Source organism: Dreissena polymorpha, chromosome 1 (assembly GCF_020536995.1).
Source record: "Dreissena polymorpha isolate Duluth1 chromosome 1, UMN_Dpol_1.0, whole genome shotgun sequence".
Lineage (NCBI taxonomy): Eukaryota > Metazoa > Mollusca > Bivalvia > Myida > Dreissenidae > Dreissena > Dreissena polymorpha.
Window position 1 is genome coordinate 177,130,134 of NC_068355.1, and position 72,089 is coordinate 177,202,222.

Below are 72,089 nucleotides of genomic sequence, written 5' to 3' on the forward strand. Positions count from 1 at the left end.
TATGATATCATTTGACTTTGTACAGGTCGCTTACCAAGGCTTGTCACTTATCTGATATTGAGCTGAATTAATTCCCCATTTGAACTTTGAAAATTTAGGTCACCGTTTGTGTGCAACAAGTTAATAACTTGTATAATGCAGATTTTTTTTAAAATACAAGTGACCGGCTAGCTCAATTGATTGAGCCCTGGACTACAAATTTTAAGATCCCAGGTTTGATCCTTGGCAAGGTCACATTGTGTGGGATTGGTCCTGAAATCCTCTCTGCGGCCGCCATTCTCCTACCTCTGAATTAAGTACAGCAGTGGTCAGTTACTGGCATAAACCAGCCATCCAAGATAAATTTGAGTTGGTTAACTTACCGCCATGATATGACTGAAATACTGTTTAAAACTGCAAAAGATCAAAATACACATAACTAAATTTTACAGAAGTTTTCATGGTCCATATAACCAGTCACTATTACCAAAACCTTAACTTGTGACCAGCCTTTTTGAAGAATACTTCAATACTTAAAGTTTGCATGCAAAAAGTACCGGTACACAACTCTTACTATAAATATTAAATTAAACCAGGCGCGTGTTCAGGGCAATTGTGTGAGGCCACAAATACCTACTTCTTCCCCCCCCCCAAAGTGTTCTAATTATTTAAAATCTCTAATTGAAAAAAAAAAAATTACACATGTGTTTTCAAAACTTTTCATCAGAGAGAAATTTTATGCATGCTGGCAATACGAGCTGATTGTCAATAACTGATTTTTAGTTTTGTTGAATCAAGTCATTTATTTAAAGATTGGCAATGGTCTTTTGAAATGCTTATCGTTATGAGTTGTTTAGTAAAATTGATATTCGTTAGAATGAGTGTTTATTGAAATGGATTATCGCAAGCACGAGTGTTTATTGAAAGTGTATAATCGTAATAATGAGTGTCTCTTGACAATACTATCTGCTGTCCAAGTTATATTTGTTTCCAAATAAAACTAGAGCTTTGTCACGGACGTGACGTATACCCCCACATGCCGCATTTACACAGGCCATTTTGCACGCTGTCTTCACAAAACTAGAGAATCTAATTTATGGCGACTTTCAAGAATTATTTTGCCATTATCATTTATGGCCTTTGAACTCATAGTGTGACCATGAAGTTAGAGATATTGACATAATTCTTTTGAGCGACACACCATCCTATGATGGTTAACAAATGTGCCAAATGATTATAAAATCTCACAATAAACAACATAGTTATGGCCTGGACCTCATTTATGGCCATTTTTTTACCCTTGAACACAGTGTGACCTTGACCTTGGAGATATGATGCAATTCTTTCGCGTGACACACCGTCCTATGATGGTGAACAGATTTGCCTATGATTTTTAATTCTCACAATAAATGACAAGCATTTGACCTTTGAACTCCAAGCGTGAGCTTGACCTTAGAGATATAAATGTACTTTTTTCACACCCACACCATCCCATGATGGTGAACAAATGTACCAAGTAATTTTAAATTTTATGATTAATGACATAGTTATGTTCCGGACAATCTTTTGGTTGAAAACACACTTAGTGATCCCATGACCTAGTTTTTGACCCTGCATGGCCCATATTCAAACCTGACCTAAACATCATCTAGATACAACATTTGACCAAGTTTGGTGAAGATCGGATGAAATTTCGGGACAGACAGACAAAGTGACTCCTATGTAGCCCCCATTACCAATGGTAATGAGGGTATAAAAATGTTTTGCGTGTTATACTTAATGTAATAATTGTTGTTAGTAAAGTATAAAATATGTCAGCATAGAACTAAGTCATAGAAAAAATAAATTCAACGCAACACAGGCATCCTTAATTAAGAATTTATTAATGTAATTAATCTAGAGTACAAAATACAACAAGATTATGACCGTATATCAAATTACTTAGTATCTGACAACACATATTGACTTACGATGTATTGAGAACACAATATGAAGACAAAATCAACTTCAATAAATCTCATAGTCACATAGAATACAACCCCAAAAGCATGATATTACAGAACGTGCAAGATTAAAAAGGTGCATTCATTTTTATTAAACATGAATGTTATATCATAACAATGGCACATACAAAATTTCATATTATAATGATGAATGCCTGCAAATTTAAATGTTGTTCAATGAAAAGGTTAAGCGGATGACTTCTGATATTCATGATGTTATGAAATGTTTAAGTTGGAAAAGAATCACTATTGACGTCTCTCTGTCTATCTTTTCCATAATGATTTAAAGGAGGCATACCGGAATCACTATTGACGTCTCCTCCTTTACTTCATTATGGAGAGGTATGAAGACATGTTTACAAATGAAACATTTAAGAAATGTAAACCCATTAACAAAACAAGGGCTGTTTTAAAACATGCATGCCCCCCATATGGGCTGTCGTTGTAGTGGCAGCCATTGTGTAAATACGATTTTTGTCACTGTGACCTTGACCTTTGACCTAGTGACCTGAAAATCAATAGGGGTCATCTGCGAGTCACGATCAATGTACCTATGAAGTGTCATGATCCTAGGCAAAAGCGTTCTTGAGTTATCATCCGAAAATCATTTTACTATTTCGAGTCACCGTGACCTAGACCTTGTGACCTCAAAATCAATAGGGGTCATCTGCAAGTCATGATCAATCTACCAATGAAGTTTCATGATCCTAGGCGTATGCGTTCTCGAGTTATCATCCGAAAACCATTTTACTATTTCGGGTCACCGTGACCTTGACCTTTGACCTAGTGACCTCAAAATCAATAGGGGTCATCTGCAAGTCATGATCAATCTACCCATGAAGTTTCATGATCCTAGGCGTATGCGTTCTTGAGTTATCATTCAAAAACCATTTTACTATTTCGGGTCACCGTGACCTTGACCTTTGACCTAGTGACCTCAAAATCGAGTCATGATCAATGTACCTATGAAGTTTCATGATCCTAGGCCCAAGCGTTCTTGAGTTATCGTCTGACAACCACCTGGTGGACGGACAGACCGACAGACCGACCGACATGAGCAAAGCAATATACCCCCTCTTCTTCGAAGGGGGGCATAATAAACAAGAGATTTACCAAGACAACTCTGATACTAAAATTTACACTTTCTTCACATGATTAAATACAATTATTTTTAAAACATATTTAATTTAATAACCACAATTAACATTCCACAAAAATTTGGTAACAGTTGCATGCAGGAAAAGATATTTATACTCTCATCATATGGAAGACGTTGTGCTATATATATATCATGTATTTGGAAATGATAAGGGAGTGCCTATCAGTTGCAGTTTTGGTATTTCAATCAATAATGTTGAACTGACATAATATTTAATAATATAACAATACATAATTAATAATTACAACATAAAGTTTGATGTATGCAATAGTTCTATATATCAAGACTTGATTATGACAATCTATCTAAAAATCATAAAAGCTATGGATGTACATGGTATATCCACAAAATTTGTTCGAATTCTTAACTCCATATAATATTTATTCCTCACCAAAAAGTTTTAACTTACAAGCCTAAAGACTTCATTTTAACTATTTTTTATAATTATTCCTCTAAAAACTCCACATAATAATTAACATACAACACCCAAATAGATTGCTGTCACATGAACAAAGTGCAACGGTCACATGACAAAATATAACTATCCAATGACCAAAATATACAGGCATTTCACACTTGTCCACACAAGCTCTGAACCCACATGATCCAAACAATGTTATCATGTAAACACTACTATCAAAGCAAAGTCAGTCGACCAAATATCTTGCAAATTTACAGATTTATAACTTCAATCACAGCTAACATTCAATGTATTTGAACAAATTTAAACTTTAGATGAGCTATCAACTTTGAAATATCTCCTCTGGCTTCTCTGCTTCGTCAGCCAAAAAAGATTTGGTAAAAAAAAATTCAGAGAAAACTAAATCCATTCCGCTTAACCACACCCCAGGCCTACATTTAAACCCAAACACAACACAGCCAAACACTTGTATTTGTATGCCCATATAAACTAATCCTCTTTAAGACTTCAGGCAAGACAGCAAAACACAGAATATTGATATACAGTAAAATTCCTTCTTTGAGTGTTCAAGCTGATTTTTTTAATAGTTATTAATAAAATGCATTCAACCAACAAATGAGAACAATAATGTTTATATTAAGTCCAACAAGAAATGTGTTTGTCAGAAACACTATGTCCCCTTCTGCTCCGCTTTGAATTAGTTTTTTTACCTTTGACCTTGAAGGATGACCTTGACCTTTTACAACTCAAAATGTGCAGCTCCATGAGATACACATGCATGCCAAATATGAAGTTGCTATCTTCAATATAGCAATTATTGCAAAATGTTAAAGTTGGCACAAACCAACAGACCAACCAACCAACAGACAGGGCAAAAACAATATGTCCCCCACTATAGTGGGTGGGGACATAAAAATCCAGATGTATCTTGCATGAATATTTCTTGTGTACTTTTCATGTCAGTGAAGTATTTAGATTGTATGTTATTTTCAATAATTCAATTTACATTTCAGTGACAATAAAATGTCCTCACTATCTTAATACAAAGTTACAACATCATGCTTGACATATTATATTAAGTTATATCACTTTTTGTTGACAAATATTTAACTACATGTGTCACAGACACATGTTTGGTGGACACAAGAAACATAACATTGAAGGAAGTAAACATATATACTTTTCAATTTTCAATAAAGAAAATTAGAGGGGCACAGGATCAAAGGTGCTCACCTGAAACCCAAATTACTAAACTATTTTGATAAAGGACTGCAGAAAGATAAAAGTAGTATATGAAAGTTTTGAATTTGAAAATATTTCCAACACATAACGTTTATGTACATATTAAAACCTTAGATTAATGTATGGGAATAACTCAGTTAACCAGTAGCTGACTGAAAAAAGGCTGTCTGTACAAGTTTCAATAGGTCATATGTGAATTGTTTATTCATCAAATGGAGAGCTTCCAAGTACAGACACTGACATACCATGTCAATGGATGAAAGTTAAAATAAGACTCATAAACTATTCAAAATTAGCCAATATATCATAGGGACAAATCTTCTAACAAAGTTTCATGAAGATAGGAAAATAAATGTGGCCTCTAGATTGTAAACAAGATAGATGTTGAAGGACAAATGGTGATCACGTTGTAATCAGGTGAACTTAAAAGGTATACAACTCAATCCAACATAAAGTTCTAAAGAAGACCTCTTCAAAGTTCGTCAGAGTGTCGTTCAAATTATCCATTTTCTGAAAAAAAAATCAACATGAAACAGCATTAAAGTACACTACCATAATAAAGAGTTAAAACCCAACTTCAACATTAACACATGGATTTATTTATTTTTTATTTTGTGTTGCATCCATAGCAATATTGGATACTACGAATGTCCCAATAGATACACATTATAACAACACATTTAAATTGTTCACAAAGAGATTATCTAGAGCTATCATTTTTGATTGATATTCCAACAAATTGCTTTTACACAGACATACAGACTTGACATTCAATTAAGCATTTGTAATTTTGAAATATGTGTGACCTTCAAGATAGCAATTTGTGCTTGAGTTTCAGAACATATAGTCTGACGAACAAACAGACCCACCAAGTGCCCATCTTTCCCACTTTCCCAGGAGCTATTTTAACCAAACCAATTGAAGCATATTAAAGCATACTCAAAAACCGCTATAATTCACATATATATTTGACAGCTAATTAATCAAAGTTATTTTGGCTATGAAGTAAATGGTTGTATTTCTTATCCGTCAAAAATCATCAAGATGGTTTAGAGAACAACCAAACTTAAAGCAAATATGATATAATGTACCAGGGTTTGATGTTTATTTCACACTAGTTTAATCACTTTCTTTGTAGTTATATTGATTCTGACCTCATCCACCCAATACGAAATCACAAACTTTATGATTTATCAATGTCAATAGTAGCATTATAATCATTCATTTGGTTAAAAAATTCAAAACCATTTCATTTTTTAGTAATGGTAATATTGACCTTTACTTGACACACACTTTCCCATGTGGCTTGTGCATTACTTTACCAGCCTTGGATAGATGGTATCTACGTTTTTAGTTTCATGACATAAGCTGAACTGAATGTTAAGCATAAGCCATTTTTTTTAAAAAGCAGTTTGGGAGAATAAAGCTTTTAGAAAAACTGTAAAAAAGGCAAACAATGGGGACAAGCAGAAAATTTAAAAAATCAAACTAAATATTAAGAAAATAGTATTTAAATGTGAATGTTTTCAATACATCACCAAATTGAGACATAACCAAGGTAAAGGAGAAAACATTTATCTGTAGTTGTCTTTAACCCAAATGAAAATATATTTAAGCAGCATATCTTGACATATTGACCTTTTGGTTGTAATTTACCTTTAAGTAGCAAAATATAGTCAATTATATGCAACTTTTAAATAAGGAAATTGTGTTAAAATCCTTCAAGACATTACAGTAATATCTGACCTATAACCCAAGGACAAACATTATTATAGGTGATTATTCTTGGCCTAAAACTTAGCTAATTACAGACATTATTAACAACACAAAAAGCTTTGTGAAATACATATTCTTGAAATATTTTCTTGTCTTAAATTCTTATTGTAGACCCCATATTTTGTTGAGCATCTCTCAAGTCATTAGGAAATATATATGCTAACATACTTGTTCTTTCAGGAACAAAACTGGTGGAGTTTCTTCAATTACTTTTTCACTCATATATCATACTCTTCCCCTGCTCTGAGTGCAGTACAAATTTGGCAGGAAGGATTTCTGATGGAACCAGCTGGCAAACTCGATCATACACATCCTAGAACCAACAAAAACAAAGTACATCCCAATCAAAAAACAGCAATACAGCATTCTGTAAAGATGAATAAGCAATCAATGCATACTATCATCAATGCCATTTAATTAAAACAATGATCATACATTAAATATTAATAATAATATTACAGTTGAAACTATAAATGTGTGGAGACAGATGAAACCATTTTTGCAGATTTCTTCCTCTATGATCAGTTTAAGAGTTTGGTCATTTATCTATAAAAATGTGAGCAATTGACATTTAGCACTCGAAGACAAGTTCAATCAACAACAGTGTATGGGTGGACAGATGGACAATTCTTAATGCCTCCCAATTTGTGGAAGCATACAAATGTTCTTTTTCGGCAATGTGAGGTCCAAAAAATGTTATGATGTCGGAACAAACTGATGCAGATAAAATACTGACTATTATGTTTGTCAAGTTTATCTGTCTACCTGCAATAATTCTTGAGTAAAATGTAACGATTTCTTTACAACTCATTTTTTGATACAAGAGGGTTTTTACTTTGAAGACCTTCCAAACAAGAAATGTGTTTGTCAGAAACACTATGTCCCCTTCTGCGCCGCTTTGACTTTTTTTTTTGGACCTTTGACCTTGAAGAATGACCTTGACCTTCCACCACTCAAAATGTGCGCTCCTTGAGATTCACATGCATGCCAAATATGAAGTTGCTATCTTCAATATTGCAAAAGTTATGGCAAATGTGAAAGTTTGACCAAACAGACCAACAGACAGGGAAAAAACAATGTCCCCCACTATAAAGGTGGGGGACATAAAAATCATATGGGCAGACAGAAGGAAAACAGTCAACTGGCTGGAATATGCACCTAAATACTCGTGTGCACACGTTGACAAAATATTTTAAAATGCCAAGCTCTCAAAAGGCTGTTAATCAATGGAACAGAATTGAGATTTTGTTATATGCTTTGAGCAAGTTTCATCAATGTATTCCTTAATTGAACTTTAGTACAATCATCTACTAAGGAAGAATAGACATATATATTTTACAAATCTTGTGAAATGAAATCTATAACAAGAGTAATTTATTTAAAGACAGCATGGTAGATAGCTGTCGCTAATTTTTGATCATATAAAAATAATAATATATTTAATACAAGTAACAGTTTAATTTTGTGATAAAAAACTTTTAAGTTACTTTTATTGTAGAGTCCCTGTTGACCTTGAATGAGTATGAAATCCCTCCATGCTCTGTGTAGACCACAGTCTTTTGAACACTTTGAATACCTTTGGTCTCGTAGTTTGTTCAACATTCGATCTGAAGCCGCCTAGCAAAATATAAAAGTATAACTGACATGAATTGTTACTTCAATTGTTATTGCAGAAGTATTTTTGTGTTCTTTGAACTAGTCAGAAAATGAATTATTTATAAAAAATTGTTTGCTTAGACATGAAGTTTCTAACATCGATTCCCACTTACTACAAATGTAGATTAAATTTAGTCATCATTTGTTTCCTTATGTGTACATTCTTATCTTAGTTGATACTTATATTATTGTACAATTTATGTTTTGTTTACAATCAAAATTTAACAGAATAAAAAAATCTCATATTTTTGTATAAAAGCACACACTACCTTCTGTCTGCTGTGTTTACGCTCCATCATCTGAATCAACAAACACAATATTTTGGTCACTTGAACAAAAAGAAATCTTCATTTTTTATTATTTAATAAAATGACATTCCCTTACAAATTTAAGCTAGAAATTCTAAATGTAGACATGCATGTTTGCAAGTTCATATGCCACTTATAGTTTCTTCCTTCCTGCAGCAATACTCCTCGCATTACGCATTACATACATTTTCTATGTGAGTTATTTTTTTGCTGCAAGAGGACCATACCTCTGGTAATAAAAAAAAAGGAACAACTCTGAACAAAAGTATAGAGGTTCATAAGTTCAAACGCAGCTTTATATGTTTGTAAAATTTCAGCCTGCACATATAAAACCTTTTTGGTTACCGGCAACACACATGAAAAAAAATACTTTTTGGTTACCGGCAACACACATGAAAAAAACTCTATTTTATATACCAGCCATAACTATTGTTATGTCAAAATCATCCAAACCAAAATATAGAAATAAGCAAGTTCAAATAATGTTTTATATGTTATATGTTTATAAATATTTAAGCATCAATACCTTTTGAGTTTCATTTGAAAAAAGCATACCTATATACCAAAAGAAATAATTGAATAAGTATAATACATATTTTTAAATTTAAACAAGCAGCTGGAACAAATTGTACGGGTACATTAAGCTTTGCAGTTATCAATGCTTTATATCAAGAAAATGCATGCTGTTATTGTGTACATGCCTATTAATGTTATGAAGTTTGCAGATGATACACTACACAGATAATGATATATAGATATCAGAGAGAAATATTGGTCTTACAGCATAATAATCGGGCCATTTCTTTCACCGCTTGACTCCGGCTCACATCGTTGGATCTGCTAGGCTAAAATAATATTAAATAATCGCACATGTTAGATGTAGATTTAAAAAAAAAGAACAAAGCATTCTGTGATAAAACAGACATCTTGCACCACAGTGATAACAATTGAAATAGCTTCATGAATATAATTATGCATGTGGTTTTATGCAAGTGAATCACAATTTTTTTTTTGTTGCATTGTGTTATTAAATTCAACTTGTAACAAGTATATACTTTAACATTTTTAAAATGTAGTATATAGCTCCCAAAAATAAGCCTGGTAAAAAAATCATAGAATTACGTCCTTTCAATATAGTATGGCATTAATATTTTATGTTCATGATGTGCATGTTTTCTTAAAATTAACTAGTACTAGAACATGCAATGAGGGACAATTGGTGAAAAATAAAAAGACCTTTATAGCTCACCTGAGCACTAAGTGACCTTGTTATTGAACAAATGTGACACACATTTTAACTCTGCCTATATATTATGGTAAACATCCTAACCAAGTTTCATCATGATTGGATGACAAATGTGGCTTTTTGAGTAGTAAATGGATACAAGTTTACACCACACAACATATAACTGATGCTAGACAAGAACTGACAACAATTGTGTGTCATGATTACTTTGTTCTAAGGTGATCTATAAATTGGTGATAATCTTACGACAACTACTGAAATTGATGAGAGTAAAACTGTTAGTGGTTTATTCATTGCTGCAATTGATGGACTGATCAACACACCAACATAAGATATTTTCTCACCTGTAGCTCTCCATCCCACCAGTCACTGGGTTACTCCTTGCGAACCTGAATCAGCTGAGCAGGACTCTGTGACAGATGTTCCGGGCCAGTGCACTCAGCTATGCCAGTGGCAATCTCTGTATGCAACACACAATATAGAACACTTTAACATGACACCCGTTAGTGATATGCTAGACTCATCACTTCAGAAATTTTCAATTTCATACAATGACATTTTTATGAAGGGTTCATTACTGAAGTCATTCACAAGTCTGCTTTACCAGCTGTTTAATATACATGTACAAAGGGATTTCACACCGTGATATACTTAATTCAGATCTGGTGTACTTTATACCTAAATTAAAGACTGATAATATTAAGTTTGTAATAAAAGAATTTGTATAAGACCTGGAAGTAGAGAAAGTTATATTTTCATTCTTTTTGCGGAAACACATTGTCCATTTCAAGCTAAAATTAAATACATGTGTATGTGCGTATGTGCAAACAAGGCTGCCAGCAAAGTATCGATCTAAAGTGACAATATTTAATGCCATCCATTACAGGTAAGCTTGGTGTAGATTTGTTGTCCACATAATAACCAGGAAGTCCTAGGTTCGATCCCGTCTCTAAAAGCAATAATTAGATATTAAGAAACCATCTAATAGTTATACTCAGGAAACTGACTCAAGAGAGTCTCAATAAGCCTAGGGCATCAATGTTATCAAGCTAAAATAAACAGGTTAAAACGATTGCTACCCCCCCTGATCTACCTGGTTTCTTCAATGTTTCAATGCTAGGCCCACTGGTTTCCATGGTGTGGGAGCATGTTGCCCCAGGGGTTGCACTGTCAGGACGTGCAGTGGTAGCCATGGACACAGACTTCGAGAATACTGGCCAAGCACTGGCTGGTATTACCTGCAGTACAGTGTGGTAGTGGGTTACCTTAGGAAGAATTGTCAAAGGTTTCTGACTCGGGAGGTGGGTAAATCAACCTGCTTTTTTACCAAAAAGCAACAACGGGCTACTTTTGAAGCTCTAGTACAAATTAAATTAAATCAAACTTAAAATTCACAGTTACATTAACCTTTGAACTAGTGATCCCATTTTCAATAGGGGTCATTAGCTGTCAAGGCCAATGCACATGTGAAGTATCAAGCCAATTGGTGGATCAGTTGACGAGTTATTGATTGGAAATGATTTCCAACTAAGTGTGACAGTGACCTTTGACCTCCATCTCAAAAGGGCCATCTATTGTTCAAAACCAATGCACATGGGAAGTATCAAGCTAATCAGTCCCTCCGTCCACAAGTTATACTCAGAAACAATTTTCACTCTTAGTGTGACAGTGACCTTGAATAGGTGTCATTAAATGGCAAAGGCACATGGAAAGTATCAAAGAAATAGGTAAATCCGTTCAAAAGTTATTGATCAAAACAAACTGATCTACCGACAGACCAACATTCCAGCAAATTAATATATACCCAATCTTATTCTACGTGGGGCATAAAATGGCCTTAAAATTGTCAAGAGAAACATTTTGAATGTGTCTATCAATATTGAGACATATATGTAGCTTTCAAACATGTTATATGGTTATGTTTATATGGAAATATATTGGAAATAAGATTTGACCTGATGACCTAGATTTATGGATGCACATAATCCAGCCAAGTTTTTTTTTTCCTTCTTTGGCACCCGCCGAAAATCGGCCCTTTCCCCTTGAATTTTCATTTTCCCCCTCCAAAAAAAATTTTTTTTGTTGTTTTTTTGTTGTTTTTTTACGTTTTTATATATATATATATATATATATATATATATATATATATATATATATATATATATATATATATATATATATGTTAACCTGGTCCACTGTAGAAACTAGTAAAATATTGCTTTAGTAAATTATCTGTTGCCTTGTATTTGTTTTAAAAACAGTAAATATGCTAAATTGATTATTTTAGACTTCCCTTATTTTCCCCAAAATCCGGCTTTTCGCAGGATTTTCCCCCCAAAATTTAACGTTTCGCACGATTTTTCCCCCCTAAAAAAGGCCAGGCCCTTTTCCCAAAATCAGATCAAAGCCCCTGCAGCCTACAAAATGTCAATATGAAAATTCGGACAAGGTTTTATCAAGATAGAGTCATAAAGGCAGCCTCTACAGTGGTTACACAGATTTTTGAAAATGTGACCTGGTCACCTAGTTTTTGGACATACCTGACTGAAATTCCAGCACGGAATGAATCGAGTCAAGATACATGTAAACATTCTAACCAAAATCATTCATTAATAAGTCATAAATAAGGCCTCTAGACATTGTTAAATTAATCATTCTGACCAAGTTTCATCAAGATTGAGTCATAAATTGTGGCCTGTAGAGGGGTTACAAGCTTTTTCTAAGATTTGGCCTTGTGACCTAGTCTTTGGATGCAGATGGAAGATTTGAACTCAGCCTAGATTGTGTCCAGATAAACAATTTGACCAAGTTTCATCAAGTTTGGATGAAAAATGTAACCGCTATAGTGATAATGGTATAAAAGTTTACAACAAACACCGGACCTAGCAGGGCGCCGGCTGCCGAAATAGGATGATCACAGTAGCTCATTCATGCCAAGGTGAGCTTAAATAGAATCTTCAGTAAAAATTATTTTTTTTAGAGTTTACAGAATCCACATTATTGAACAAATTTTACTGACAAGAAAGACATGACACATGAGAGACATGGTTAACCTAAAGTCCCCTTTGATGGAACTGGTAAGGCACTAATAAGGTAATTTAATATTGCATACCTTCTGAGGGCTTGCTCTTGTTTCATCCTCCTCTTCATCCTCCTCTATATACACGCATGTTTCCGTCTATCAAATATATTATCCATATGATTAATATTGGACAAACTGTAAAAAATCCAAAAATCTGAGAACTAGTCCCTTTAAAGCTATACTTGAGCACTTTAAACACTCATTAAATGAATATTCTTATATTCTTCTCACAACATTTCTAGATCATCAGTCTCAATAATGCCTACAGAATTATAAATTTGGCTCAAATATTTTTTTTCATTATGTCAATGAGCTTATATGAGGGGTATCCCCTGCATATATCATACACAAGATCTTCCTAAAAAGTTTGGATTTAAGGGCAAGTTTTCAAAGTGTATGCAACATTTAGAGCTCATGATAAGAAATGAAGGGAAGCTAAAAAGCCTATAAAAAAACTTATTATATTAAAATATTAATGTAAAGGACATCACTCTTCTTTTTTTAATCATTTCTCAGTGGTCTTTTGCATTGTCAGTGCTTTTTTTCTTGATTTGGGGAAAGGGCCTGGTCCTCAATTTTGGGAAAAAATAATCTACCAAACAAAGAATATTTCAATATTTTTGACTTTGACATTTATGTTATTTTGATATGATTATCACTTTTTGTAAATTTGTTTCGACATCCCTTCATGAACAACACAGCTATGGACAGTACACCAAATTCAAATTTTATAATATGCTCACTATCCATTTGAGTCTAAGGCACAAACTTAAAGTGTAACCTGACCTTAACCAATCAGTAACACATTGTAATAAAAATATTACGTTTTGCCAATTAAATGCAAAATCTCATCATGCACGACCAAGATATGCACCAGATATTAAAATGCATCGCCGCCCAAAACACAAAAAAGGAAAACACCAGGTGTACAAAATCAAACTGCTATCTTTCTTAATTCTTATAAAAGTTTAACATCTCAACAATCTTCAAGATCTGCAAAAATATTAACTATTAAAATGAATACCTTAGACACAGTTTCACATTTTTGTTTCTTGCTTTCATGATCCACGTTGACCTGAAAATTACATTATTGTACAGTAAAATTTAATTCCCAAGCCCAAATCAGCAACAAAATTTTCCACTGGGTAATTTGGCTACATGTTATCAGCTGAGTTCAATTTCAGTTGCTGATTTTGAGTGTTAAGAAGAAAAGGATTTGAACAAACTTAGTAGAGAACCACAAAATGTGGTAACACATAAAATATTAAAGCCTAGATCCATGTGGTTACAGAGATGATTTTTAAGTTTTTTTTTAACCAACACATGCAGTTAAGAGGAACAATTTAAACAACTTTGAAAATGGGTCACCCAAGGATTATTCCTGTCAAGTTTCATTAAATTCTGTTCGAGGGGTTAATGAACAGAAGTCGTGAAATCCGTCAAGTCACTACTGAGAAACTAGCCAACTGAAAAAATTAAACCTAACTCTCGACTTCGAGGTCGGGGAAATAGAAGAGATTGAAATTTCTGTGATAAATCAAGCTCAATAATAGTGTTTTAGTTAGGTATTTTAATAATCACATTGATTCATTTATTTTCAAATTGCAACAAGTTAAATTAACTGTTTATATATATATATATATATATACAGTAAAACCTGTGGTAAGCAGCCAGTGAAGGAACATACCCAAACTGGCTGCATACGACAGGTTGGCTTCTTAGCACAGTTAAAGGAAGTTGAGGGTCAGCTGAGCAAAATTTAAAGGTATCCTTTCATGTTTTCTACTTTTAATTCCAATATATATAAGAACGTTTAATGTATCGCACATTTATGACAAATGTATAATTATACTGTACATAAAATTATGAACTTAAACAAAAAAGTTAGAAATATTTAGGGTAAAAAAAGGATAAATTGATATTTTAAAAAGTTTTATAAAATTACAAGCTTTTCTTCTCTTTCCAAGTTGCTAACATGTTTGTTTCAAATGTTAGGGAAATCAACTTGGATAAGAGAAATGCTCACACAAAGCAATCTCCCTTTCCCAAGTTGTTTTCTCATAAGGTCGTCTGAAAATTATTTTGAAAAGAAAGAGATTAAGCTTTAAGCAAGCATTTCTTATTTTGTCAGAACATTTTCTAAACAAGAGGGCCATAATGGCCCTGTATCGCTCCACTGTTTTTTATGCGAAAAAAACGTGCAATGCGCATGGGTTGAAATGTACTCAAGCATGTGACTTCTTCTTTCTATCCCTTGTCCAACTGGGCGCTTAAAAGTTGGATGGGTGAGCTTTTTTATATATGGAAAAAGTTACTACCGTGTTAACTAAACAGACTTAAAAGCCCGGGAATTGTTGCACAGGTTCTTTGCTTATAACGTAGGTACATTTATCTCGCCAAAAGATATTGTTGTTCTTTCTATATGTAAACTTGTGTGAACTTTAAAACAAGGCCTCAAGGCGATTCTTGATTTTTTATCGAGAGCATATGATTGGGTCAAGCGATCGTAATACACAGGTCAAATTTTGTTGTTTGGACAAGGAAGACTTGCTGCTGGCTGCATACGAGAGAATAGTGCTTAAAGAGCAGAAATGAGCGGCCTGACCTTAACTGGCCACATACGGCGCTCATGTGGCCACGCCCTCAGGTTTTACTTATAAAAGATTTTTTAAAAAAGATAATAAAGTCAACGACTGTAAATAATTTGGTAAAATGGGCTTATATGGAAAAAAAGTAAATATTTACCTTTGATACTGTGGCACATTTGAGTTTTGCTGTTCCCTTGTCAGAGTCAATCTTAAATAGTAAATCATTCTATGCATAATTAATCATAACTACACTGTAAGACAAGAGCTGTCATCTATGCTAAATAACCACTATATACCACGTTGACACAGAACTAGACTTGTTTTCCTTAAATCAGCAATATGGTTCTTGAGCATGAAACACCATCTTGTATACCTTAAGATGTGTGTGTTGAATGCAAAAATCTATGTTAAACAACAAGAGGGCAAAAATGCCCTAGATTGCTTAGATATATTATACAGCCTTCCCAGTTTCAAACCCATGGGCATGATTATAGAGCTCCAGATAAGGTTTTGTGAAATTCTTAAATTACTACCAGATTTTCAAAAAGAATTCTTAACTCTGAAATTTTATTCTTAACGTTACTACTAAGTTTTGGAAAATAATTCTTATTTTTTCTAAATGACCTAAAAATAAATAATAATGGTTATTTTCATGCAAAAAAAAAAATCAAAATAAACATACCAGCAACTTTATTTATACGCGTTCATCAGTGTCTTTTCAGTATTATACAATTTTATTTTTCAAATACCTTCATATGCCCAAACTGTGCTTAGATTGCATGCCTTAGATGAATTTTTACATATTTCACAATTAAAACGGGTCTCCCCTTCAATCTTTTCAAAGATTATCCACAGGACTTGTCCCTTCCACTTGTTCAATGTTTTTTTGTGTTTAAGTTTGGACCCGTCGTGTCGCGTTTTTGTTTAGCTTTTCCGACTGTGTCGGCAACTGTACATACAACATCATATAAGGTCTTTTCTATAATGTCTATCTAAACATTTAACTTCGGCTCACTTTGCGTACAATATGTTAAAAGCGTGTTTTTGGACGCTTTGCAGGTTTTTAGGACGCTCTTGGGCGCCGTCATTGTTTTTTGACAGATAGACTGTATACGCCGCTTTTATTGGAAAAAATGCGCTTTGTTAAACAAACCCGATAACCATTCTATATAAGCACCGCAAAGATCTTAAATATGCGAAAAGAACTCAATAAAAATCGATACGAACCGATGTAAACATAATATTCGTAACTTGATTTTGTAATTCTTAATGGAACGACAAAATTTTAAAATAAATATGTACACTGTAACTCCAATATAGTGCGGTCCGTTATAACGCTGTGTCCAATATAACGCGGGGGGTCCTTGGATCCCGTTTTTTCTCCAACCTTCCATACTGATTCAAATCCATGTTATGCAACTTCATGTATTTTCATAAATTCAAAAAAGCCGGCGATCATAGTTTGATTGCTTTATCCGTCCGTTTAACTGATTTTAATCGATTAGAGGTTAAACGACACTCGACAGCTAATTGGTGTAAATCTGTTGTGTAATGTCAATAAAGGTGTGAACACTCGTCTGTGTTTATTACATGTATTCCCTATTCGGTGCGCTAATTTCAATAAGGCAAGCGCAAGCAGAATAATTATCAAATTAAAGTTATTTACCTGTTTATGTTTTGTATTTATCTTGTATTGTATTTCATTGTATAAAGTATGGCTGTGTAAGTGTGTTATCGTTTATTATATGCTACACATGCTTGATAAATAAAAATGTTTTTGTGTGTGTTTAATGTTTCAGAACGTATACGAAAAATAAATTTAAAAATCCTGACGATTTATTTACATGCTAACGCAGTGTAATAGTTAACAGAGATGCACTTAAATTTATGCCCGTTATCAGAAAGTCCACGGAAAACACGTTTTTTTACATGCTGCGTATGACGCAATAAAACATTTCTTTGTACATGTATCGTATTGCATTCAATCTAAATTTAATTTCGATCGTCCAATGAAAGCTGTGTCCCATAATGCACTGTACTAATTTTTCTGAAAAACGGCGTAGGCATATGAATTTGTTTACGAAGTTCGTAAACATATTTCTTGTCATAAATGTTAAACATTATTTTTTCGTAAGTGATGTAATTATATTGGATTATCGGATAAATGTGCACATTAGAAAAGCGGTATGTATACTGTTATCGTTCGATTCGGTTTATATGCATGTATTTGCGGATGACAACACAGCATGAAAATACACAGGACCAATATTATAGGCTATACTTTACCTGTTTTTATAGCCCCTTAAATAAATAAGCTCAAAACTTATAACGCTGTCCGTTTATAACGCTGTTGCGTGGCTTGGACCCCGTCATCCGCGTTATATTGGAGTTACAGTGTAACAGACTTGAAAATAATTCGTAATTACGAAAATACGACCCTTATCTGGAGCTCTGGATTTGAACAATCTTTGTAAATGACCACAATCTGATGTAACATTTGAAATATCAAAGCTGTGTGCTTTGTGCATAGAATGTTATATAGAAAGTGATTATGATATATAAATCAAACAAGAGATGTGTTTGTCAGAAACACAATGCCCCCTATTGCGCCGCTTTGAAGCCATAAATTTGACCTTTGACCTTGAAGGATGACCTTGACCTTTCACCACTCAAAACATGCAGCTTCATGAGATACACATGCATGCCAAATATCAAGTTGCTATCTTCAATATTAAAAAAGTTATGACCAAACTTTTAAGGAAGGTTTAAGTTTTAGGAAAGAAAAATACAATGATATTTGACCTTTGACCTTGAAGGATTACCTTGACTTTTTACCACTCAATTAATCTATCTACACTGTATGCATACAATCTCCTTTATTTGTAACTACAGTGCAGAGAGCCGAACCAGTATCGTTCTCATAAATTTTGAGAACGATACTGGTTCGGCTCTCTACACGATAAGCGTTTTTTTCAGGTACCGTTTGAGCACTTTTATGCATTTTAAACTTCCTCTTAAACTAGTCTATCATGTGTGAAACATTATCCAACTATGCAAGTAAATTATAAGGGTAAGACACAAAATAAACTTTCAACTGACATATTCAACTATATATGCCCTTCTGTCATTATAATGGCATGGTACGGTGTGATCTGTATCAAACTGAAGAAAAACAAAAGGTTCAAATAAATAAACTATTTTAACAGTCAAACAAATAACTGAGCTGTCATCAGGGATGGAAACTAATGTTTTACAATTGGTTGCCAACACGGGCAACCATCTTTAGTATTTTGGTTGCCCAGCTAAAGACTAACGAGCCCAGTACAATGTACATAATGTCATGTGTATATAAAACTTTCTTTAAATAAAATAAAAGATAACCAAACAAAAACATTGCTTAATTTACAAACTTTCTGTGTATTATGTCCTAAAATAAGTCGGAGTTAAATCATTTGATTGGCTTTGATAAATTAATTTTATTAAACTAATTATTAACCAGGCCTTTTCCGCTCCATTTTGGGAAAACACCGCACTGATATTTTGGGAATTTCGCATCGTAAAAAACCCCATTTTGGCTCAATCGGGAAAAATTATCGCATGTAAATAGTGTTTCTTATATTTCAAAGAAGCTGTTAACTGGTAAATAACGACTATTTTGATAACCTATTATAAAAAATTTACAAAATATTATGAACATGTGTGAGAAGTGCAGTTTTTTTTTATCCGATTTTGGGGAAAGAACCTGGCCTTTTTTAAAGAAAAAAATCAAACGAAACGCCGGAAAATAAGGAAAGTCTTAAATAATCAATTTAACATATTTTACTGTTTTAAAAACAAATTCAAGGCAACTGATAATTTAATTATGCAATATTTTTTCTATTTTCTACACTAGATCAGGTTAACTTATAAATTAAAAGGTTAAAAAAAAAATTATGGGGGGGGGGGGGGGGGGGAATTGGGAATTTTTTTTTCAATTGGGGGAAAAAAAAAGTTTAGATTGGAAATGGGGCAGATATTCGGACCCGCGTAGCATAGGGCGGAAAGGCCTGTTAACTCACAGTCGCCAATTTCATTAAATGTTTAATTGCACTGTATTGTTTCAAGCTAATAAAGCAAGTTGCCCAGCCGGACTACTAACTTTTGAATTTGAGTTGCCCAGGCCAAAATGTACTGGCCACGGGCTCAAGGGTAACCACTTTACCCACTAATTTCCATCCCTGGTCACAATGTTGAACACATTTAAAAGAGCAATAGACAATATACAAACCCACGTATAATAAATACAAAATTACAATTTCAAAGGCTATCACAAATCATATTCTGAAATCACTAACCCCACCCCACCGATGTGTTTTTGATGACAGGTAAATAAATGCACTTGAATGAAAAAAGCGACATGACAATGTATTTTGCTAAAGTACAGGTAAGATGTATGAATGGGGCTTACTAACAGCAACATTTTGTAATGACCTGGAAGACATGATCTGGTGTGGTGTCTTAAATGTTCAATTGTATAACTAAATATGGTATATTAAGGCTCGATTGGTCATTGTCGGCTCGGGTACTACTTACATGTACGGGTACGGTAAATATACTAAAACGTACCCGGGAAATGTAACGCTAAATCGGTCGTTGTCGGCTATTTTTTTAAAATCAATTATATTCACATTTATGTCAATTTTTTGTAATATGGCCTCTATATTATCGAAACTCATACTAAAAGAGCGTGTTGATGCAGTTTTTTTTAAAGAGAAATTCGTTTAAGATAATCGGTAGCGCGTTTTACGACATCAGATTTCGGACTGAAATATAACTCGGGTACAGTCTAATATCGACCAGGTACAATTACGTATATTTACCGTACCCGGGGTACATGTAAGTATACTTTAGAGTACCCGGGGTACATGTAAGTAGTACCCGAGCCGACAGTGACCAATCAATCTATATTAAGGTTTTGTTAAATACTTTGTAGGCCCAGGTGATCGAAAAATACCCGTTCAAATTTGGATTTAGAGGATATATTAAGTTTTTTTGCTATTTAATACTGTTTCTACCATGTGACCACCATGACACCATCAGAGTGTTAAAGGAGTTACTATCAATTGATACAGACCAAATATTAAATATTTATTAATGAATGCTTCAGAAAATGTGTTTTGATTGATCTCTATATTTGAGTTTTAACAGTGACAATAACCTTGGACCTGCTTTTGTTCTTGACACTCAAACAAACAACCATTGTCAACTAGGCCCATTATAAAACAAGAGAGCCAAACTGTTGCAAGATATGCCCGTTTGAAGGTTTTGGACAACTAGATAACTTTACCATGACCCATATTTGAACTTCTGACCAAATTTGATGTAGATCCGATGAAAACCTCGTGACCTAGTTTTTTACCCATATTTGAACTTGACCTAGATATCATTTAGACACAACTTCTGACCAAATTCAGTTAGGATAGGATAAAAACTACTTCAATTAGAGAGCAGACACAATGCTAAATCCTTGAAATGCACTAATTGAACCCGTGACCTAGTTTTTGACCCGGCATGTCCCATATTCGAAACTTGACCTAGATATTGTCTAAATACAACATCTGACCAAGTTTGGTGAAGATCGGATAAAAACTATTTGAATTAGAAAGCGGACACTGCTGTGGACGCCGCCGCCCGCCCGCCAAGGGTGAAACTATATGTCCCTTTTTCAACAGCTTATAAAAATCCATCCATGTTGTACAAAGAGTTAGGGGTTATTAACTATAATCGAACTTGGGATTTGAATCGTGACCTGGTTCTTGAACACAATGCTCCATCCCATCATGTTAATAACTTCTGCAAAGATATATGAAATTTGTCCATAATGGACAATAAAAAGGGGTTTTAAGAACTCATTTCCAAAACTTGATATTCAATATTGAATGATAATAATGATCTTGTTGCACACACAACTCTGTCCCATTACAATATCACTTTTGAATAGTTTCTTTAAAAGCAAATATCTTTTACCTTGAATTCTGATACTGACATTGCATTGGAGCTGGTTTTTATGTGTGACAATCCATCTCACATTGTCACAATGCTCATCATTTTGACAAAAAAAATGTAAATACATCCTTGCTGGGCTAAGTTAGGCCCTGAACAAATATATCCCGACACAAATCACCTCACACCCAACCGCCAGTCATGGTATTCCCAAAATACTGCTGTTTGTCCAACGACAGTATAAACATTCTTATTGACTGCTCTTTTATCTGTGCCCCTTACTCCTTACACATTTGTGTTCTTTACATAAAACTTAAAATATATAACATCAGCAAACATAAACAACACTGGCAACAGGCAATAATAACATAAACAAAAGAATCACCTTGTGTTTAAAAACCTGATTTATCTGCATTCTTGCTAAAAAAATTGTAATTTACAATTACTGAAATCTGTTAACTGATATAAAACATTGTATATACCACCACTGGCTACATAAAAACATTATGTGAAATTACACTAAGAAATTAAACTTGGAATAAACAAGCAAATTTGTTGAATTGATATCCCCCCCCTACACCCCCCGACACACACATTTTGTTTAAGGATGGGTGCATATCGGACGGATGAACATACTGACATATTGACGGACGAAAAACACCAATTCTATATCCCTAAACCATTGGCGGAGGATAATTATGAGAGAAGGAAGGACAGACAAGTCAGGGACTATATGCTTTCCCTTGTTGGAGCACAAGATCTCTAACATGTAATTTCTAAGTACAAAGATGTATACATAATTCTGGAAAAAGCATTTGTGTAACATTGACCCTTAATGTGAATCTTATAACCTTACATGAAGTATATTGTGTGACGTTGACCTTAACCCTAGACATGAACCTTGACCTTAACCCAAGACATGAATCTTACATATGACACACAGCAAGGAAGAAGATGGAGAAGAATTATGTAAGGTTATGACATAATCCACTGATGCATAGAAAAATAATGGCTAAATAATAAATATTTCTACAAATATATGACCTTTGATGTGTGACCATGACTTTGGTCAAAAACACATAGGTCTTGCACTGCCTGATAATTGACAACAATTACATCAGGACATTTTAAGAATCCATTTTAGTATTGTACAATCCTTACCAAATACGCCATATTTAATCAAAATGTGCGATTTTGGCTTTTGTGTGTGCCTTTGACCATGACTCTAGCAACCTGGATTTTATATTTAACACTCAGCAAGATAATGGAGAACAATTTTGAACATTTAAAACAGAATCCCTTGGTATAGTAAAGGAATGACAAAATAATGAATAATTCATAAAAAAATTGACCTTTGACCGCAATGTGTGACTTTGACCTAAGCCCCTTCGATTATGGGTTTTGAATGTGAAGCATCCCCAGATGATTGAGAACAATTATGGCAAGTTTCATGGATCTGGCTCAATTGTTATTGGAGATAAAGCTCTAGGCTTATATTAAAAAGCATTTTTTTAAGATACAAAGGGCCATGACGCAGTTATTAACTGTAACAGATGGTGTAAAATGCCATTTGGCGTACATCATCCTCTTATCCATATATATACACATACGAAGTTTCAATTCCAAGATATGGTTCCGGACACAAAAGTGCTGGACCGACAGAAGGACGGACAGATGGACAACACCAAAACAAATTCAATATCCCTCCGCCTATGGCAGGGGATAACATTATGTAACATCAATTTTTGAGGAATACTATGCAAAAAACACGTTTTCTGAAATAAAATAATTATTGATTCACATTTTCAGTAACATTTGCATCAAAATGATGAAAAGCAGTTTATTTGCAAGAGTCAACAGTGAGAAAATTGCAATATTATTGCATTAAAAGCAGGACTCTGCTTCAATTAAAATCCCTGACCTGGAGAAGTCAACCATAGCATTAATAATTATATATCCTCAACCTCAAAACCAAACAAGAGATGTGTTTGTCAGGAACACAATGCCCCCTTTTGCGCCGCTTTGAAGCTGTCTCCATCGGAATACATATGCCCCCAAAAAACGCTTGTTCGAAAGCTAAACGCAGATTTCAAAACCTTAACGCAGACCCTAAGTTCAAGGTAAAGGTCAAAGGGGCCAAAATTTGTGCGAGTATGGAAAGGCTTTGTCCATATACACATGCATACCAAATATGCAGGTTACATCTGAAGCAACATAGAAGTTTTGAGCATTTTTCGAGCGGAAACACAATTTTTTTACGATTCAAGGGCCGTAACTCAAGAGTGCCTGGGTAAATTTGGCTGATTATCAACCTTAACCTAGATTTTATTGTCTTACACATTTTTATGAAGTTAAGCGGAAACGAGAAAAAACCTCAATTTTTCGATGATCCAAGGACCGTAAGTCAGGAGTGTCTAGGTCAATTTGGCTTATTATCCAACTTGACCTAGATGTTACTGCCTTACACATTTTCATGAAGTGTGGTGAAGATCCTATGGTATTTGCTCGAGTTATTGAGTGGAAACATGAAAAAAAACAATTTTGATAATCCAAGGGCTGTAACTCAAGAGTGACTGGGTAAATTTGACTGATTATCATCCTTAACCTAGATTTTATTGTCTTACACATTTTTATGAAGTTTAGTGGAAACGAGAAAAAAACTCAATTTTTCAATGATTCAAGGGCCGTAACTCAGGAGTGTCTTGGTCAATTTGGCTGATTATCGAACTTGACCAAGATGTTATTGCCTAACACATTTTCATGAAGTGTGGCGAAGATCCTATGACATTTGCTCGAGTTATTGAGCGGAAACAAGAAAAAAAAAAAATTTTACGATGATCCAAGGGCCGTAACTCAGGAGTGTCTGGGTCAATTTGGCCGATTATCAAACTTGGCCTAGATATTATTGCCTTACACATTTTCATGAAGTTTGGTAAAGATCCTATGAAATTTGCTCGAGTTATTGAGCGGAAAAGAGAAAAAAACAATTTTACGATGATTCAAGGGCCGTAACTCAGCAGTGTCTGGGTCAATTTGGCTTATTATCGAACTTGACCTAGATGTTTTTGCCTTTCACATTTTCATGAAATTTTGGTGAAGATCTGATAACAATTGCTCAAGTTATTGAGCGGAAACGAGAAAAAAAAAATTTAAAGATGATTCAAGGGACATAACTCAAGAGTGTCTGGGTCAATTTGGCTGATTATCAAACTTTACCTAGATGTTATTGCCTTACACATTTTCATGAAGTTTGGTGAAGATCAGATGACAATTGCTTGACTTATTGAGCGGAAACTAATCCGGACGGACTAACTGACTGACGGTGCGATTTTAATATGCCCCCAGAACCTATGTTCTGGGGGCATAATAAAAATACAATGATATTTGACCTTGAAGGATGACCTTGACTTTTCACCACTCAAAATGTGCAGCTCCTTGAGATACACATGCATGCCAAATATGAAGTTGCTATCTTCAATAATGCAAAAGTTATAAAACTTTAACCAAGGTTAAAGTTTTAGGACACACACTATGAATGAATGACAGACAGGCCAAAAACAATATACCCCCGATCTTTCGATCAGGAACCCGGGGGATAAAAAAGCATGGCAAGTAAAGCTCAAATAATTTGCCAAACATTGCAGTTTCAGGCTGTTTAGTGGGTTACATGTATTACTTACTTTTAGGTAGAAGGCAGAAAACTTCCAGCTCTTTCCTGTGTCTGGAGGTTGCCCTTTTCTTAACTTCATCCAATGAAAACACAAACTCATGTTCAGTTTTGTTAAGGAGAAATTTCAATTCCTCTGGTTGAACAGTTTTTATGTTGATTTTTTCTGCCACCAGGTTCGCCCATTCCAGTGGGCCCGAGTTTCTATTAACAAGCATGTTAATGCGCCCTGGTGTGGACCCCAACATCCGCACCAGTTTCCGGTCCATGCCAATAAGCTGGATTGATAACATCTAAAGAATAAATGTAACATTTTAATTTACTATAAATTTGAAAAAACATTGGCAAATTATTAAGTACTTTAAACTACTTTACTACAATATAGGAATACATGTACAACAAGGAAAAAGAAGGTTTCTGTATGGTCCTTTTCTATCAGAATCTTTACACATTTACTACCACTTCCAGAGACAAACAATTCAATATTGACAGCCATAGGTATCAGCTTACCAGTAGTCACTCCAGAAAGTAATGACAAGAGCACAACCGCCTTGCGGCAGCAGACCACTCATCTATTTTTCTTTTTTAAGGTGTAGGGACCTATCTCAATTTCAATCACAAAGGAGGGAGGGGTGGAGTGGAGAGGGGTGTATAATGTGGGGGTGTGGTCATTTATTACATTATCTTCCAAAAATGCAAACAAGGGCTGTTTGTAAAACATGCATGCCCCCCATATGGGCTGTCCGTTGTAGTGGCAGCCATTGTGTGAATACGTTTTTTGTCACTGTGACCTTGACCTTTGACCTAGTGACCTGAAAATCAATAGGGGTCATCTGTGAGTCACGATCAATGTACCTATGAAGTGTCATGATCCTAGGCAAAAGCGTTCTTTAGTTATCATCCGAAAATCATTTTACTTTTTCGGGTCACCGTGACCTTGACCTTGTGACCTCAAAATCAATAGGGGTCATCTACGAGTCATGATCAATCTACCTGTGAAGTTTCATGATCCTAGGCATATGCGCTCTTGAGCTATCATCCGAAAACCATTTTACAATTTCGGGTCACCGTGACCTTGACCTAGTGACCTCAAAATCAATAGGGGTCATCTGCGAGTCATGATCAATCTACCCAAAAAGTTTCATGATCCTAGGCCCAAGTGTTCTTGAGTTATCGTCTGACAACCACCTGGTGGACAGACCGACAGACCAACCGACAGACCGACCGACATGAGCAAAGCAATATACCCCCTCTTCTTCTTCTTCAATGCCCCCTATCGCGCCGCTTACTGACTGACTGACTGACATACTGACGGACAGTTCAACGGCTACATGTATATGCCACCCTACTGGGGGCATAAAATAAAAAATTTGGGGTGGGAGGGGGGTATAGTGTAAGGGTGTGGTGGTCATTTATTAGATGATCTTTAATAAAAAAAAATGGGGGAGGAAGGTTTGGGTGGAGTCTATTGTGGTATGTGGTTAAGAGTTGTTTTGTAAAAGTATCAATCGAATCTAATCATAATCGAATCTAATCATAAATAAAGAAGTTATGGCAATTTTAGCAAAATTTAATAATTTGACCTTGAGAGTCAAGGTCATTCAAAGGTCAAGGTAAATTTAACTTGCCAGGTTCAGTACCCTCATGAGAGCATGAAAGTATTTGAAGTTTTAAAGCAAAAGCCTTGATACTTTAGAAGTAAAGTGGATCTAAACACAAAATGCAACCATATATTCAAACTTACTAAGTCAAAAAAGGGCCATAATTCCATAAAAATGACAACCAGAGTTATGCAACTTGCCCTTTACTGTACCCTTATGATAGTTTGCGAGTGTTCCAAGTATGAAAGCAATATCTATGATACTTTAGGGGTATAGTGGACCAAAACTTAACCAAATTTTCAAGTATAAAGGGCCCATAATTCCGTCAAAATGCCAGTCAGAGTTACATAACTTTGCCTGCACAGTCCCCTTATGATAGTAAGTGTTGCAAGTATGAAAGCAATAGCTTTGATACTTTGTGGACCTAAAAGCAAAACTGTCCATATGGTTATTGGAAAATATCTAAAGAATTTTACCTGTATTATTTAAGCCTTATTTTCAAATACTTATTTTAATTTGACATTGTGCATATCTACATTATGTGCATACATATTTTAAACCATATAAATATTATTTTTGTATTGTACCAAATACTTACAACATTTTGAGACAGAGAGGGTTCTATGTGATCTTTTTTTGAGATTTTCATCTTCAAAAGATTAACACTCTTCCTAGCTTCTACAAGAAAATACAAATATACATAGAACAAACTAAAACTGGCACTGTCATGGTTAAAATATGCCACAATTGCGGATGTTTCTCTGGTTATATACACATGAAATATGAAGTGTTAATCTGTTCTAATGTTTTAGTTAAAATACAAAAAAGAACAAAAAGAAAAGAGCTTTGTCACAGGAAAGACAGCATTCCACTACTGGTTTTAACACAACAAATATAAGCATATCTTCAAATTTAACATACTTTGAAAATATTAAAATAAAAAAATGAAAACATTGCTTTAAAGTTGTATTTAATATCTCAATATGTCACCTATGGGGGGGGGAGAGACATTCAAAACATGTCTACCTTTCCAATAAACAATAAGCATATTTACCAGGTGTTAATGCTCTGTACAAATTGTCAAAGCACGATCCTGAAAATTAAAGAGTACCGTAATTAAAAAAAAAAACATTATTCATTGCAAGTTGATTACATAATAAATGTTAAGAAATTCACGTTTAGTCTCATAACATGTCTGTTGTTGTTTTCTTTCACCCTAATATGGGATTTTTGGTCCCAATGTGAACCAGAACAAGATTTCACAAATAATAAATTTATCATAATATTGGCAAATACCTTTTCTTTTTTACATAAATATATATGAATAAACCTTTAAAGCACTGTATTATAATTATGTGAATTTTACATAAGACATCAAACTTGCAATGGACATCATTTTGGTGATTTTCTCAAACAAAACTGTTCATTTTTACTATACTTTAAGTGTAATAAGCACTTGTGTATGACATTGACTGTTTCATTATCAGTAATTGTATTTTTATGTTAACTATATTTTTCAACTGTGTTCATACACGCATGTACATGTTGATTTTTTAATTAATGTTCTTACATCCAATTAAAAATCAAGTTTTGAAGTAAAATCAATTTAATATATGTGCAAGTGTCCTTTTTATTTGTCAACATTAAGAAATACAAAAGGTAAAACTTCATATAATTATGTGTTTATTCCGAGATTGACGTCTTATTCCAACTTCACATATCAGTGTGTTTTGAAGTTCATTTATGCTAATTTCTAATTCCTTTTAAGGTTATATGAGAACAATCCATGCTTTATGCGCAAAAATAAATAACTTCATTCCCTGAAGTTATCCTTTATTTTTCATTATATTATTTTAGTGTCACTGTGTGGCAATAGGTTACAACTTACAGAAATAGGTATATTATTAAACAAGAGCTATTTTACAGACAAAACAGCAGTCCCTTACCAGGTAATTTGTCAGAGTAATACCTGGATTTCCATTAATTAACCTAGCCTAAGTTTTTTGGAGTTATGGTAGGATGAAAATTTGAGTTTTTAACCAATTATTTTTATTATTTGTGCATATTGAGCATAAGACCCTCAATCAATTTTCATCAACCTAGCTTTAGAACTTTTTTAGTTGTTGCATGATAGGGATTTTAGTTTTACATATTTCTGTAACCATAACAACCACAATATCCATCTTACAACTGAAATATCATGCATACTCCACAAATGGCCCTCTATCCAAATACTGAGTTTCCTCAACTAAGCTGAAGTACGTATTGAGTTATAAAAAGGATCCAGATTCAACATTTTTCCTCACCACTTTGGGAATGGTACCAGTACCGGTCAAATTGGGAAAATTAGCGTCCTTTTAATCCAAATTGGGAAATTCATACTTTATGCTGAAAACTTCTTAAAGCATTTACAAATAATAATAAGTTGCATTTAACAAACTCAAACAAAGAAACAGTTTACCATCTAGTTAATTTTATACATGGCACAACAATCAATTTTATAGTTTAATGTCTGATCTTCAAGGTCCTTGAAGTTTCCCTAGGAAACAGGACACCTGGGTTTGAATTGATCACACATTATAAGTTCCCGAACATCTAGGTAAACAATGTTATGCCACCAGTGTTTTTTTTCATTCAAAATCGGGTCCGGTAACTGGACCCATTCCCAATCGAAAAAGTATATATTGTTCTCAAATGGGAGCTAAAAATTCCCAATGGAACAAAAAAAAAATATTTTTTTTTAGATCAATATTTTTTTCATCTCCCATCCATATAAGATCAACCTTAGTAAATATAATACTGGGCACACTTGTATTCTCAATTTTGAAGCATTTGTTAGCAAAACAACAACAACACTTTCCTAATTTTAGTCAAAACGCCGCGAATTTTCCCAATCCAAAGGGACCCAGCCCCATTCCCAAAATGGTGAAAAAAACACTGGCCACCAATCACAAAGCTGTCACAGTAATGTACAAAATTACAAATACATCATTATCATAGTAACATTTTAAACCATAAAATCAACCCGGAAAAAGAGGACCATAACTATCTAATAATAACAAGAGCACCGCATAACGGGTGCCACGATTTGCTGCGGGTGCAGTTTTGAATAAATAAAAGCTTGTCAGATTATATTTTTAGAGGTCACAAAGACCTTGACCTTTGACATAGTTACCCAAAAATGGGTGTGGCATGACGTAGAACTCGTCAACGTGCAGCTACATATGAAGTTTCAAAGTTGTAGATTGAAGCACTTTGATTTTAGAGGCAATGTTCAAAACCTTAACAAAATGTTAAGGTTTTAGCATAATGCAGACAACACGATGAGCTGGCTATGACATTACCTCGGGCTTTCTCCGAAAACAGCTTCAGGAGCTAAAAATTAGACTTACGATACTGTATACACTATCTGGGAGTTCACATGCAAATCAGTACATTCAAAATATCAAATATTTCCAATACATGTCAGTGAATATGATATAAAGCCGTACCTAGTTAAAAGACTGCATTAAAGCCAGGGATAGTTGTTTTGTTTATTTTCTAACGATAGTGTTTCGAATTATGGCTTGCCATCTTGTCGCAAAAAAAGCAAAACATCATGTTCCCTTTCTCAAACACACGAGTATTCAGACAACCGGAACCATTGAAAGGGAAACACTCTTTTCCATGTTCCTGATTCCATTGGCTGTTTCGATAGGCTGTTTCGGCTATGGAAAATAGTTGTATGGCCATAGACGAGAAAGACCGGTTAGTGAAGAGAAAGACCGGTTATAGAACATTTAGTTTTAGAAAGACGTCGGAGGACTAAAAGATAAAAAGTAAATAGTAACATAAATTGCATTCTTAAATACGAATGAAATTATATGTACTGGTACTAGTCTTCTATCTGCAATGGTCAAATATAAATGTGTATGGTGTACTACACGTATGGTTTATAAGTTTAATGTACATCGATAATAAATATATAATCAGGCAACTTGATAGTGCGCGTGCATGTGATGAGCGCTACTGCAAGTCGACTATGGCCACAGTAAATAACTATTAAAATGACAACATTGCTCATTTCTTCAAGTCGACTATGGCCACAGTGAATGACACTAAAAATGAAACAATTTTTCGTTACTGCAAGTCAAATATAGCTGCAGTAAATGAAACTTAAAATGTCACCACTGTTCATTAATGAAAGTCGACTATGACCACAGCAAATGATTCTTAAAATGACACAATTGTTCATTACTGCAAGTAGACTATGGCCACAGTTAATCACTCTTAAAATGACACCATCGTTCATTACTGAAAGTCGTCTATGGCCACAGCAAATGGCTCTTAAAATGTCCCCATCGTTCATTACTTCAAGTCGACTATGGCCACAGTAAATGACTCTTAAAAAGACACCATTTTTCAGTACTGCAAGTCGACTATGGCCACAGTAAATGACTCTTAAAATGTCACCACTGTTCATTACTGCAGTTCGACTATGGCGCCAGTAAATGACTCTTAAAATAACACCATCGTTCATTACTAAAAGTCGACTATGGCCACAGTAAATGACTCTTAAAATGTCACCACTGTTCATTACTGCCAGTAGACTATGGCCACAGTAAATGACTATTAAAATGTCACCACTGTTCATTACTGCAAGTCGACTATGGCCACAGTAAATGACTCTTAAAATGACACCATCGTTCATTACTGCTAGTCGACTATGGCCACAGTAAATGCCTTTTAAAATGACACCATCGTTCATTACTAAAAGTCGACTATGGCCACAGTAAATGACTCTTAAAATGACACCATCGTTCATTACTGAAAGTCGACTATGGCCACAGTAAATTACTCTTAAAATTACACCATCGTTCATTACTGCAATTCGACTATGGCCACAGTTAATGACTCTTAAAATGACACCACCGTTCATTACTGGAAGTCGACTATGGCCACAGTAAATGACTCTTAAAATGTCACCACTGTTCATTACTGCAGTTCGACTATGGCCACAGTAAATGACTCTTAAAATAACACCATCGTTCATTACTAAAAGTCGACTATGGCCACAGTAAATGACTCTTAAAATGTCACCACTGTTCATTACTGCAAGTCGACTATGGCCACAGTAAATGACTCTTAAAATGTCACCACTGTTCATTACTGCAAGTCGACTATGGCCACAGTAAATGACTCTTAAAATGACACCATCGTTCATTACTGCTAGTCGACTATGGCCACAGTAAAACCTTTTAAAATGACACCATCGTTCATTACTAAAAGTCGACTATGGCCACAGTAAATGACTCTTAAAATGACACCACTGTTCATTACTGCAAGTCAACTATGGCCACAGTAAATGACTCTAAAAACGACACCATCGTACACTACTGCAAGTCGACTATGGCCACAGTAAATGACTCTTAAAATGTCACCACTGTTCATTACTGCAAGTCGACTATGGCCACAGTAAATGATTCTTAAAATGACACCATCGTTCATTACTGCTAGTCGACTATGGCCACAGTAAATGACTCTTAAAATGACACCATCGTTCATTACTGCAATTCGACTATGGCCACAGTAAATGACTCTTAAAATAACACCATCGTTCATTACTGCTAGTCGACTATGGCCACAGTTAATGACTCTTAAAATGACACCACCGTTCATTACTGGAAGTCGACTATGGCCACAGTAAATGACTCTTAAAATGTCACCACTGTTCATTACTGCCAGTAGACTATGGCCACAGTAAATGACTCTTAAAATGTCACCACTGTTCATTACTGGAAGTCGACTATGGCCACAGTAAATGACTCTTAAAATAACACAATCGTTCATTACTAAAAGTCGACTATGGCCACAGTAAATGACTCTTAAAATGTCACCACTGTTCATTACTGCAAGTCGACTATGGCCACAGTAAATGACTCTTAAAATGTCACCAGTGTTCATTACTGCAAGTCGACTATGGTCACAGTAAATGACTCTTAAAATGACACCATCGTTCATTACTGCTAGTCGACTATGGCCACAGTAAATGCCTTTTAAAATGACACCATCGTTCATTACTAAAAGTCGACTATGGCCACAGTAAATGACTCTTAAAATGACACCATCGTTCATTACTGAAAGTCGACTATGGCCACAGTAAATTACTCTTAAAATTACACCATCGTTCATTACTGCAATTCGACTATGGCCACAGTTAATGACTCTTAAAATGACACCACCGTTCATTACTGGAAGTCGACTATGGCCACAGTAAATGACTCTTAAAATGTCACCACTGTTCATTACTGCAATTCGACTATGGCCACAGTAAATGACTCTTAAAATAACACCATCGTTCATTACTAAAAGTCGACTATGGCCACAGTAAATGACTCTTAAAATGTCACCACTGTTCATTACTAAAAGTCGACTATGGCCACAGTAAATGACTCTTAAAATGTCACCACTGTTCATTCCTGCAAGTCGACTATGGCCACAGTAAATGATTCTTAAAATGACACCATCGTTCATAACTGCTAGTCGACTATGGACACAGTAAAAGACTCTTAAAATGACACCATCGTTCATTACTAAAAGTCGACTATGGCCACAGTAAATGACTCTTAAAATAACACCATCGTTCATTACTGCAATTCGACTATGGCCACAGTAAATGACTCTTAAAATGACACCATTGTACATTACTGCAAGTCGACTATGGCCACAGTAAATGACTCTTAAAATGACACCATTGTACATTACTGGAAGTCGACTATGGCCACAGTTAAATGACTCTTAAAATGTCACCACTGTTCATTACTGCAAGTCGACTATGGCCACAGTAAATGATTCTTAAAATGACACCAACGTTCATTACTGCTAGTCAACTATGGCCGCAGTAAAATACTCTTAAAATGACACCATCGTTCATTACTAAAAGTCGACTATGGCCACAGTAAATGACTCTTAAAATGAGACCATCGTTCATTAGTGCAAGTCGAATATGGCCACAGTAAATGACTCTAAAAACGACACCATCGTACATTACTGCAAGTCGACTATGGCCACAGTAAATGACTCTTAAAATGTCACCACTGTTCATTACTGCAAGTCGACTATGGCCACAGTAAATGATTCTTAAAATGACACCATCGTTCATTACTGCTAGTCGACTATGGCCACAGTTAATGACTCTTAAAATGACACCACCGTTCATTACTGGAAGTCGACTATGGCCACAGTAAATGACTCTTTAAATGTCACCACTGTTCATTACTGCAGTTCGACTATGGTCACAGTAAATGACTCTTAAAATGACACCATCGTTCATTACTGCAAGTCGACAATGGCCACAGTAAAACCATCGTTCATTACTGAAAGTCGACTATGGCCACAGTAAATGACTCTTAAAGTGAGCAATGGTATCATAGGATTTCTACATGTTTTAGTGGTTACAATATTGTAAAAGAAAGTCATATATATTTTACTCTTCATTGGATCACATAAGTTCATAGGAATTTGGTCGAAGTGTTATCGCCATTTCATTCCGATCTTTTTTATATATATTTCAGTGACGTTTTGTGGTTGCTTAACCATTGCAAATGTATTACAAACGTAGACGCGGCACCAAAAAGTTCCATCGGATATGGATTTTGCGTATTCGCGTTAGAGGTATTAATTCATACATTACTCTCCGTTGCATGCCTATTGATGATCATATTCAAATATTAATGCACAATTTCATTAACGTATTGTCATACTCTTGAAACAGTGTACATGCTATAATCATTTGGTTCATTTTTATCAGTTTTTTCCTCATGTAATTCAGGCACTGAATGTCGTGGAGAAAAACATCCAAGATACCTTTTCAGAAAACGGGTAAGTTGTAATTGTCAAAAATAAGGTAGCTTTTCTGCAATTAAATTCAATGCACTGATATACTACGCTTATTCAAAATGTGCGTTAATGCTTACAAAAACTGACTTTAACAGCAGAAAAGCTTTGTAAACGGCGTAGTATTCGAACTCGGTCTTGCCACCGAAACCTATGTGTGACGGTGTTGTGGAATTGGTCTTGATGCGTCTGTTACTTGCCCAAAGTCAAGAGCTACTTCGAATTCAATGAGCTCCGAACGAAATAGATAAACTCTGTATGAGAAATTCGTAAAGACCAAAGTATCGCAATGATCCAGTTGCATTACGAACAGGCACTTAGTACAGTACAATGCCTAGCAATGGCAACTGTATATTGCATAAGCGCTTGGCATTCAAAATACCAATTATATTGAAAGCTATCTGTGTTCCCTTATTTATATAACCACTTTATATTTAGGATAAGAGCAGAAATATTTTGAATCAATTAACGATAAAAGTCGAGGTTCGATTGTAAAGAAAAAATATGTGTTATTCGCTTATTCACAATTTCTCCTGACAAACGGTACCATACACAATGTAAAACTTTCCCTTTCTTTGATTTCATACAAATTTCACAAAACATGGGAAATTGATTGCTTACTTAAACTGTCAATAATGACGACATTTACAGGAACCACCCTTTGGTAAAGCTCGTAGCTAACGAAAAGCTGAAATCAGCTTTCAAGAAGAACAAAAGGTATTTCGTATTATATTTTCTTTATTGAGTATTGATTTTGTTCATGAACTATTCCAGTCAGCCATAACATAATCATTGGGCCGTTTACAATGGATTTAGAAAGTGAAAAATAAACATAATCTTGCATATGACCGATTTTGTAAAGGTTAAAAATTAGTATGTGGAAAGATATACATCTAAGGTCGTGCTCGATCGAGACTGCCATCAACATTTGTTAAAAACTAAACTTAAACTTATAAAAATTAAAACCAATACCATTTCTATATTAAATTACAGACTAGTTTCATCGTATACAGAATCCGTCCTCGTCAAGGAAGCGTGTTCAGTGATCATGCACGAGGTATAGAGTATGGTCTTTGATTATTTTTTGTAACAAGTATTATCTTACAATAATATATACGTTTTCAAAACATGATTTTATTTATAAGAGTGCGTAACATTTTGGTCATTTTGTGCACAACCACATTTTATTCACGAAAGTATAAACTTGCGCTGTGTTTGTGTAAATTTAATTCGTTAAATGTAAATATTTTAAATGTTAATGGGAAGAACAAAGTCTTAAAATGTACAATATCTCCATATAACATGCCTGTTAGACTGTCAATAGACATAGAATCCCGTTTTATTTTTTACGCGGTTTTTAAAGGCGAGTCCGAACAATATAAATAGTAAAAGCAAAGATTTAAAGTTATATAATTAATTGAAAAAAGTATATCGGTTTCGAATGTCATACAAAAATTATTTTCTTCTTTGGCGTCAAAGTAAACTACATATTCGTACAGAAAATATTTCACAGTACATGTATGTAAAATTTGTTAAATATTCTCATAATCGTTTGTTTCAAATCATAAAACTGCAGGCGACTGGATGTAGTTATAAAGAGGCCACAGAGGCTCTGCAACGAACGGTGGCCAAAAGTTTTTTCACAGCATATAGCCTGGCAACAACTCACCGTATGTATTGTCCATATCATTAATACTACAATTATCAGTTTTGTAAAAACATATAGCAGTTATATTAGGTTTTTCTTTTCGTATAAATGTCATAGAAATTTCATTCGGATTTACGTTTTACAAAATGGTTTAAAGAGATATCTGTAACGTGTTTTGGCATAACCAAGCCATTAATACAATTACTAGTCACAGGCAATTTATGATTAGTAAAAGTTTTTCGTATCATCGAAATAAAACAATTACTTTTAAGTGTCTTCGTAGCCTTTGACACTTTAAAAGTTTGACTTGTTATGTAACTTGATGTGTTTTTAGTTCATTTTCACAAATATTTTGGGTTTTTTAATGCAGGCTCGAGCATAAAAGAATATTGGTCAAGCGCCCTAGCGGATAGACGTAAGTAAAACACGGAACATAAATTTTACAGATGAAATTGTAGGTGCTCATGAAGTTTCATTTAAGACATTTTTCTGGATAGTAGATGTATATTCATGTTAAAAAGCATGTTTTCTTGTAGCTTATGTCACAACTTTCATGGTACTCAAAAACTGTGTGATAATCCTAGTCAATATGTCGTACCAGATTGGATTTTGTTGCAATCTATTTCAAAGGTAAAGCCTGGTGAACACAAAGACGCTAACATCCTGCAGAAAAGTTCAACATGGCTGACAACACCGTGCGGTCGGAAGACAAAAGTGTAAGTGTAAGTGTAAGGACAAAAGTGGGTTCGTTGCATTACAGACACCGGTTTACTGTTAACTGTTGAGTTATCGATTCCTACAGAACTTAAGTTTGCACCACTGCAGTATGATGACATTTAAGTTTTATAGACTTTCATGCAATAGTTACTGTCACACAGCTCCGGACATTGAAAGTGGAAGGACGGAGAACCACACAGAAACAATATCGGCGAATGATGATGTATATTTGTTTTAAGTTTCGTGAAATAGGTACTGTGAAACAGCCCCGGACGTACAACCTTCCTGAATTTCAATCTATTAAGGGGCAATAAATTAATTACGCGTGCACCGCAGTATGATTGAACACATTCATATTAAGTTTAATGAAATTTAATAAATAATTATTGATAAACACCTCCGGACATCGCCAAAATAATATTCCTTCACTGTCTTAGAGGGGTAAAAAGCCATCATAAGGGAGGTGTCATTTTGTCTACTTACAAGAGTTGGTGCATTCGGATTAAATGCGTATTCTACATGCAATAATAAATGCATGCAAAAATAAATATCTTTCTTGCAACAAGCGTAAATCTACTGCAAATCTTAGCAAAACATTTGCAAACGTATGTGCGTGTGTATAGTGACGCAATCATACGTTTTTCCATAGATAATTTGTTTCTTAATGACAATATGTTTGTATTTGATTAATAAAATACCTGGATATTATATGAATATGTCATTTTCTGTTCCGAATCGCCACCCTGCTTCTTTCTAGCAGCACCATGTACCTTTTGGGATCCAAGATCTTACCCTGTATTATACATACGTACGTGGTCCTTTATTCATGGCAGGTGATGAATAGGCCAGTTCATTGTTATTGTTTTGATTCCCGATTTTCGCGCATGCGCAATGCACTGGTAGTCAAAAAGCATTGCTTACAGCTAACGCAAAGCATATGGATAACGAGACTTGTTTAGTCAATACATCGAAAAGAAACTTAAAAAACAACACCTAAATAATATTTAAAAAATATAATGTTCAGTGCCAAAAGAATGCATTAACACATTTATTTGCATTTTAAAAGAACGCGTCATTAGCATAAAAGTAATTAAGATTGTCTGAAGACTGAACGACAGACAATTCGACGCAACAAAGAGCTCTATGCATTAGCCGTATAATTATTTGCAGAAAAGCTTCAATAAAAATAATGATACATCTAATTATAAAATTATAATTATCAATTGCATGCGTAAACTAGAATAATAAAAAATTAGTGATAGCTAGAATGTGTCAGTGCTTCATTGAAAATAAACGTACTACAAAGCCCTATTAAAAGCGAAGTTCATGACGGTATTTACATGTAATTTTAATTTGGATGGGTGTTGTTCAGAGAATGACTTGAGGAATATTAACATTTAACTGAAAAACACAACCTCACATGATGCAAATTGAACTGTGTATTCATGTATTTTGTAAACTCGTTACTAGTTATCGAGTATGAGTGACAACTATCTAACATTTAACACACACGCACAAACACACACACACACAACATAATATATATACATATACAATATAATATATACACATTGTTTCATTATTATTTACCCCCATTGATGTCAAACGTAATTTCTTGTTTTTATGATGTATTTCGTGCATTGCCGTAACATTACATCTTCATACTGAATGACGTATTTATAATTAACCGATGCCCGCTAAATACGTTAAATATTTTTTATTTACATTTTATAATTCATAAATACTTTATTTTTTTTATAAATAAAACGGGCCTTTTTCCTTACCGTGTTCAATTTCTGATAATCTATAGACTTCAAATTTGTACAATAATTATGTAACATATCTAATTTATGCAACTGTTAAGTATGTCGGTGGTAAATTTATTCAACCAAATGCCTAGTTACTTAATACTACCAGAATGAAGACATGGTGGCATCATCAATTGCGTTTAATGACCAGACTTTCATCTGCTACCTACTGCAGTAGTGTGATTTATGACACCATGTTGTTAGTTAGGTCTGGACAATATCTGATCAAAACGAGATAATCGGATTAGGCAGGACAAAGGGGCAATAAAACACCGGTATACAAAGGCTTAAACGATTTTAAGATTGATGCAAACAATCAAATGAAAACTATTGCATTTAATTTAATTAAATGTTTATTTAATGTGTCAACATGTTAGTTTTCCCGGACCAGGGTAAAGGTCCCTGCCCAGACATTATGGTTAATTTGTAAATGTTTTTTATTTGGATTTGATCTATTAATTCATTGTGTTCAATCTTATTTGTTTCAGTAACGTAGAACAACTTGTTGGCATGTTGAAAAATAAAATCTAAATATAATCGTTTAAATTTAACCGATCACGCTCTATTTCTCCCCCTTGATTGTATCTTTCTTTTGACTACCAATATAGCCCGGATGTAAACACGCAGGTGCGCGTGACGTCACGCGTGAACTGGTCTATTGCCAAAACAGAACGGCACAAAACGAAACAAAATACAAAAAGAGTACAATAAAGCCGGTGTCACCGCTTTGGAACGGTCAATGTTAACTACTGGGCAGGTTAAACAGGTTAATGAGCGCTCAAACTCATACGCGAATCAGGAATATTCATTATACATACAAGAGTAAAATAGAGTACTCTTACATTGTATTATATTTATGGCTATATGGTTGATAAGAGCGCCTATGTCTTTTGACTAAATCTCGTTCATATTTCAGTATTTATGGCTATATGGCGAATAAGAGCGACTATGTCTTTTGAATAAATGCTTATAATGGGATAAGAGCGCCTTTGTCTTTTCATTAAATCTCGTTCTAATTTCTGTATTTATTGCCTATATGGATGATAAAAGAGACTATTTGTTTTAACAAAATGTCGTTCATATTTCCGTATTAATGCTTATCAAGGGAAAAGAGCGCCTAGGTATATTGACTAAATCTCGTTCATATTTCCGTATTAAGGGCTATATGGCAGATAAGAGCGCCTATGTGGTTTGCCTAAAACTCGTTCACAATTTTGTATTAATGCTTATAATGGCATAAGAGCGCCTTTGTCTTTATACAAAATCTCATTCACATTTTCGTATTAATGCTTAAGCATAGATAATTGAGGTTATTTACTGTGGCCATAGTCGACTTTCAGTAATGAACGATGGTGTCATTTTAAGAGTCTTTTACTGTGTCCATAGTCGACTAGCAGTTATGAACGATGGTGTCATTTTAAGAATCATTTACTGTGGCCATAGTCGACTTGCAGTAATGAACAGTGGTGACATTTTAAGAGTCATTTACTGTGGCCATAGTCGACTTTTAGTAATGAACAGTGGTGACATTTTAAGAGTCATTTACTGTGGCCAAGTCGACTTTGAGTAATGAACGATGGTGTTATTTTAAGAGTCATATACTGTGGCCATAGTTGACTTGCAGTAATGAACGATGGTGTCATTTTAAGAGTCATTTACTGTGGCCATATTCGACTTGCACTAATGAACGATGGTCTCATTTTAAGAGCCATTTACTGTGGCCATAGTCGACTTTCATTAATGAACGATGGTGCGATTTTTAGTGTTATTTACTGTGGCCATATTCGAATTTTAGTAAAGACTATAGACTATTTATAGTCAAGAACAATAATTCAATTTTAAAATAATCTTGAGTGGTTAAGGATGAGGTGTGCTAACGAATGCAATTTGAAATATTATTTTCTCACGCCGTGGCTAGACTTCTAGAAGGAAAGAACTGAACAAATAGACTTTTTGTTTTAAATGTATTAGTCCGTCGGTACCGTACATATTACGAACAAACGTATTCGCTTTTAAATGTAACTTAAATCTTTTGAACATCATGCACAAACTATTTAGCGTTGAACTGTTTTGCTGAATAAAAAAAAATGTAGCGTAATTTGGTGTTTCACTGCCTTTTTGCAGACAATGGAAAAGAGACATTTCAGACAATGGAAAAGAGACGTTCCCCCATTGAAAAGCTTACAGCAGTTACTTCCTCTGATGGCTAACAATCACTGATTTGAGCTTTACTCTATTTTCGTGGCAAAACAAAAGAGTAAATGTTGCAGATTTTTTTCTATGAATTGAGATTTTTTAGGCAAATTGGGAATTTTCATCTTGCAATTGGGAAAAATGGTCGCATTGGGAATGGTGCCGTTTTACCAACTTTATATATTATATAGGAAAAACGCCGAGATTGTTTGGCTGGACAGAGAGACAAACAAAGTTTTATCAACCTAGCTCAAGGAATTTTTGAGTTATCGCAGCATCAATATTTGGATGCAGTACCAAGAACAAACCTATAGTCCTATCCTGTAACACAGTTGGGGTACATAAAGCTCAAATATTTACCATTTTGTCTGTGTCTGGGCAAGGCATGGAAGGCCCATCTGTTAGCTTTTCTTCTGGTAGAGAGGATGTACCTGTAGCTGAAATGTTATCAATGTCCTGTTTATGAAATAAATACTTGAACAAACATTTATCTTTTTCATTATTTCAATAACATTATGAAATTGTCTATTTGATAAATTTTGATTGAGCTTAATGTCAAATAGTGTTCACAAAAAACATTATTTATATCTTCATACTTAAATAATAGGCAATTTTTATAATCAATACTTCATTGCTGAAAAGCGTGACAGTAAATTACCGTGACATAATATTTACACTTCTTATGAAAATAACCATACAAAACATTATATTGGATTGATAGATAATCACAGTGACATTGAAATGTTGCAAGCAACCCTCCCTATAATAGATTGACTGACACATAGCTATCAACTGTTTTCTACAATATATGCTTTTGAAATAACAATCAATATCAAAAAACGTTGCTTTTTACCAACAGTAAAAATAACAACATAAAATGAAACATTATTTCATTTTAATATAAGTAATGCTATTTTCAGATCTTAAGGACAGGTCATGTCAAGAATTTGAAAACAAAACAATTTGTAAAATCATCTATATTCATAACAGGTCACATAAATGAAGTTGATTTGACTGCAACAATAAAGGGAACATATACAATATATTCACTACAGGAATATGACTGAATATTGACCTATGAGAGGGCTTGCAAAGGCCAGACTTACCAAAGCCACATCCCACACAGAACTTCCAATGTTTTTCGATTTTTTCCCCACAATTGGTGCAAAACATCTTATGTGCAATGTGGATTCTGCTGTAAGAAAAATAGCTCAGAATTCAGCGGGTAAGTCAAATTATTTGGACAAAGTTGGCTTGCCAACCAAATAAACTTGAATTTCGAAACACAAAGATTTATCTGTCTTGAATCTTGTTTTATTTCGTTTGATCAGTTTTTCAGACGTGTACGGTTATTATCTGTTTAATGTTAGGATTTTGAATGTCTTGCCAGTCATTGTGTTTGTAAATGTAATACATTGTTATTTTTTCATATTTGTGCAACAGTTAAATATAATAATATAGAGAATACTAGGTAAGCGTTGAATAGAGAGAAGTTTATGTTGCAAGGCTTAGAATGCCGGGAGCATGAGCCTTGGCAAGCGCTTTCGGTTTTTGATCCAACCAACATATAGAGAATACTAGGTGAGCGTTGAATAGAGAGAAGTTAATGTTGCGAGGCTTAGAAGGCCGGGAGTGCAAGTCTTGGTGAGCGCTTTCGGTGTTCGAGCCGAGCTACATAAACTTCTCTCTATTCAACTCTAATTTTAGTATTCTACTTATCCCATCGTATTTTTACTAAACAAGAAAATTAACAAACAAACAATTTATGCACATGCATTAAGCCCAATTTTCCCAAAGGGAGGCTCAACTATTCAAATACTTATTTTACAAGTTCAACAAGGTGGGATAGAGGCTAGTCTTTTCAATGATGATGGGGTGACTGTGTTATTCCGTCAATGTCGCAGTGAAAATGGGATAAAAACTCTTCTCTATTCAACGCTAATCCTAGTATTCGATTTATCCCATGGTATTTTGACTAAACAAGAAAAATAACAAACAAACTTCAAAAACAATGAAACACAGCAAACGATTGTTTGTTTATTAATTACGTCCGTGCACGCAAAGGTTTATTCAACAAGGTGGGATAGAGGCTAGTCTATTCCATGGGGTGTTAAACCGTCAATGTCGCTGTGAAGATGGGAAAAAATCTTGTTCTCAATGCCGGTATAATCGTTCCGTGATTAATACCTACCCATTGTGGTCAACTCCTACGTGTTTTTTGGTCAACTCGTACCTACCCTAAGTAAACTTGTACATGATATACAGAAATAGGTGTAGGAAAGTCAGCTATTAATTAAAAGTATTAATTAAATAAATTAATATAAAAAGTATCTCTAAATTCTTTGCGCGTCTTATAAATGAGACTAGTTCCTAACCTAGTTCTTCTTGAATGCTCTGAGCTTTTATGAGTACATACGTACAGCCCAGACCCGGAGGGTCAATAGCTGGGAGTTGGATTATTGCAACTAGTTCCTAACCCACAAATTGGCACAAACACATTTCATTTTTTGGCGTGTTTATGTTTTATTCTCTACATGTTTGCATATTGGTAAACCGTGAGAACTCACTCGATACTCTTAGGCTGTTAAATAACATTCAAATTCATAATGCATTTATGTAAAATACTTACCTCAGCAAAGTTGATCTTTCTTCTTAAAGGTGTCGTGTAAATGTGAAACAACCGCCAATGACTGCATGAATGGTGGATAAGACGCGAGTTTTGATTGGTTTATTCTAGGTGTCGGAACCAATCAAATTTTATCGCGTAACCACATAGCAACCCGAATTTCGTGCAGTAATTCAATGCTATTGAAAATCGCGCGGAGTAATGAACCTTCCGCGCGATTTTTCATTAGCAACCCGCAATTTACATAGCAACCCGAGATTTGTATAGTAATTCAATGCATAATTTTCGCGGAAGATATTTGTGTTCCGCGCTTTGTGGATTAGGTATTTACTGGATTTTCTCTCTTTAATAGACTTCGTCTCCGCGCGATTTTATACACTACTATTTGTACAGAGTAGATAATATTAAGGTTCCGCGCGATTATTTGAACCCGCTTTCTCTACAGGGTTGAAAGATAATTGTTCCGACGGAAAATATATGAAAGTTCCGCGCTTTTTAGATTTCGATTTGTAAGTAGTATTTTATGGCCATGCTGGCCTTGGTTTTTCGCGGAAAGTGAAAGTTCCGCGAAAAATGACAATCCCGATATTTACTATATAAGTATATGTATTTTAGCGGGGGTCCCCTTTGGCTTTCCATAGGTTTAAAGACATTGTCATTATTTTAAAAACGCGTAAAAGTTTTTAAGCAATAATACAAATCAACAACAAATTCGTTTTCGACAGTTTGGACCTTACAAAATTGTACATGCCATGTTTCCCGGCGACTGAAACAAGCAATCATAGTGGTTCATTTGATTGGTGTTTTGCTAAAAATTGTTAAATAATTGCATAGCAGGGGTTATTTGTAATTAAGAAATATTTACAGAACACTTATACTTAAAATCATGACCATTGGTATGTTGTTGGGAGAGAAGGAAGATAACTATTGATTTCAGAGTCATTAGGTCACAAGTATTTAAAAAAAACGCACATAAATTGAGACCAGGGACAGGGTACAAGAACCATAACTCTGTATGAACTGTTATTAGGGTTATTGCCGTTTGCTTGTTCTTTTGATGAGCATAACTACAAATTGTAAAACAAATAACTGAAGAAATTAATGTTTACTTCCTTATGCTTCAGATATCATAGTGCAATAGGTGTCATTTTAGTGCAGGGATATGCTGTTTTTGTTTCATGTGGTTAGCTAGTCCATAGTGAAATATTCAGATTGCGTGTCTAGATCTCTATCATTGAAACTTTGCAAAACACGCATACAAAACTTCCTATTTGAGTGTTTGTTAAATCACAAAAAAAAACACAACATCCCTGTTTTCGGTGTACATGTATTATTTTTGAATACAAATGAATTCTCTGACTGGGTGTTTTCGAGATTGCTATCAGAGTAGCACATCACATTAACCATTGTGTGAAATACTCAACAATTCATAGCTGATGTCCTTGTCATTGTTAATAATGTCTGATTTGAATGAAAGATAAAACAAGAGCACAGTAAAACAATCCCATCTGTCAAACACTTCTATTATAACAAACTCTTGGTTCAAAGCCGGGACTCAGTTAGTGCAGACTCGAAGAATCATATCTAATAAATTTATTTTTCAAATATTCGCCAAAAGGCAAAAACATATTCGTCCAAATCACTTGTATAGTGTATCCATTTCTTCAATTTATAACTATTCAAATTGTCACAGTTACAGTCCAATGTTGAATTAATAAGATTACTAAGTATAAATATGTCAACATATTGACATATTGTTGCCAAGTTGTTAAATGAGAACATATGAAAATGGCAAGTTGTAGCACTGGGAATGACAGAAAAGTACACAAAAATGGCGATACAAAACATTATATACTTGCATTTGTTTTTAGCTCGACTATTATATATGAAAAATATAAAGTGGAGCTATCCTACTCACCCCGGTGTCGACGTGAGCGTGAGCGTTTGAATGTTAAAGTGTGCATATCGCCTTGAATATTTTTATGTCCCTTTTTATGTCCCTTTTCCGCTCCATTTTGGGAAAACGCCACACTGGAATTTTGGGAATTTCGCGTCGTGAAAAATCCCATTTTGGGAAAAAATTAATCGCAAAACTGGCTCAATTGGGAAAAATAATCGCATGTAAATAGTGTTTCTTATATTACAAGGAAGCTATTAACTGGTAAATAACAACTATTTTGAAAACATTTTATTAAAATTTTACAAAATATTATGAACATATGTGATAAGTGCAGGTTTTTTTATCTGATTTTGGGGAAAGGGCCTGGCCTTTTTTGAGGAAATAGAAATCGCATGAAACACCAGATTTTGGGGAAAATAAGGAAAGTCTTAAATAATAAATTTAACATATTTTACTTTTTTATGCCCCCCTTCGAAGAAGAGGGGGTATATTGTTTTGCACATGTCGGTCCGTCCGTCCACCAGATGGTTTCCGGATAATAACTCAAGAACGCTTAGACCTAGGATCATGAAACTTCATAGGTACATTGATCATGACTCGCAGATGACCCGTATTGATTTTGAGGTCACTAGGTCAAAGGTCAAGGTCACTGTTACCCGAAATAGTGAAATGGTTTCCGGATGATTATAATGGTTTAATAGATTTGTTTTTAGAAGATTCAATTCGTACTCTTATTATGCAATTTTAAACAAGCTCCGCAAGATACTTTGCACATTATTTGTTAATGACGGACACGTGTATTTAAAAATAGAATATATCAATGTGCTATGTTTTTTCCTAGACCATCAATGATAGTTCAGTACTTGCATATTACTGCATATATTGTTATCATTTATTCCTATGGTTTTCAAACCTCGATACAAGCAATAATTTCCTTTTAAGCCTTATACAAATGGCTTGAACAATTGTTTTAGTTCGAATTGTAGCATAACGTGATTTTTAACAAGTTTGCAATTCCACTGCAATTAACATTATCATTTTAAACTTTGTTTTAATTGATTATTATTCTACCACCACTCATACCTATTTTTGTAGACAATTTATGAAATGAAAGATTCCTATAAATATTGAAGGGCTGTTTTTTCCATCTTTGCATGTGGCCTGGGTCAGCCATCTCACAATTTTGACGCAAGCATTTCACAAATCTTATGAATCCAAACTATTTAAAAAAAACAGCCTTTGTAAACTGATTGACATTAAACAGACAATTTATATTCAAAGGTAAAATTTGTGTTGCTGTTTTTTGTTTTTATTTCTTATTTCGCAAATTTGGTTTCCTACTCAGGTAATGGGCTATGCTTGTTTTAATGGGTTATACGTATTCCCCACCAAAGGAAGAGGGCTATACTTTTGTATCAGATCGCCTTAATAATCAGTCCATCCATCCGGCTGTTTGTCACAAACTTTTGAGGGCTTTACCTAAGTAACTATTTAAAATTTCAACATGAAACTTCATGCAGGTAGGTGTAGATATGGATATCAATTCAACGATTTTGCTTGTTGTTACGGAATTAAAAGTATGAAACAGGTGAAAACAGTTTCTTAACGTAACATGGGCTAATAAACCTCACCATTGCATTATATAATAAGTAAAGTGTATTGTAAAACTTGTGATCCTTTGTTTAAAAAAGTAAAAATGGGGCGCAGATGCAGATTTGTTCAAGTCTGCAGTCACTTTAATGAAATCACAGTAAGATTTAAGCAGTCACTTTAACAAGAAAAATAGCTTGAATAAGAAAGATCATGTGACGAAAGTAAAAACCCATGAGTAATTAAGTGAAGGGAAATTGCGAAACAAGTGCAGCAATCTGGAGTTGATTTTTGTATTCGTATCCATTTATATGCGTTTATATTGTTTAAAGTTCGATTCATTTCTATTCAAATTGATTAAATTGCATTCTTATGAAATGCATTACAATTTCAAACATTGTAAATATTTGTTATGTGTAGGGAATCCTATGTGACATGGCACAATTGTTATTGACAAAGGTTTTAAACTTTGTAAAACGTCAAGACGTTTCCTTTTATCTGAATATATAGTGCAATATTGTGACAAAAAAAACACCTTTTGGGAGCATCTTGTTTAATAAGAGCTAATTCCTTTTGTTTGTTTTTTGTATTATGGAACTTTTCTTGGCTATATCTCAGATACGATATAAAAGTTTGACATGGAACTTCAAGGGTGTTTAGAAATAAATGGGAAGAATTTCAATGCACAAAATCTCTGACCCGGCCCCACCCTAATCCCCATGACTTTTTACAAAATTCCAAATAGTGCACTGTCGCACATATGCCCATAGCTACCATGTGTGTAAGTTTCAATGTTCGAGTACTAATAGTGTAGTAGGAGGACAGATTGACAGACGGCGGAGATTACCACATAATAGACTTCAAAATCTAAACGCGAACCCTAAGTTCAAGGTCAAGGTTACAGGGGTCAACAATTTTATGCCCAAGGTGTTGTCCAGATACACATACGTACCAAATATGAAAGCAATATCTGAAGGGACACAGTAGGCATGAGCCTTTTGAATAGCTGTTGCAGATTTCTAAACCTGAACACTGACCTCAAGTTTAAGGTCAAGGTCACAAGGGTAAAAAATTGTATGCGCATGGAAAGGTCTTGTCCAGATACACATGCATACCAAATATGAAAGCATTATCTGAATGGTCACTGTTGTTATGAGCCTTTTTTGAATCCCGGTTGCAGAATTCGAAACCTGAACGCTAACCTCAAGTTCAAGGTCAAGGTCACAGGGGTACACATTTGTATGCGCATGGAAAGGTGTTGTCCAGATACACATGCATACAAAATACGAAAGCAATATCTGAAGGGACACCAATTATTTGAGTACTGATGAGCCTTTTTAGAATCGCAGTCGCAGGAAAAACTCTGACATGGCCACACCCAAACTTTTGATCCAGGGGTCAGATATAAAAAAATCCGTCGCTGTCACCGTTGCACATATTCTCATAGATACCATGAGTGTAAGTTTCAAGGTTCTAATGCTAATAGTGTAGGATGAGATAGTGGTCAGGACGGACGGACATACGGCGGAGATGACCTCATAATCCCCACTTTTTCTTCGATAAGCTTGGGGATAAACACAATTACCCTACGCTTATTAGAACCTAATAATTATTACCCTACACTACATGAATATACTGTGTTTCAAGGGATTTGCACTGATCCCTAGACACAGTTTATTTGGCAGGGGATATCAATTGAACAAATTTGCTTGTTGTAGTAGGAACCAACAGTTTATCATTCGCATGCATTGATTACACATAATTTGTATGACAAAATTACTGTTAAAATATTCTCTTATTTGGTATTTGCTTTGCATCTTGCATTTGGTCCTCTACAATGAGTGTTAGCTAATGTGGTTATTGGTCAGTCTTTGTGTGTCTTCTACAATCTGCTTCAAATCTCCTCCTCAACCACTTAAGCAGATTGTAATGAACCTTCCAATTAGTGATCATTGGGTAATCCTCTATCACATTGTTGAAACTATATAGGCAGCTCTTTTACCTGTATTGGTCATCAGAGATAATATATTAGAATTTCGAAAAACAACATGTTTTAATATCATGCCATATGGAATAAAACAAATCTATAAAATAAGTGGACACAGTTTTATATGCACTTTAATAATGCAATATACAAGTATTAACAATGGTCTGAAACACCAAAATTTTAAGTTACTGTGTAATTATGTATTATATCACTGATGCCCATTGTGTAAAAGCTGGACTAGCCATGGGGATCACATTGGTAACGAAATCTGGTATAATAATTGCAAAATGAATTTGTTCTGTAATATTTTCCGATAGCTTATGAATTTGCAATGTTTTTATCCCCTACCGGTTTCACCAGAGGGGACTTATGGTTTGCGCTCTGTCTGTCTGTCAGTCAGTCACACTTTTCTGGATCCTGCGATAACTTTAAAAGTTATTAATATTTGTTCATGAAACTTGAAACATGACTAGATGGCAATATGCACATTACAGAGCTCCAGATAAGGGTCATATTTTCGTTGTGAGTTATTTTCTAGTCCGTTACGTATTTATTTTAAAATCTTGTCGTACCATTAAGAATTACAAAATCAAGTTACGAATATTAGTTTTACATCGGTTTGTATCGACTTTTATTTAGTTCTTTTCGCGTATTAAAGATCTTTTCGGTGCTTATATAGAATGGTTAGCGGATTTGTTTAACAAAGCGCTTTTTTCCCAATAAAAGCGACTTGTAAAGTCTTATCAGTCAAAAAACAAAGGCGGCGCCCAGAGAGCGTCCTAAAAAACTGCAAAGCGTGCAAAAACACACTTTTAACATATCGTACGCAAAGTGACCGAAGTTGAATGTTAAGAAAGACATTATAGAAAAGATCGTATACGATGCTGTATGTTCAGTTGCCGACACAGTCGGAAAAGCTAAAAATAAACGCGACACGACGGGTCCAAACTTAAACAAAAAAACATTGAATAAGTGGAAGGGATAATTCCCGTGGCTAATCGTTGAAAATATTGAAGGGGAGACCCATTTTAATTGTGAAATATGTAAAAATTCATCGAAGGAATGCAATCTAAGCACAGTTTGGGCATATGAAAGTATTTGAAAAATAAAATTGTATAATACTGAATAGATACTGTTGAACTCGTATAAATACAGTTGCTAGTATGTTTATTTTGATTTTTTGCATAACAATAGCCATTATTATTGATTTTTAGGTCATTTAGAAAAGTTAAGAATTATTTTCCAAAACTTAGAAGTAACGTTAAGAATAAAATTTTAGAGTTAAGAATTATTTTTGAAAACCTGCTAGTAACGTTAAGAATTTCACAAAACCTTATCTTAAGCTCTGCAATATGCACGCCATTTCAATTTTTTGTTCTACGTAAAAAATTCAGGTTGCTATGGCAACAAATAAAACAAAATTCTGACAATGGTGGACTTTCTGACAATGGTGGAGCAATAGTCTTGTTTTGTCATGTCTATGTGTGTCCATCTGACAATGGTGGAGTAATAGTCTTGCTTTGTCATGTCTGTGTGTCCATCTGACAATGGTGGAGTAATAGTCTTGTTTTGTCATGTCTCTGTGTGTCCATCTGACAATGGTGGAGCAATAGTCTTGTTTTGTCATGTCTCTGCGTGTCCATCTGACAATGGTGGAGCAATAGTATTGTTTTGTCATGTCTCTGTGTGTCCATCTGACAATGGTGGAGCAATAGTCTTGTTTTGTCATGTCTCTGTGTGTCCATCTGACAATGGTGGAGCAATAGTCTTGTTTTGTCATGTCTCTGCGTGTCCATCTGACAATGGTGGAGCAATAGTATTGTTTTGTCATGTCTCTGTGTGTCCATCTGACAATGGTGGAGCAAAAGTCTTGTTTTGTCATGTCTCTGTGTGTCCATCTGACAATGGTGGAGCAATAGTCTTGTTTTGTCATGTCTCTGTGTGTCCATCTGACAATGGTGGAGCAATAGTCTTGTTTTGTCATGTCTCTGCGTGTCCATCTGACAATGGTGGAGCAATAGTCTTGTTTTGTCATGTCTCTGTGTGTCCATCTGACAATGGTGGAGCAATAGTCTTGTTTTGTCATGTCTCTGTGTGTCCATCTGACAATGGTGGAGCAATAGTCTTGTTTTGTCATGTCTCTGTGTGTCCATCTGACAATGGTGGAGCAATAGTCTTGTTTTGTCATGTCTTTGTGTGTCCATCTGACAATGGTGGAGCAATAGTCTTGTTTTGTCATGTCTCTGCGTGTCCATCTGACAATGGTGGAGCAATAGTCTTGTTTTGTCATGTCTCTGTGTGTCCATCTGACAATGGTGGAGTAATAGTCTTGTTTTGTCATGTCTGTGTGTCCATCTGACAATGGTGGAGCAATAGTCTTGTTTTGTCATGTCTTTGTGTGTCCATCTGACAATGGTGGAGTAATAGTCTTGTTTTGTCATGTCTCTGTGTGTCCATCTGACAATGGTGGAGCAATAGTCTTGTTTTGTCATGTCTTTGTGTGTCCATCTGACAATGGTGGAGCAATAGTCTTGTTTTGTCATGTCTCTGTGTGTCCATCTGACAATGGTGGAGTAATAGTCTTGTTTTGTAATGTCTCTGTGTGTCCATCTGACAATGGTGGAGTAATAGTCTTGTTTTGTCATGTCTCTGTGTGTCCATCTGACAATGGTGGAGCAATAGTCTTGTTTTGTCATGTCTCTGTGTGTCCATCTGACAATGGTGGAGCAATAGTCTTGTTTTGTCATGTCTCTGTGTGTCCATCTGACAATGGTGGAGCAATAGTCTTGTTTTGTCATGTCTCTGTGTGTCCATCTGACAATGTTGGAGCAATAGTCTTGTTTTGTCATGTCTTTGTGTGTCCATCTGACAATGGTGGAGCAATAGTCTTGTTTTGTCATGTCTCTGTGTGTCCATCTGACAATGGTGGAGTAATAGTCTTGTTTTGTCATGTCTCTGTGTGTCCATCTGACAATGGTGGAGTAATAGTCTTGTTTTGTCATGTCTCTGTGTGTCCATCTGACAATGGTGGAGCAAAAGTCTTGTTTTGTCATGTCTTTGTGTGTCCATCTGACAATGTTGGAGCAATAGTCTTGTTTTGTCATGTCTCTGTGTGTCCATCTGACAATGGTGGAGCAATAGTCTTGTTTTGTCATGTCTCTGTGTGTCCATCTGACAATGGTGGAGCAATAGTCTTGTTTTGTCATGTCTATGTGTGTCCATCTGACAATGCTGGAGCAATAGTCTTGTTTTGTCATGTCTTTGTGTGTCCATCTGACAATGGTGGAGTAATAGTCTTGTTTTGTCATGTCTCTGTGTGTCCATCTGACAATGGTGGAGTAATAGTCTTGTTTTGTCATGTCTCTGTGTGTCCATCTGACAATGGTGAAGCAATTGTCTTGTTGTGTCATGTCTCTGTGTGTCCATCTGACAATGGTGGAGCAATAGTCTTGTTTTGTCATGTCTCTGTGTGTCCATCTGGCAATGATGGAGCAATAGTCTTGTTTTGTAATGTCTCTGTGTGTCTTTTCCTAGAAGGATATATTTTATTAAGACTTCATAGATAAAACTACTTTGAACATTTGTTCTAACAACTATGCAAAAGAGATATCTAAGACCATCATGTTCAAATTAGGCCATTTGTAAGACATTATTTTCCTCTAGCCTTAATTTTACAGATTTGGGATCATTGGATGAACATATAAGGTTGATTCCTATATGTTTTCTCAGACTTCATAAAACCATTTCAAATTTTGAAGCTTATACATTGTAAATGATATTAAAAGTTTTAATTTAACAATTTGTTTGGTCACACTTAATTCTTGTAATTTTTAATATTCGCCCTCTAAATACTGCAGAAGGAAGATTTTAATACCAAGTCATAAGAGCACACGTCAACCATTGCTTGAGAACAGTGACTGTTCTTCTTAACAAGGAAGATTATAGACAGATGGTTTATTGATAGTGAGAAGTGTTTGTTCTATTTGTATTGAACTTTTCAGGGCAATATCTCAGATAGGCTACACTACAGTACACTCCACGCGTTTTCCCCAATTTCCCTCGCTACTCCGCCGGGATTGACCTGGAGGGAGATTAAGAAAATCCCGCAATACGCGGCGTTTGCATGATTTTGGACGCGGCGGTTAACAATCGGCAAAACTGATAAGCGGAAGCGGCGGCCCTCAGCGTTGGCAACGCGGGGGAAACTCGGCGTTATACAAGATAACGATCAATTTAACTTTGTTTGACTTCCTGATTTTCAAATAAAATTACATTTACATGTATTACAAGTACATATATATATTTATTTATATATATAATTTACCATTAAAAAAACAACCAAGATAGATCAATCCCCACGTAGTTGTAGAAGTAGTTGTATAGAAAACTGATACTTACCAATTAATATAATCACAGTTTGCAACATTGTTTTTATTTTGATAATTGAATCCAAAGTTTTCATGTAAGCAGGTGTTTTTTCTATACTGAACATGTATACAAATGACCAAGGACCCTAAAAGTCTCGCAAATCTGTGTGGATTGACAGTTTGACGTTATCAAAGGATAGCCGCTTCCTGTCTGAAGGCATAACTTACTCAAGTAAACACGTTCAACGAATGCATAAGGAATGGTTTTAATTGTCGGAACAAAGTCGATTCTCTGCTCACTAATGCATTGATTTTCTCTTTGTAGGTAGGTTATTCCATTGATTGCTAAAAGAAGGTGGTAACTATTGAGTTGATAGTTGCATTAAATATTCTCAGTTGTATTCTAATTGCGTCGACATTCAAAACAATGTTTACCAGTAATTATGGACCAAATCGGCAGAGTGACATTCACACATGTTAATCCCTTTTGTCAAAACACCGCAGACAGCAGTCTACGCAATAGGTCAGTAGACAAGCTTTGCGTGTTTTCATAACGTCAAACACTTAATCCAGTTCCGCCTAGATGTCTTCTTTAATCAGTTTACAGTACAATTACTGTTAAAATAATTACTCTACTAAAATACCGTAACGATAAAGATTCGGCGTGCTCGATTTGAAATTATTTTGGAGGAAATATCAACTTATTCGCGATATAATTTTGTTAAAAAATACCAAAGAAGCTTTTAACAGAAATCAACAGAATTAAGTGTTCTCTGCGCTACAATTTAAGTTTGTATAAAAAAATCAATACACGCACGCTTTGCAGGAGTATACCTTGACCTTGTACATTGCAGCATAATTTTTGCACGCTTTTGTCGGGAAATATACATGATGACTGTATATTGGAAGCATTTGTAAATGTTGTGTTAACATTTAAAATCGTAGTGTGTTTCGGATTACTAATTATTATTCTCATTTGGAAATTTTACGGAACATTTATCCTTTTAAACTTTAAACAATCACCTGGCGTATTAATTCATATTGTAGACGTACCTGTGAATTTAAACATATATTAATTTTCTATACAATTTTCTTTTATATACATGTACTTCAGTATTTAAACAATTTAAATTTTTATTTTTTGGCATGCCCAGTAGCACACTGCTAACGCGGCGTTGCACGGCATTCACTGATAAGAACGGAAATTGTCTGCATTTACCGACTAGGCTAAAGTATTACATGCCGCTAGAATTAGCGAACGCGGTGTAATGCCGAGCGTTTAATCGAGTTCACCTGGCTCTCAAACCCCGTGTGAACACTCGCTATCAGGAAAAAAACCCGGAGGGAGCACGTTTTTTGGGGAAAACGCATGGAACTATAACCCTGCACTTTTTTAACAGTTATTGCCCTTTGTTGTGTTTGTTTGATGTAACGTTTAAGGCTTTACATTTATCTTATATAGACTACAATATTTCAACATGAACTGTCATGTGTGAAGATATCAAAGAGGAGATTTGCAATTCATTAATACCATTACCCTACACTTATTACTACATTTTTATTTCCCTACACTTAATTATTATACTGTTTATCAAGGTATTTGCACCGATCCATAAACAAAGTTTATCATTTCAACAACTTTTCTTGTTTTTATAAGATTCAATGTGACTGTGGCTTTTATTGCCTGCACGCGACGACAAAGTCGTTTGCACTCTAATTTTTCATTCAACCCGCTATTTAAAAATTGATTACCACCATCTTAGTATTTAGCCTGAAAGCACATTGCTCACTGACAGTGCCTTTGTAATTCATCATGTAATTTTAATATGATGCACTTCACATGTTAACCATTGCAGATTGTGTGTTATGTGTTACAATCTTCTCTCTAGTAGCTAAAATGTCAAGTAAAGAATCAGAGATCAAATGTGTGTCATGTGTAACAATCTTCTCTCTAGTAGCTCAAATGTCAAGTAAAAAATCAGAGATCAAATGTGTGTCATGTGTAACAATCTCTCTAGTAGCTCAAAGTAAAGAATCAGAGATCAAAGGTCAGGTTCAAACATCCCTTTCAGGCCAAATGTCTGATTTTAGCAAATTACAAATTGTCTGCAATTTGTCTAACATCGTCTGCACGTTTGTTGTTCCGATGCTTGTTATCAAACCACTCGTGGTTTAATTACTACGCAAACCATTGGTTATTACCGCAATAACCAACGCTTACAGGTTGATTATTTCTTAAACATGTAGATTTTATTTCTTCTGTATCCTTGCCCAGAATGGTGCTTGTATTATGTAAGTGTAATAATTGTGTGTCTTGAAACCTTGCTGGTTTTCAAAGTTTCCCATCATCAACAAGGATTTATTAATCTATAGGCCGTGACTTTAAGCTTTTGTTCCAAGCTGGGGTTTGGTTTAGCATTCAATGTTGAAATAACAAACCTAGCATAATGTAGGCAAATATGTTTGAAAAGAAGTCCGGTGTATGGTTGTAAGTAGAACGGACTTGATTCTGAACTTCCCACCATTACAGTTAATACAACTCAAAAAAGGACTGTACACATTCGCGTTTGATTTTATTTACACTTCTGAATTAATAAGGCATTGGACATTATTTCAACAATGACTATACTATAGCCAATGATAAGATGGCGTACCACATCAAACCACTTCTATAATTGCTATTACAAAATTAAAACAATAACATATCAAACGCATGGCAGTGTGTATACCTAAGTTTGGGTCAAAATCTGGTTAACACCAAAGTGAGCTCCTAGGGTTACAACGCATTAACATCGAAATGTTAATCAACATAGCAGTCTGTATGATTATATGATTAATGAGTTCAATCTTTCTCTGATATTTATTTGTTAGCATGGCTGTTTTCAGAGAAAACCCGAGGTAATGTCATAGCCTGCTAGTCGTGTCATCCGACGTCTGCCATCCGCCGTCCACGTCGTGCTAAAACCTTTACATTTTTCTTTAAAATCAAAGTGCTTCCACCTACAACTTTGAAACTAATCATATGTAGATACACCTTGATGAGTTCTACACGCCACACCCATTTTGGGGTCACTAGGTCAAAGGTCAAGGTCACTGTGACCTCTAAAAAAATCTGACAAGCTTTCATTGATTAAAAACTGCTACGGCAGCCGAAAACTGGCACCCGTTATGCGCTGTTTGTGTTAAGATATATTGATCAATTATCTTATTGTGTATTTTAGAGCGTTTATGTGATATTAATACTTAATTGTTTTGTAAAGCAATTTTTTATCAGGATATTGTATGTGTTACCTAATAAGAATCCAATAGTCTGACGGCATATGCATGTGTTCATGATTGCATATAATTTTAATTTATTTTCATGGTTCAAATAAAACAAGTGTCATTATATTTGCTATATTTTCAATAAATCTAAAAATAGGTCTGTTGGTGTTATTTGTACTAACTTTTTATCATATGAACTCTGAAAGAGACAAATGGATAACACGTTGTCCATTGCAATTAGATAGATTGTCTTATTATTTGGTAGAAGTTACAATATGGTTTGAAAGAGTGCAAGAACCAGGCCCCTCGGTCTGAGGTTAAGTTCACTGTTCAAGATCAAATGTAAATTATAAGAAACCAATCCATAAAACTTTGTCCTTATAGGGACCTTTTCAAAGATTTTTGCATGTATTGATAATTGTCATTAAATGTTTTATATTGATACATGTACATGTAAACATTGGATCTAAAGAGCTCTAGTATAAACAATTAAAGAAAGAAAAAAGTAACGCTCAAATGGGCTTGATTCACTGAACCCTGGAGTATATCGCTTAGAGCACTCTGCCATCCTAGCTCATACTATGATTGATTTATTCCAAACTTTATATAAGCAATCCTCGTAGTTTCACAAAATATAACGACAGTAGCAGAACTCTACAAATTATTCAATTGTTTTGCGTTGCAACGCTCTATAATGTTCATGTGTTTAAATCCTGAAAATATACATATAATGGATATTTTGAAGCACAGTTTATGTTCAGTATTACTGTTTCCTCACACATATCATAATTAAGGGTGTCACGTTTAAACGTTTTAACGGTCGCGTTTTGTCTTTTGCTGAAAAACGTTTACCAAAACAGTAAACGTTTAAACGACAGTCAATATCAATATAATAAATATTGGGGTGCAAATAACGTAGCCGACTACCCGTACGAAATATATCGATGAAGAACTGCGAAATCCCAGTACTTGCGGTAAATCCGGGCTACCGAATTATGCAGTAATTTATTTATGATTGGTTAGCGGATGGCACTTACATGAACGGAAACTAACGGAAAATCTTCTCTACTTTCCGAAAATCTTACAACTTGGCAACGAAACAGTGAATATGCCGCCATCTTGAAATATTATAATTGATTGATTAGCAAAGTAAAACACTGCGGTAGCATGTTGAATAACAATATTTTAACCAAATTATATACACTTCAACACCGTTATTTCGAACACCGATAATCCGAAGTCACCGTTATTTCGAAGTATTTTTCGGGTCCCGATTGTAGTTCTGCTTTGTTCAATGTAAAATTTCATTGTTAATCCGAACTTCGTTAAACCGAAGAAATCGTTAATTCGAAGTGTTTATGTCGGTCCAAACACTATAATTCGCACCTTATTATCAATCTTTAATCCGAAGTCAAAACTGCAAAACTGCAAAACACTGAGCGTAATTTCACACCTATGTCGTCTGCGCGTTGTGCGTCAAAGCCGATAATTACACCTTTGTCGCCTGCGCGTAGCATGTTAATTTTATAATGTCGTCAAAAGCCGACGACGAGGCCGACAACACATGAATGAACATGATATCTAATCAACGTGTGATCACATGCATCAACGACGTAAGGCAGTTCTGCGAGCAAAACACGAGCGGAAGCCAGTTCATCAATTTCCTTGACAAATTGGAGAAATATGTTACACGCGTCCAGTTTAGTGCTGCTAACGCCGGTGTTCAGAAAGACATCGCGTCTTATTTAAAAAAAAGTGAATTCATTTCCGAAAATGTATTCATATGTATTAACATGTATGATGCGCTATGCATTATATTTTATATGTTCTGTAATTAGAGAAAAATAAAAAGAAGAAAAAGAATCGTTTTATTCCTCCGTTTGTTACAAGTAGAAATCAATTGCTATCTGACTAGTTTACGTTTTTAAGTAAAACAATTATTAAAAGTACAGTGTGACCCAACCATGCGAATTCCACAATGTTGTATTTTTTCAGGATCAAAGAAGTCGTCTGTCAAATGTTTATTTCGAATAATCGTTAATCCGAAGTTTTTTTAACGGTCCCGACGACTTCGAAATAACGGTGTTGAAGTGTATATTGATTACGTTTTTGCTAGTTAACTGGTTTTTCATTTTCTGCGGTCAAACGATCTGCACATTGTATTTCATGTGCAAAATACGTGTCGTTTTCTGAAACAGTATTTTTCATCGATTTTACATTATTTTCGACGTTCATTAAATTATTTTAATAGAATGACGAATACACATGTGGTGATACGGATGGTCTGTTTTATTATCTTTTATGGTTTTAATATGACGTCATTGCGCGAATGGGATATGCACTGAATATTACTTCCGGAAATAACTACATTTATGTATTTTCAGTTTGGAAATGCTATGGTACTGATGCTTTTTAAACGGACATAGGGATACCGTTTAAACTGTAACATTCCGTTTATTTAATTTCGTTTAAAAGTTTAGAATAATCTGTAAACGTGACACCCTTAATCATAACTACAACAAAAATTTGCAAAACTGAAACATTTTTAGCACACCTGTCACGAAGTGACATGGTGAGCTTATGTGACCGTGTGATGTTCGGCGTCCGCTGTGTGTGCTTGCGTGTGTGCATCATCAGCCTGTGTGCTTCCATCAACAATTTGTTTGTGTAGACAGTAGAGGTCACAGTTTTCATCCAATCTTTATGAAATTTGGTCAGAATGTTAATCTGAAATCTGGGTTGGGATTGTATTTGGGTCATCTGGGGTCAAAAACTAGGTCACTAGGTCAAAAACTAGGTCACATAATAAGTCAAATAATAGAAAAAACCTTGTGTAGACAATAGAGGTCTCAGTTTTCTTCCAATCTTTATGAAATTTGGTCAGAATGTTTATCTTGATGAAATCAAGGTTGGGATTGTATTTGGGTCATCTGAGGTAAAAAACTAGGTCTCTAGGTTAAATAATAGAAAAACCGTCAACAATTTGTTTGTGTAGACAGTAGAGGTCACAGTTTTCATCCAATCTTTATAAAATTTGGCCAGAATGTTTATCTTGATGAAATCTGGGTTGGGATTGTATTTGGGTCGTCTGGGGTAAAAAAACTAGGTCACTAGGTCAAAAACTAGGTCACTAGGTCAAAAACTAGGTCACTAGGTCAAATAATATAAAAACCTTGTATAGACAATAGAGGTTGCAGTTTTCATCCAATCTTAATGAAATTTGGTCAGAATGTTTATCTTGATAAAATCTGGGTTGGGATTGTATTTGGGTCATTTTGGGTCAACAACTAAGTTCCTAGGTCAAATATTAGAAAAACCTTGTGTAGACAATATAGGTAACAGTTTTCATCCAATCTTTATGAAATTTGGTCAGAATGTTTATCTTGATGAAAAGTGGGTTGTGATTGTATTTGGTTAGTCAGGTGAGCGATTCAGGGCCATCATGGCCTTCTTGTTGTTTAATTTAGTCAATTTACCGAAACGTGAAAAGGTCCCTTTAAATAAGTTTGGCTAGCATAGGCATTATATATAAATTTTACATTCTTTATAAGTAGTGACTATATTGTATTGTTTAACAAGTATTCTTTATAAAGGCCCTTGTCAAAGCCACAATTCAAGTTCAAACATCATAACATAGCCCATCTGGAATTAGTTTTAAATAAAAAGTACCATTCTTGTTAACCTGGGCAGTCATTTGAACTATATGTATTATGTGCTTTAAGTCAGTTTAAATTAGCATTTTATTGAATGCACTTCTTAAAATTTCATTCCAGTAGGTTTAAAGTAAACTGACACCGTACACGTTCTCACGTGACAGTTTACATCGTGACGTAGTGAGGCTGGTCACTAGTCCCACAAAACTGTGCCGCAAAGAGCTTTTAGGGTTATACGTGGGACAAGGTTTTACATGTTCACATGAGATTTTCTGAGTCATTGTATAAGTGGTAATAGTTGATCTAATATAAATAGTATATAATATATATGTATGTTTCATATGTTTATATACTGATGCAGATTTGTTTGTAATTATAGTGTCAGAAAGTGACTTTGTTAAAACTAGTTAATCTACAAAATGGCAACAAGTTCTCAGTCTTCAGTTGAGCCCAGTTCTAATGAAGTGAAGGACTATATTTGTAATGCCTGTGAAGACCAGAATACTGTTGGGACCAGTGCTGATTTCTATTGTAAACAGTGTGAACGATTTTATTGTGGAAACTGTATTCATCTGCATGGTAAATTGTTTGCAAAACATAATTCTATTGGAAGGGTTGATATAGATAAATGGCCAGTTTCAAAAAAGGTGGTGGATTTTCTACAAACTTGTGATGTTCATAAGGAACATAAAATTGACCAATTCTGCAACCTGCACAAACATCTGTGCTGCCCTCAGTGTGTATCTGATCAACACAGGTATGTACTCCTCAGCTGTTTAGTGATTATAACAATATGATTACACAAATTATTATATACAGACAGTTAAACCCATATTCATCATGATGTAAATCCAAAGAAAGAGTCTTTAATAAAAAGTTCATGTTCATGTTCAAATCCACTAACTGGTATTTAAATTAATAAAAATGATTATGCTTATATAGGGAAATATATTTAAATGTTGAAACTCATCATTTCAAACAGAGAAAAAAAGCGAGAAGTATTAATAATTTTTTTAAACATTTTTCTGTAAAAGGAATCATTGTTTTTAATGTTCATTTGATGTCATCATGTCCTTGAAATTTCCTGTTAAACACTTTACAATAGGATGACTTGGGATCAAAAGAAAAAGAAAATAGAAAACAAGGGCTGTTTTTCAAACATGCATGCCCCCCATATGGGCTCTACGTTGTAGTGACAGCCATTGTGTGAATATGTTTTTTGTCACTGTGACCTTGACCTTTGACCTAGTGACCTGAAAATCAATAGGGGTCATCTGCGAGTCCTGATCAATCTACCTATCAAGTTTCATGATCCTATGCATAAGCGTTCTTAAGTTATCATCCGGAAACCATGTTACTATTTCGGGTCACCGTGACCTTGACCTTTGACCTAGTGACCTCAAAATCAATAGGGGTCATCTGCAAGTCATGATCAATGTACCTATAAAGTTTCATGATCCTAGGCATAAGCGTTCTTGAGTTATCATCCGGAAAACATTTTACTATTTCGGGTCATCATGACCTTGACCTTTGACCTAGTGACATCAAAATCAGTAGGGGTCATCTGCGAGTCATGATCAATGTACCTATGAAGTTTCATGATCCTAGGCCTAAGGGTTATTGAGTTATCATCTGGAAACAATTTTACTATTTCAGGTCACCATGACCTTGACCTTTGACCTAGTGACCTGAAAATCAATAGGGGTCATCTGCGAGTCATTATCAATCTACCTATCAAGATTCATGATCCTAGCATAAGCGTTCTTGAGTTATCATCCGGAAACCATTTTACTATTTCGGGTCACCGTGACCTTGACCTTTGACATAGTGACTGGAAAATCAATAGGGGTCAGCAAGCCAGTCATTACCAATCTACCTTTGAAGTTTCATGATTCTAAGCATAAGCGTTCTTGAGTTATCATCTGGAAACCATTTTACTATTTCAGGTCACCGTGACCTTGACCTTTGACCTTTGACCTAGTGACCTGAAAATCAATAGGGGTCATCTGCGAGTCATGATCAATGTTCCTATGAAGTTTCATGATCCTAGGCCCAAGCGTTCTTTAGTTATCATCCGGAAACCACCTGGTGGACCGACCGACCGACAGACAGAACGACAGACCGACATGAGCAAAGCAATATACCCCCTCTTCTTCGAAGGGGGGCATAAAAATCAATGTTTACTTGTGCCTGGGCCAGTTTGAAAATAATAATTTTCTGATTGCTCATGATATAAAATTAATTTTACCAAAGCAAAGAAATATCCTTTATTGCTTTTATGATTGATAACCAGTCAATAATCATCATTTTAAAAATTGTTCTTATGCTTGGATCTGACAATATGTTGCTATCTAAGGACAATTCTTTTAAACCATTCTTCAGGAAAATAAAAGAACAACATGAATTCAAAGTAAAATTGCAAATAGCTCATCGAAGTTAGGCCCTTAATGTTTATAACTTGTTTACCGTTTCTTGTTTATGTTTTTTCGCTACTACTTTTTCTTATGGGGACTATAGGTTTAAACCCTACCGATCTTTATGTCGCTCTAATCCTGTCCATCAGTCTGTATTTCCGTTGAACTAGATCATGCAATGTCTCGGAAAGTAACTGAAAATACTTGCAAAAAAGTTAGTTTTTTCCAAGTAAGACCTACAATTTCCAAATTGAAGGTTTCCCCAAAATTATGTTTTGTAGATCTCAACATTTTGTTCATCTTCCATCCAGCTATATAAGTTCAACATTAGTGAATATAATACTCACAACACTTTTATTATCAATTTTGAAGCATTTTTCCGCACAAATCAACAAGTTATTTTCATACGCTTTGTACCCATCTCTGCATAGCTTTTGTTGTTATACCCCCCTTCGAAGAACAGAGGGTATATTGCTTTGCTCATGTCGGTCGGTCGGTCTGTCGGTCGGTCCGTCCACCAGATGGTTTCCGGATGATAACTCAAGAACGCTTAGGCCTAGGATCATGAAACTTCATAGGAACATTGATCATGACTTGCAGAGACCCCTATTGATTTTGAGGTCACTTGGTCAAAGGTCAAGGTCACAGGTGAAGGTCACATTTACTGGAAATAGGCATTTTAAGGATTTAGCATGGTTCAAACAAGGGAAACAACTACCGTTTATGCATGTTTTTTTGTTACAGCATTTGCCTCCCCTGTAATTTATTTAAATTTTACCAAATGAAAGGCTAACTGCATTTTTGTAATGCATTGTATCAACCACCACCACGACCACCACCACCACCACCACCACCACCACCACCACCACCACCACCACCACCACCACCACCACCACCACCACCACCACCACCACCACCACCACCACGCATTTTTGTAATGCATTGTATCAATAAACATCGGGCAAAAAAGAAATTAAGGTTGCATTATCTCTACCAAGTTATGCCTCCTTTCGAAGAAAAACTCAACACAGTAAAATGGTTCACCACCACCTGCCCCCCTTCGAAGAAGAGGGGGTATATTGCTTTGCTCTTGTCGGTCGGTCGGTCTGTCGGTCGGTTGGTCCGTCCACCAGATGGTTTCCAGATGATAAGTCAAGAACGCTAAGGTTAGGATCATGAAACTTCATAGGAACATTGATCATGACTCGCAGATGACCCCTATTGATTTTGAGGTCACTTGGTCAAAGGTCAAGGTCACAGGTGAAGGTCACAGTTACTGGAAATAGGCATTTTAAGGATTAAGCATGGTTCAAACAAGGGAAACAACTACTGTTTATGCATGTTCTTTTTGTTACAGCATTTGCCTCCCTTGTAATTTATTTAAATTTTACCAAATGTAAGGCTAACTGCATTTTTGTAATGCATTGTATCAACCACCACCACCACAACCACCACCACCACCACCACCACCACCACCACCACCACCGTTGTTCACAGTGACAAAAAACATATTCACACAATGGCTGCTACTACAACTTATAGCCCATATAGGGGGCATGCATGTTTTACAAACAGCCCTTGTTTATATCTAATTTTAAAAAATCCGGTATTTCATTCTATTTATTAACAGCTGAATTATGGAAACGAAAAACTAAAAGTAACTCTGCTCAGGTATAAGAACCTAGGCCATTTGTTGAACAGCAACCTTTCCACTCCTATGGATAAATTATGTATGTGGCTCAACATTTTAAACATCAAAAAGGGCTAAGCACAAAAAATCATCGCGCTATAAGACTGTTAACTACCATGGACATAATGAAAGCTGTGTCAGTTCATACAAATTGAACTAGAAGTATTTTCATATAAAACAGGATGACAGGATTATGCATTTCCTAAGCAGTGTTCTGGTGAAATTTCATAAAAGGCAGGGCAAATGTCTCATAGCTCATAAATATTTTACAAATGTTTTGAAACACAAACTATTAAACTTGAAGTTAATGTTTGTTATGATCGTCTAAAAGCTAACCCTTTTAGCTGAAAGTTTAGGATAGAACTTTGGAAGCTCCTTTCATCATATCTGTCATACAATAATTATGACCATTAACTAAAAGGAGTTGAGTGTTTTACAAGCCAACGTCATCAATTACCAGGAATATGTGACCCCATAGTTTTCATGCAGCCAACATCATAACCTTGGAAAATAATGCAAACAAGGCACAATACTGATGTATGTTTGAATCTACTGTTGGCGTTGTTGTAACCGTTATAACTTATGTTGTTGCAAATGTTTTGGGGCGACCCCTGTGATAGCCAGCAGTAAGTTGTGGCTGTTACATGCTCGAATCTACTGTTGGCGTTGCAGTTACTTTTATGATGAAGAGGTTTCAAACTTTCTTTCATCATTATGAATATTGGGATCAATTAAAGGACTCCTAATTTATCTGTGAACTTTTAAATATATTTAATATGGATGAAAGAAACAAGAAATTACCATTACCTATGTATCAAAGTATTTTTAGCAAATTTAAAAAAACAATTATGAGCTATTGTCATCACATGAGCGTCGGTGTTGGCGGCGGCGTCTGCGCCGGCATCCGCTTAAGTTTTGTGTTTAAGTCCACTTTTCTCATAAAGTACAGTGTTTTTTCCATCTATAGGGGAATGGTGGCGGGGCCCGTCCAAAGGGGAAAAACGTGTCGTTTTTAAGGGGAAAATTAAAAATTTACTGTTTTATATGTAATGATATTTATTATATGAATACACATGTATGCATAAATGTAATATTCACAGCTGAATGTCTTTGTCCTATTTCTTAAATATATACCAATGATTTTTTCAACATTAGTTTCAGACAGTTCAGCCTTCATGCACAGTCTTAGTTTTCCTTGCCATTTTGAGTCTAATTGGGATTTTTTAAATCGATAACATGGAAAATGTGAGCATTTTTTATCAATAAAATGGACCAAATTGGAATGTTTTTATCAACGAATATTGACACAATATTGACTAACTTAATATAACTATAATAATTCAAAATCATGTTAATTATAGTTATATACTTTATTAGTTGTTTATGAATAAATTTGAGATATATCAGGGCTCAACATTAACCGAAAAACCAACTTGCCCTACCGGGCCAGTACTTCCAAAATCTACTTGCACTGAACGTACAGCAACTTGCCCAAACATGAAATATCACATCAACTGTAAACCTCATATTGCTTGATATACCAAAATGATACACCACAAAACCTTTTTTTATTTTTGAACATTTAACAAAATGATTACAGCAATTAAAGTCTAAATTAAATGCTCTTTGTTCTTTTTTGCACTTTTCCAGGCGGACAACTAGATTATAAAATAACTTGCCCAGACCCAACAACTTACTTGCCAGGGGCAGTAGGACAACCTTAAATGTTGAGCCCTGTATATTTATCATAAGACAGTTATTTAAAAAAAAAATTATTTTTTTTTTTACTTTTTGAGGGGATTTTTCTACAAAATGGGGGAAAAATATATACTCTTTTTTGAGGGGAATGGGGCTGAATATTGTCCCCGAAATCGCCATAAAAAACACTGATGTATCAAAGCTATTGTATTCAAACATTGCACACTTACTTACTTTTATGAGGGGACTGGACAGGCAAAGTAATGTAACTCTGACTGGCATTTTCACAGAATTATGACCCCTTTTATACTTACATAATTTAAAATTTGGTTAAGTTTTTTGTTTAGGTCCACTTTATGCCTAAAGTATCAAAGCTATTGCTTTCATACTTGCAACACTTACTAACTATCATAAGGGGACTGTGCATGCAAAGTTATGAAACTCTGACTGCATTTTGACGGAATTATGGGCCCTTGAAAATTTGGTTAAGTTTTGTGTTTTGGTCCACTTTATTTGAATTGCGTAATAAGGCAAATACGCTTGTTATATATAGGCCTGGGACATGTTTAGGCCCCTGAAGTACGGCACATATAAGTCACACTGTAAGTCTATGCATGACTTCTTGTGTGTGTGTGAGTATTCTGTCTGAAATTTATATCATTTCTGTATTTTTTGCATTCCTAAAAAGATTTTAATGCCTCTTCATATTTTATATTTCACTGACTACCAGACAATGCGTCAAACAAAATCCATGCTCTAGGTTAAAGTGTCTTATTTGTAACATAAACATGCCTGGGAGGATTTTCATTTAACTTAGGAATATTATTTTCCTCAGCCATACCGAGTCACTCATTATTACATAAGGCAAACAAAACATTGAACACATACAAGAAAAGCATAGCATGTGTGCAACTGCAAATGAAATCACCCAAAATAAATGTACATGTAGCATACAATTAACCCTTTACCAAATAGATACGTATTTTGACGCATGTGTAGTCCCTCTGAAAGTAAAATTTAATTTAAATCACACCATTCTAATTAGATTCAAAATTTAAAGGCTTCATGTTTAATGGAGCCCTTGGTACAAAAATTTGACCATTCCCCAAGAATCACATTTTTTGTATGGATTTATTTAGCATAATAACTTCTTCCGTTAAACCACAATGTCTACAGCGTTGATATTTCGTATGTAAAATCCAAATGTGTTTCATTAAAGAGACTGTTCTAGATATTTTCCCCAGGTTTCTAAAGTGAAAATGCTTCATTGTCGCATAATTGATATAGACCTACATACATGTAGTTGAATTATGTTTAAAATCCTCTCTACAAGCCAAGTGAGAGGTGTAATATTTGGCATGTAACATTATATAGCGTTCCTGTACTTAGTTTGATTCAATCATTATTAAGGGTTCAAATTGACCATGTCTGTAGTTGTTTACACTGAAATATTTCAAAGTGTACATGTATATCGTAGCATAACAACTTAACATACACAAAGCACACACATAAAATGTGGTATGTGATGTCAGATATTTTGTTTGGTCCTCGATAAGAAACTGTTCAACACATGCCCCTGGGGTAAAATTTGGCCATGCCCCATTACACAGGTGAGCGATCAATGCCATTCTTTGCCCTCTTGTCTAAAAAAATATAACGATGTTCCTTTATTAATGTCTGCTTGAAAAGAGAGAATATGTATTGCTTAAATAATTTGTATGGTAAGTGGAAAATATTGTTGTTATACCCTTTTAAGCTACTGTAATCCTTTAGTTCTTTAACAATTTAAACAGCTTTATGGAAAACAAATTAATGTTCTTTGGTTGAACAAGTTTCTATGATGTTTTAAAACTTATCAATATTCCGCACAAAATTTTAAATAGCTCAGCAAATGAGATACTCCTTAAAGAAAATTCCTTTGTGTGAAATAGACATGCTCAAATATCCACAACCATTAATTTGTATTATGTATCCATTAAGCTGAAGAATTTTCAATATGATATTTAGCAAATTAGCTTATTTATTAGCTTAAATGGTTTATTTAACCCATTCCAATAAGAATTGGAAATTTATCAACATATTTTTTTTATTACTTTTTGTGCACTTTGCTAGTCAGATTTGTGTGAAATAGTAGTTTTGATATTGGCATTCTTGAATTACTTTAATTTAGATTTAAAACTTACAAAACTTTTAAAATCAATGTTGTTAAGTTCCTATATATGTATTTAATTTTCGCTTGATTAGTCATTGTCAGCTCAGGTACTACTAACATGTACCCTGGGTACTCTTGTAAATACTTAAATGTACCCCGGGTACCGAAAATGTACTAACACATATCCGGTCAATTGAGACTGTACCTGAGATGAATTCCCGCCTAAAATCCAATGTCGTCAAAATGCTTTTTAAACAGGAGTTTCGATAATATAAAGGTCATTTTACAGAATATTGACATAAATATGAATATAATTAATTTGAAAAAAAGCCGACCGAGACGAATTAAGCGGAAGGTTACGTTTCAGTATAGTTTCCGTACCCGGGGTACATTTAAGTATAATAAATATTATCCGGGGTAAATTTTTAGTAGTACCCGAGCCGAAAATGACCAATGCAGCTTAAGTTTCCCTTCAAATAATTGGTTTGTATATATAAATGCTGTGCACATGCCCATCATGGGTTGGTCTTGAGGTCGGTATGTAGACTAATTTTGTTCTGCTTATATCTGGTGAATGCATTGGTGTACAATCTAGCAAATTGTTATGTTGGTTATTAGTGAAAACCTGAATGCGCTTGTTAATGTTTAGGTCAACATGTCAAAGGTCAGTGTCACAAGGTTTAGTGATTTCTTTGGTGGAAAGTAGTAAACATATAAAGTTTAAGGGCAAGGTCACATGATCTGGCTTCATAATATTAGTTTGCACACAAAATCTAGAGAACCTGTTAATGTTAGAAAATATTTTACAATATTTGTGATGTAATCAGAGAACGTGTTCATGTTAGAAAATATTGAACAATATTTGTGATGTTGGCCTTCACTAACATGCCTTATACATTGTTAAATTTCTGTCCATTTATCAATATGCATTTAAACTCACTGCATTTAGTCTGGCCTATCTATCTATTAAACATGATCTAATTTCCAATTCGGTATCTTCTTTGCCACAATTGGAAATGTAATTTATTCAATACCCACGTGACCCAATAGTCCCATTACCCTTCCCAAATAAGTGTGTAAAACTCGAGTTAAACACGAGTTTTATCCGTGTTAAACCAAGCGGTATTGGCAGTTGGTTTTTAGTGGGTTTTGGTATGTTGGTTTTTGTGAGTTTTGGTAAGTTGGTTTTTTCTGTGTTTAAAGTGGGTATTTTTACCAACTTGGTTAAAACTGAGTTAAACAAAGAAAAAACTCACTTGTTACATAAATGTGGGCTTTGGTAAGTTGGTTTTTTGTGAGTTTTGGTAAGTTGGTTTTTTGTGAGTTTCGGTATGTTGGTTTTTTGCGAGTTTTGGTAAGTTGGTTTTTTCTGTGTTTAAAGTGGGTATTTTTACCAACTTGGTTAAAACTGAGTTAAACACAGAAAAAACTCACTTGTTACATAAATGTGTTCTTTGGTAAGTTGGTTTTTTGTGAGTTTTGGTATGTTGGTTTTTTGTGAGTTTCGGTATGTTGGTTTTTTGTGAGTTTTGGTATGTTGGTTTTTTCTCTGTTTAAAGTGGGTTTTTTTACCAACTTGGTTAAAACTGAGTTAAACACAGAAAAAACTCACAAAAACCAACATACCAAAACTCACAAAAAACCAACATACCAAAACCCACAAAAAAACCAACATACCAAAACTCACAAAAAACCAACATACCAAAACTCACAAAAAACCAACTTAAACACACTTCTGTCTACAAAAGTGTGTTTAAGTTGGTTTTTGTGAGTCTTTTGTTCGCTTAAGGGATCATAAAATTTTGCTTGTTTGACCTGTAACCTCTGTAAAAAAAAATATTTACACCTTAATGGTAAAAAGGTTATTTGAGATAAAATCACAACAGATCATTACAAGCCCCATGTGATTATAAATAAAAGACACACACAATTTGCAAAAAACAATGTTTATATTAAAAAAAACAAATAATGTGAACATTTTTACAGTGCATTTTTAACAAAACCAGGAAAACATCTACCCAAGATACATTATCACAATATGCGAGCACATTTAACATAATAAATTAAAATAAATAACATTCTCCTCTTTGGGCTACCACAGGTAAAAATGGGAGGAAGGGTATGAACCATGATTATATACAGTTTCAGTTAGTGAGGGGTGATACAGAGGATAAAATTAATAATAATTGTTTTTAACTGTGTTGGTGGTACCGGATTTATAAAATGACAACATTAAGGAATCCTTCATCCTATCTTTTCCTGGAATAGCCCTTTACACATATTTACACCTATGAACAAAGGAACATATTGCTCAGCACTAAACAGTTTATATATTCTCCCCGCAGTACATGACACGAAGCCTCCTCAAGGCCCATCTCATGTTTTCTTCCACTGTTGATATGGGCAGGGCAAACTTTTTGGAGATGACAACTGAAATGTATATGAACAATCAATGCAGGATTTTACTGTACATTACAGTATTAAAAAAACATGTAGAAGTTTATTCCACCCAAATCAAGTCTGATCTGAATGACTTGATTTTGGTGGAATAAACTTTTACATCAATATCATCAGTTCAGATATCCCATTTTAACATCATCTACATTAGAAGGATTTCAAAAGAGGTTTTTGAAACAAGGAGGCAAATTACTGTTGCTTGAATTTTTTATATCGTTCAAAATTAGAGCTTGATCGTTAACTTTATACTGAGGTTATTTTTGTCTGCCTATGTGTTAAATTCTCAAAACTTTTATACACAAACACAATTTTTAGTAACTCTTAAATTTTAGCAGTAGTATTAAATTAACGCAAGACAGATTATGTGCTGGAGTCAAATTTGAATCAATTGCATTATGTTTGTTTCAAAATGAATATGGAGGCAGTAGAACACCTATATATTTAAATCCCCTTTTTCCCTATAAAAAAGAATCATACCAACCATGGCGTAGTGTTCAGCAATCAGGAGACCCTCTCGAATCTCCCCCTTAGGGGAGGTTGAACAGCACTTCATAGAGCAGTCACCAGCTGATCAGGTCTGAAAACTATACTGTCATGGCCTTTGCGAGGTGCGTCTTGTGCATGATCTCATTTGAGATCAGGTCCTGAAAGATATTTTATAATGCAAGTGATAAATACACTGTAACTCCAATATAACGCGGATGACGGGGTCCAAGCCACACAACAGCGTTATAAACGGACAGCGTTATAAGTGTTGAGCTTATTTATTCAAGGGGGCTATAAAAACAGGTATCATAAGTATAGCCTATAGTATAGGCCCTGCGTATTGCCATGCTGTGTTGTCATCCGCAAATACATGCATATAAACCGAATCGAACGATAATATACATACAGCTTTTCTAATGTGCACATTTATCCGATAATCCAATATAATTACAACATCACTTACGAAAAAATAATGTTAAACATTTATGGCAAGAAATATATTTACAAATTTCGTAATCAAATTCATATGTCTACTCCATTTTTCAGAAAAATTAGAACAGTGCATTATGGGACACAGCTTTCATTGAACGAGCAAATTTAAATTAAGATTGAATGCAATACGACACATGTACAAAGGAATGTTTTATTGCGTCATACGCAGCATGTAAAACACATGCTTTCCGTGGACTTTCTGATAACGGGCAAAAATTGAAGTGCATCTCAGTTGACAATTACACTGCATTAGCATGTAAATAAATCGTCAGGATTTTAAAATTTATTTTTCGTATACGTACTGAAACATTGAACACACACAAAGATATTTTTATTTATCAAGCATGTTTAGCATATAATAA

General features: G+C 34.7%; 2 protein-coding genes and 1 long non-coding RNA gene across 3 annotated transcripts in view; 1 reads left to right on the forward strand and 2 right to left on the reverse strand.

Annotated features, from left to right (window-relative positions):
• Window positions 1–10,164: 10,164 nt before the first annotated feature.
• LOC127864614 (uncharacterized) lies at window positions 10,165–27,804 on the reverse strand. The gene is made up of 8 exons (XM_052404409.1): window positions 27,765–27,804; window positions 27,309–27,388; window positions 25,123–25,402; window positions 15,618–15,668; window positions 13,897–13,947; window positions 12,903–12,968; window positions 10,884–11,028; window positions 10,165–10,250 (listed from the first exon to the last, which is right to left on the reverse strand). Exons 3-8 carry the CDS (start codon window positions 25,210–25,212, stop codon window positions 10,165–10,167), a joined length of 489 nt encoding a protein of 162 aa, XP_052260369.1. The 5' UTR covers window positions 25,213–25,402; window positions 27,309–27,388; window positions 27,765–27,804.
• A 32,881-nt stretch (window positions 27,805–60,685) lies between these two features.
• The window catches only part of LOC127864616 (uncharacterized), a 45,476-nt gene continuing 34,072 nt past the window's right edge, over window positions 60,686–72,089 (forward strand). The window contains exon 1 of the mRNA XM_052404424.1: window positions 60,686–61,095. Coding sequence (XP_052260384.1) covers window positions 60,758–61,095 — 338 coding nt within the window. The 5' untranslated portion in view covers window positions 60,686–60,757. The remainder of the gene's footprint in view (window positions 61,096–72,089) is intronic.
• Window positions 70,223–72,089, reverse strand: part of LOC127862857 (uncharacterized) — a 4,168-nt gene continuing 2,301 nt past the window's right edge. The window contains exons 2-3 of the long non-coding RNA XR_008040824.1: window positions 71,227–71,393; window positions 70,223–70,722 (exon numbers count right to left, since the gene is read on the reverse strand). This is a non-coding gene — a long non-coding RNA (uncharacterized LOC127862857). The remainder of the gene's footprint in view (window positions 70,723–71,226; window positions 71,394–72,089) is intronic.

Coding starts and splice junctions, on each gene's coding strand:
- LOC127864614 (XM_052404409.1), bottom strand. CDS start 25,212: ATGAGTTTGTGTTTTCATTGGATGAAGTTAAGAAAAGGGCAACCTCCA. Junction 12,969..13,896: donor AATGTGAAACTGTGTCTAAG/GTATTCATTTTA, acceptor TATATTTGATAG/ACGGAAACATGCGTGTATAT. Junction 11,029..12,902: donor CAAGAGCAAGCCCTCAGAAG/GTATGCAATATT, acceptor ACTGTACTGCAG/GTAATACCAGCCAGTGCTTG.